At 27.4% G+C, this 60,948-nt stretch overlaps 3 protein-coding genes and 3 long non-coding RNA genes across 7 annotated transcripts in view; 3 read left to right on the top strand and 3 right to left on the bottom strand.

The window, feature by feature from the left end:
- Positions 1-1,677: 1,677 nt before the first annotated feature.
- On the bottom strand, positions 1,678-2,452 carry LOC135144142 (small ribosomal subunit protein eS12-like). The gene is made up of 2 exons (XM_064076136.1): positions 2,173-2,452; positions 1,678-1,976 (listed from the first exon to the last, which is right to left on the bottom strand). Exons 1-2 carry the CDS (start codon positions 2,360-2,362, stop codon positions 1,726-1,728), a joined length of 441 nt encoding a protein of 146 aa, XP_063932206.1. The 5' UTR covers positions 2,363-2,452; the 3' UTR covers positions 1,678-1,725.
- Positions 2,453-5,473: 3,021 nt separating this feature from the next.
- LOC135144116 (uncharacterized) lies at positions 5,474-13,565 on the bottom strand. Its single transcript, XM_064076109.1, has 9 exons — positions 13,222-13,565; positions 12,869-13,132; positions 12,714-12,744; positions 12,561-12,611; positions 11,891-11,970; positions 9,942-9,997; positions 9,250-9,321; positions 6,361-6,439; positions 5,474-5,571 (listed from the first exon to the last, which is right to left on the bottom strand). Exons 2-9 carry the CDS (start codon positions 13,125-13,127, stop codon positions 5,474-5,476), a joined length of 726 nt encoding a protein of 241 aa, XP_063932179.1. The 5' UTR covers positions 13,128-13,132; positions 13,222-13,565.
- An 867-nt stretch (positions 13,566-14,432) lies between these two features.
- LOC135144104 (uncharacterized) lies at positions 14,433-17,180 on the top strand. Its single transcript, XR_010282972.1, has 5 exons — positions 14,433-14,495; positions 14,639-14,706; positions 14,772-14,818; positions 15,215-15,245; positions 17,088-17,180. It is a non-coding gene; the product is annotated as an uncharacterized LOC135144104 (long non-coding RNA).
- A 131-nt stretch (positions 17,181-17,311) lies between these two features.
- Positions 17,312-19,086, top strand: LOC135144115 (uncharacterized). The gene is made up of 3 exons (XR_010282978.1): positions 17,312-17,378; positions 18,698-18,765; positions 19,021-19,086. It is a non-coding gene; the product is annotated as an uncharacterized LOC135144115 (long non-coding RNA).
- Positions 19,087-19,230: 144 nt separating this feature from the next.
- Positions 19,231-21,676, top strand: LOC135144103 (uncharacterized). The gene is made up of 3 exons (XR_010282971.1): positions 19,231-19,377; positions 20,263-20,307; positions 21,566-21,676. It is a non-coding gene; the product is annotated as an uncharacterized LOC135144103 (long non-coding RNA).
- Positions 21,677-53,441: 31,765 nt separating this feature from the next.
- Positions 53,442-60,948, bottom strand: part of LOC135144108 (guanine nucleotide-binding protein G(I)/G(S)/G(T) subunit beta-3-like) — a 7,991-nt gene continuing 484 nt past the window's right edge. For both annotated transcript variants that reach the window (XM_064076102.1, XM_064076103.1), the window contains exons 2-8: positions 60,797-60,938; positions 60,627-60,720; positions 60,203-60,373; positions 57,548-57,693; positions 56,640-56,771; positions 53,932-54,079; positions 53,442-53,869 (exon numbers count right to left, since the gene is read on the bottom strand). In XM_064076102.1, the coding sequence (XP_063932172.1) occupies positions 53,641-53,869; positions 53,932-54,079; positions 56,640-56,771; positions 57,548-57,693; positions 60,203-60,373; positions 60,627-60,720; positions 60,797-60,938 (1,062 nt within the window). In that variant the 3' untranslated portion in view covers positions 53,442-53,640. The remainder of the gene's footprint in view (positions 53,870-53,931; positions 54,080-56,639; positions 56,772-57,547; positions 57,694-60,202; positions 60,374-60,626; positions 60,721-60,796; positions 60,939-60,948) is intronic.

Below are 60,948 nucleotides of genomic sequence, written 5' to 3'. Positions count from 1 at the left end.
AGCATACTCAGAAACAAAATATCTAAGTAGATATTTGTCGTTCTTGCGGAGTACTTTTAGCACAAGTTTTTTCAGTCTTATTAAAAATAATCAAATGAACCTTAAAAAAAGTTGAACAGTGAGTTCAGTAACTTGTCTTCCTTGAACACTTAAATTTTTAATAAATACCTTGATCAAATGTCTGCACTTGGGGAATAGCGAGCATTGCAAACGTCAAAAGTTTTTTAAAATAATTAAATTCTGAGACTTAAACTTTCTTGTAATTACATAAGGTTAATATTGTAAGACTTGAGCAGTCCAGAACACTCGAGAGCCGCGGGCACCTATAACTCATTTATTAATTATAAATAGGGCAACTAATTTAATTTTAAAATTTAAAGAATTTTTAAAAATGTAACTTTTTCTACAACCTAGCCTTTTAATAATTTTACTGTTTAGTGTAAACACTAAATTAAAAAACTAAATACATATGAATTTTAAACCAATTTTTTTTAAAAATATGCACAAATAACTAATATTACAAAAAAAAGGGGGACTAAGTAGTTCGTAATAAAAAGCAGCGAGTAACGCACATTAGTTTTTATAAAAAAAGGATTGCCCCATCTTCAACAAATCTCTTTTTTTAAATTCCAAAATGTTTCTAAGAGAGCTTCAGTTATAGCGTGTGCACCTTAGTCTACAATACAGCTTTATAAAAATTATTATATTAAATTTTCATAAATAGAAGGGTAATTTTTAACAGTTATCAATGAAATAGAGAGAAAAAAGAGTTATAAATAAATTTTAGCACAATAGAAAAACACAAGCATAAAAGTAATATCAAGCCAATAGTTGTATTCAATTTACTTAAAAAAGAATTATATACCGCAAAATATAGTTGCCAACCCAAAAAATCTTTTTTTTAAAAATATGATATTCTCCGATACTGCGCTCGTCGTTATACTTATTGATATAAGTACAACTGAAATTATTGACGTATTTCCTAATACTCCTTAAAGGTAAGAATATTTTGATATTTTTTATTTATGCTTCGCTCGTCTTTAAACTTATTATTATAAGTAAAATTGAAAATAGTAGGTATTTCCTAATAACTCTTTATTGAAAGTTTATTATAATCCTGTTTATTCATTCTATGCCCGTCAGTAAACAATATTATAAAATCGAAATAACTTATTCTCCTAATAATTTATGAATTGCAAGATTATGCTCCGCACTCCATAAAATTTATAAATAAAGCTAAAATAGTAACGTTCCTGCCTAATAATTTACTAAAAGCTAGATTACTAAAATACAATTTATTTATGCTGCGCTTGTCATTAAATTTATTTTTATTAGAACTAAAAAAACTGCACGATTATTAAAATCCCTTTTACTGAAACTTTACTTAAGATTATCTTACTTTAACTAACCTAAATAAGTCTTCCAAACTTATGAAGGAAAAAAAATAGGTAAGATGCAGTGATAATTACTACCGCTAATAAAAAATTTGACTAAAGTACATAATATTAAAATATGCGCTTAAGAGACTTCCTTTAATAAATAATGAATATACTAGTGGTACTTAATAATATTTACATAATAATACTTTGCTAAGCGAAATACTGTTTATAAATATTAAAATTAGTAACTTATAACAAATTTATTATAAAAAATTATTGACCATCTTTAACAAGATTACAAAGTTATTAGAGTAAAATCTTATGAAAAAAATAATGCTATAGTCGTTCACGAAGCCAAAGTAGATAAAAGAAACTCGTATGCAACAGAAGGACTATCAATTGTAGGTGCAGCATCCTTAAGGACAGCCGCAGAGGAGCAGCTGGTGATTTTCACTGCAGCGCCTTCAATGTTGATCTTACAAAGGCCGCACCACTCGCCCAAAGAAAGCTTATCAACTTCGCGTAAAAGTGGAATGCTATTCTTCCGGCATAAAGCTTCAACAAGTTGAATATACGACTTGTCATCACAATCAGAAGCTGAAAATTGAACAAAATTATTATATATTTAAAAAAATGAAAACAAATATTAATAAACTAAAAATTTTCAGAAATGTTTGGCTAATGCTGCAAATATCAGCAAATAAAATCTAAGACTGGGGCGGCAGCAAATCATCATATTTAGTAATTAAGTTAAAAATTTTTGTACTGAAGATAGTCTATATCAAAAAGTTACCTAAAATACAAAATTCCACAATCTTTACATTCGAGTCAAGAGCCTTAACCGTTTCCTTCAGTCCTCGGACCAAGCCACCTTTAACTAAAGCTTGTTTAAGAACTTCCCGAAGGGCACGTTCTCTAGTCATCTCAATTTGCGTTTCCACTGGAGTGGGCAAGGAAGTAGCGGAAGAGGTTTCTTCAGACATCCTCACTAAAAATCCTATATAAAAGAAAAAACGAAGATGATATGAGGACTACAAGCAACAACAGAAAAAATTGATCCGAAAGCAAAAAGGCTGAGGAGCAAACCCGCCTTATAAGAGAGGGTAGAAAAAAGGGGGATAGCATGCTTATAGAATTATTTTATATTTTTCTTGGCACGTGTTGGTTTATGCCCCCATACACATAGTTGGCCTAGTCACGTGGGGTTTTTTTTAAGTTCGTGGATCTCTTGTGCACTAAGTTTGCTCATCATATGTTAGTTGAAAGGCTATTCAGTATTCGAAAACTGCGTTTTCTAAATAGCAGAGTTATTATTACCACAAGACTTGTTATCCTTATATTTGTATATTTTCAAATCGTTTCTTTTTATTTTACTTTTTAATCAATGAGATAAGCCTAAGCTTTACTGTGGAAAGGTTGCCATTAAAGGGGTTACTGAGATAACTAATTAACTCAATTTGCATTTTTTAAAAAGGATACAGCCATACTGTGTCTGTAGCAAGTGCATCCTTATGACGTTTGCGTTTTTAGTTTATCGAAAAAAGTAGTTTTTACTAAATAAAAGCCCTTGCAGAAGGCTTTTAAGTTATCTTTTTTTGACAAAAACGCTTAGTATAGACTTAATTGGGTTGTGACTTTACTATAAGCTAGTTCATTCTTAGAGTTTGAATAAGGTAAGCCAATTATTATAAAATTAATTTACTTTGCAGTTAATTTTTATAATTATAAATAAGCTCTTTATATATAACAAACCTTAATTCGCCATAAACCGTAATGTCTCCGAGTTAAGCACTTGATGAGCTCTGTATAAAAATATAAATTATTAGTTTAGAGGAGGTTCATGGTATCGTTTTGCTCAGTCCTTTGATATTTCTCATTTTTTTCGGTTTAGCAGATTTTTTGGTTAATTGAACAAAGGTAACTAGAGAAAGCCGACTTTAAAAGAGTTTTATTATTTTAGCTTTTAGGATGACTTTTCGTGTCAAATTTTAGGTTATAACAAGTCAAATTGTAAGTAGTTATAAGCGTTGTTGATGGAGGTTATTTTTTACCTTTCGTAGTAAAATTTGTTTTAGCTTACCCACGGATAACGCTGAATATATCTTTTTAGTTGACTTAAAGTTGGCACTGTGGGCTTACATCCCGTTCTTCCTTTTTAAGAAAAACCTGTGTTGGTTTTTTATTAGTAGCTAATACTTTACAAGCACTATCAGGCGAGTTGAGATTAACCCGATTACTTACAACATTTGATTTTATATCATTTTTTATTGTTTAATTTTCTGAAAAGTTATGAAGTCTATTCTAGCTAATAACAACAAATAATAATAATAAAGTTTTCAGAATTAAATAACACAGGAAAGATTAGCATAATATGCTTTTTTTAAAAATCAACCAAGTAGATAGCTCACTTGAATACGATAATTAGAGCTTTTATTTTGAAGCAAAGTTTAGTGCTTTCATAAGGATTTAGTTAGAGTTTGATCTTTTAAAAAGTATTTTCTTCTTTTGGGTTTGGTTTTTTTTCAATTTTTCATTTCCTCTGCTTCACCTCCCTTTGTCAAGAGATCGTCCCATAGAAAGTGTAGTTAAGTAAAGTTTCGTGCTAAAGTGGTTTATTATAGAAGAATTGTCCTTTTTAACTGATAGTTAATTTTTGCGGTCATTCGATGCAAATTTCAGTTGTTACAATTGATCTTAACGGCGATTGCGTCTTTTAAATTATTTATTTAAAAATTATTAAAAATATCACTAAACTATAAGCGCAACATTCTATCATTAAGAAAGTTTATAATTTCAACTAAAGGCTTCAGTGCTGCAGTGCTTAATCCATAAGCAGTGTAAGGAAAGCCCTTAAGTCTTAGTTAACATAATAAGTTGCGTCTGTAGAATTGTAAAAGCAAAGAAAATAAAATATTCTTTGAGGCGGCCTGCACTAGGAAATTTTTTTTTTTCAACGTTCCGTTTAAAGTTTTTTTGGAGTTAAGTAGAATAAAGACTTTTCTTTTCTCTACTAAAAGGAAATATTTACATTTGGGAAGTTCAATTTTTTAAAAGAAATTTATAAAGCTTTTTAGTATAAAATTAAAAAAAAAATTTATATAAAATCTGATTTTATAATTTTCTTATGACCCTTGAAACTCTTTTATTGCACAAAAAAGCAAAACTATATAAACTTTTTAGAAAATATTTTAAGTTATAAAATTATGTGCAAATTTATAAATTTTTTTAAAGTAAATACAGTAGTTTGACTTTTATATAATACTTTCAGAATCTTTAAGTATAGTACAACTTCCGTAATCTTTTAAGCTAAAATTATTGGAAATCTAGTAACTATAACTCTTATATAAAAAATGGAAATTATTAAAGTAGGGTACAACTTTTTGTAAATTAAAGCTACAAATATAAAATCCTAATTATAACTTTTACATAAAACTTGCAAAAATCTTAAAAGTACATTACATCTTTTGTGGGATTTTTTAAGTCAAATTATTTGAAAAATTGGAAGTAATTTAGGTACAACATTTTGTAGATCTGTTAAGCTAATGTAATAGACTAATTATATAAAACTTTTATATAAAACTTCAATATATTTGTAGATATGTAAGAATCCGCTCCTTCCTTCCTTAAGTCACGCCCCCTTTTAACCTCTAAATAGTGCTGGTCGTTATTTAGCCATTTTTTCAGTCTTTCAACAAGCATATACGCCATCGTACACGCAAAAGGAGAAACCCAAGTTGTGTTTATTTTTATTCGTGGGCTGGGTTCATCTTTCTCGCTACGGGGTTCTGGTCTGTTTATGTGTTCTAGTAAACTGTTGTTCTGTTTGTGTAGTCTGCCCGTTTTTGATCGGATATGCTTCTTGTTTCTTTTGTTGACTCAAATTTAATAAGTCGTTTACAATACTTTGTCTATTAAATATTATCCTTAAGCACAACGCCTAATCACTAACTTTTATATAAAATCAATAGAAATTCTTTAAAGTACAGTGCAACATAAAAAATTTTAAAGCAATAACAATTTTATTTTATAAGTCTAAACAATTAAAATAAATTTCAAAAACATTTTCTAAATAAATTTACAATTATCAAATTAAACTACTGCGCGTAGCGTTCAGTCCACTCTCTCGCAGTCTTGTCGTGCAAATCTCTTTGAAGTAAATATTGATCAGAAATTTCAGGGGTCAATGGATCCACTAACAATTACGTGTAAATAATAAAATTAACACGCATTTATAATTTGAGTGAAATGAAAATAAAAGTAATAAGTCTCAAAATTGACAATTCTTAGGTATATATAAAATGAAGTAAATTAAACTAAAATTTACTTATAATTTTAAAAAATATATAGATGAGGGAAAAAAGCTCAAAAAATATATGAGGAAGATTTAAGCTTAAGTTAAACGTAATCACATAAGTTTTAAAAAGCATTTTATTTTAGATATAGTAATATAGTTATTTATTTTAAAAGATTAATTTTAAATTTAGTTATACTAATATAAAAAAAGTTACATGTTTGTTTTCAATAGTTACTTTAAGCTTTAAAAAAAAATTAAAAACTATTAAATTTAAATTTAGAAATAATAATGAAAAAAAAAAGAGTGATGGGATTCACGAACTTTTAAGTTTTACAAAAAAATATATTTAGTTTTTTTTAGTATAAAGTTAAGCAAAAAAATGTATAGAAATTTAAATTATCAGAGTTTATAAAAAATCTTTTTATGGTTAAAAAAATAAATAAAAAATTTACTTTTTAATAATTGTAATGTTCAAAAATAATATATAATAAATATATTTTACTAACAACAATTATGTTATAAAATATATAAAGTAAAGTTATGTACAATTATAGTATCGTTAAGAAACTTTTTTATAAATAATTATAATGATAACGTTGAGAATAATAATAATAATAATGGTAATAATGAAAATGATAAAATAATAGTTATGAGAATAATAATAATAACAATAAAGGGTAGACTCACATGGATTGCAATCAGTTAGGAGCGAAGAAATAGATAATAAAACTTTTGATATTGTCAGGGCAGCGCTCCAATCCTTCTCCTAATATTTTAATAAGAAAAATATTTTAAAAAATTATATATTATTTTTATTTTTAAAACTTAGTAATAATAATAATAATAGAGGTTAGCAACTATTAGTAAAGCGAGTAAAGTATAACAATAAAATGAAAAATGTTAAAATTTTTTTTTCATGTAGTAAAAATATAAACTTTTAAAAAAAATTGCCGTTTTTCTTGAAAAAATTTTAATACAAAAAACTTTTTATAAAAAAATTTATTAAAAAAAATAGTTACTGGTCGCCGCAAGAAACAACTATTTATTATTATAATGAACTATACAAATTATAATGATTTAAATATTTATTAATACAAAAACTTATACAATTTTATTTTGTACTATAAATATTAAATAAATTAAATTTTATTTAAATTTTCATTATAAATATATAAACTTTACTAGACAATTTAGATAAGTTAAAGCTGATACAAAAGTTTTACTAAACTCTGAACGAGTTTAACTTTTTATTATAATAATTTTTTACTTAAAAAAATCGTATGTATTCTTAAGTTCATACTCGTTTCTCATTCAAACTTTAAAATATACTTGAAAGTTAAACGCTTTTAATTATTAAAGTTTTCTTAAAAATGCTCAAAAAACTTTTGATGTAATAAAATTTTTAAAACTTTTATAAAAATTCGTAAATTGAAAGAATTTATAATTCTTAGCTCAATTCTTTACGAATTTTTTATTTTAAGTTCTAGAAAATTTAAAATTTTTGGGATTTTTAGCGTTTCCGTAACACTACAGCTATAAATAAGCTGCTACAATATATATTTATTAATAAATAATTAAAACTTTACAACATAAAGCAAATATGAGCAACGCAAAAAAATCGTTAACAGTTTTTTATTCTTATACATATGCAGAGCATAAAGTTGCTGCTTATTATTACTATTTTTAATTACAAAAAAAGTCAGCATAGCTATATATTTACTATACAGAAAAGAGCTTTTCTACTTGTTTTGTAGCATTTATATATATATAAATACTAAAAAGAAATTCCTCAGCACTTGCTTAGCTATTACTAGCAATAATTTAAATAATAAGCAAAAATTTATCTAAAAACTTTATTATACAAAAGTTATAAATAAATACACTAAATAAATAATAACTGATCACTCAACTATTTATAAAAAATATTTTATAAGTTAATGCAAAATGAGCAATAAATAAATCTTTTCAAAAAATTTAATAAAGAAAAGGAAAAATATAATTATAATAACTAAATTTATTATAATTTTGTAATAAAATTTTTGATATTTATATTTATAAATAATATTATAACAATTAATTAAAAAAAGTAAAGTAATAATTATTATAATATAATTAACTTTTTATAAACATTACATGTTTCACTAATAATAAAAATAAGACATTTTTATTAATAAAGTTATTAAATAATCAAAAAATATTATTACTATATACTAGAAAAAGTGATAAGTAATGTATTTATAAATAGATAAAAAAAATATATTTTATAATAAGAATATAATTTTTTTATATAATACGACTATTTTTTAAGAATTATAAAAATATAGAAATAATATATATGTATAATGAATAATATGCGAAAAAAAGGATATTGAAATTAAAAATATAATATATAACATATAGATAAAAAATATATTTTTAAACAATAAGAAATTAATTTTATATGATACGACTACTTAAAAAAGTATAAAGTAATATATAATTTGTAATAATATGCAATAATATGGATATTAAAATTAAAAATATAATATATAATAATATATGAAACGAATCCAAAAATAAAAGTAAGAAATAATGACATAAAAAGAAATGGATTTTATAACTAACAATACAATTATTATTTAAATATTAATAAAGTAAACAAAAAGTTAAAAGTAATGAAAATAAAAAATATAAATTTAACAATATAACTTAATTAATAAAATAAAACGCACTTTTATGATTAATTAATTGAAAAGTTCTTAATAGTATAATATAAAAATAATAAATATTATATGAAGTATAAAATAATAAAAGTAAAAATAATATATCTTATAAATATTGAAGTTTTATAGTATAATTAAAAAAATTTTTTAGTTCATTCATTTTTATAGATGTTATATAATAAAGTTTTTTGTATTAATTTAATAGAATAAATAATAAAACAAAAATTTTAATATTTATATTATAAGTTCTAAATGTAAATATAGCAAAAATTAGTAAAATTGTTTTAATTACAATAATAACTAGAAATAACAAGAATAAATGTAATCTTCTTGCAGATAACTAAACGATATACTTCTATAAAGTATATCATCTAAATTTTAATACAAAAATATTAATAATATCAACAAATACTTTAATAATATAGAATAAGGCTAATATTTAACTCATAATAAATTATAAACTATTAAGGGTGTTTCTAGTATTTTTATAATAATAAATAAAAATTTATAATATTTAATAAATAATAAATAAAGCAAAATATCTAAGTTTTCGGTAATAATAGGATATAAATTTTATATATTTATTACAAATTAATATATTAGACTCTAAAATAAAAAAAAAGTTTATATATACAAATTTACTCAAAAAAATATAAAAATCTAAAAAAAAATATAAAAATCTAAAAAATAATTTCAATAGCTTTAAAAAATAATTGACTCAAATATAAAAATATATATAAAACCACTAAATAAAAATTATATTTATATAATTATAAAAATACATTAGGATCTACGAACATAATTCTAAAATAATTTTTTCTTAAGGTATTTTTAAAAAATTTTATTTTAATTTTTTAATATATTATAAAAAAACCTTTAGAATGTCCAGGCAAATATTGCCTTGACTATCAACGTTACAATGATAAATTTTAGTAGTAAACTTCACCTTTTACCGAAGAAAAAATATATTTTAGTAAAGTTTCATATGAAAAATAATTATATAAAAATAATAAATTCAAACTAAGGTTTATTTATTTCTCATATAATAGAAGAAAAGATAATAACTAAAAAAAATTTTTTTAGTTTTATATTAGTATGAATGTTTTTAAATATTATTATATAAAGTATAATAATAGTCATTTAAAAAAAAATAATAAATTTTACTAAAAATAACATCTACTTATTTACAAAAAAAACAAACTATAAAAGTTTCTAAACTATTAACATTTGTTATCAAATCATATAAAATAGTAAAAAGTCTTTTATAAGAATACAATACAAAATGAAAATAGTAAAATTTTGTAGATATAAAAATTTATCTCCGACAAAAAAGTTTATAAAAATATATAAAAACTTTTTTACTCTAATAAACTAATCTTTAATAATTAAAGATTATAATACATAACTTTTAACAAAATTCAGTATAATTATTATAGGAAAAAAAAGAAAATATGTAATAAAATAATAAAATAATAACACCACGAAGTATCAAAAATATAAAAAGATTATGCAAAAAATCAAAAACAATAAAATTAAAAAAATATACTAAGAACAAATAATGCTTACTTTTGGTGGAGAGAAAGGATAGTTCTTAGGAAACTTGATATCTAGGAAGAAAATTCCTTCCAAAAAAATCATTATAAATATATATAATAATTTTTAAGGATACAATATAAATACATATAAATAGTAAGAATAGTATCAGTTTAAATCGTGAAAATTTTATTTAATAAAATGTTGTTTCAAATAATATTAATATAATTATATGTAATAACAAAAAATAGTGTTCATAAAAAAGTTAATAAAAACCAAAATCAAATTTAGTCGTAATAAAGTTGTTTGATTATATCTTGTCTAAATAAGTTTAATACAATAATATTTTTATAAAATTTTATAAATAAAAAAGTTAATAATAAATAATATTAAAAACAAGAGTTGATAGTGTAAATCTAAGTCAATTTTAGTCGGAAGAAAGTTATTTAATTATTTTTTGTTTTGAATAAATTTGATGTAATATTATTAAAGTTTTAAAAATATAAGTTAATAATGTATAATAATGGTTAAAGCGTTAAAAATTTAATAAAAAATATTTTGTCTTATATAAGGTATAATACTATTATTTAAGTTCTAAAGAGATAAAATTAAGAATATGTAAGTGCAAAAAATAGTCTCAATAGTATAAGTTAAAATTGCTTTTAGTTGTAAAAATATTTTTTATTGAATCTTGTTTCTAATACTTATAAGATAATATTGTTAATTATAGATTAAAAATTTATATATATTTAAAAAATATTGTTAATAGTATAAATCGATATTATAATTTAGTAGTGAAAAATTAATACACTTTTAGCTTTAATGGTTTTTATAAAATAATAATAATAATTTTGGTATTATTAATTAAAGATAAAATAACTCAAAATTAATTAGATAAGGAAATAATTGGATAATTTTTCTTAAAATTATAGTGTAATTACAGTAATTGGTGTTAAAGTGGTAACGTAAAGTTATTTAACGTAATTAACTCCTTTTTCGTTATTTTTTTTTTACAATCAACAATGGCAACGGTAATAGAAATAATATAATTTGATGTTAATTATAAAAAAATTTATCAACAAGTTTTTTTTGTATAATGATAGTAAAAAGTATAAAAAATCAATGATAGCAACAAACTGATATTTTGAAAAATAAAAATATTTTTAATAAAATTATATTCATAAGTAAAAATTTAAATTAAAAGTTTTTTAAAAAATTAATGTTTTTTTGATTGTTAAATAGAATAAAAATTTAATCAATTAATAAAAAATAAATAAAAGTGAACTTAAAAGTAGAAAATTAAAAACACTAATTATTATGATATTCTAAAAGTGTTAAGTAATATTAATTCAAATTATTATAAATATAAATATAAATTCTGAAATTAATTTTAAAAAAAAAATTATAAAAGAACTTTACAGCAAAAGTTCGAATAACCAATTTTTATCATAGATATTTTAATTATAATATCGATTTTAATAAACATTAATTCAAATTAATTTCATCATAAAAGTATGATTAAGAATTTTCGATCTCGTAATAGTAGCAAGTTTAAAAAAAATTTAATAAATAACTAATAAAAAAAAGACAAATTAAAAATTTAAATTACTAAATATCTGTTAGCTACATTTACTTTTATTATTAATAAGTTTATATATAATACTCAATAATGAATAAGTAGATCGGTAAAAATTAATTTATATGTAAAATTTCATAAAATTATTTAACAAAAAAAAATTTAACTTTGTTAATTTATTTAAGAACAAAAATTATGTATTTGATAAATTTATTAACAAATTCTTTCTTCTAATAATAATATTAGCTTTTAAAAAAATATATAATAAAAGAAATTAAATATTAATTAGAAAATAAATTTAAAAAAAACCATTAAACTCAGCAGTTTCTTTTCGACATTAAAATTAATTTTATATAAATTTTGCTCTAAAAATATCACCTAACTTTTAATAAAAAAATTTTAATACCATTTTCATAAACGGAACCTTCCGGACCTTTAATGGAGGCGGACCAGTGCTGGAGGTCTTCGTCATCTACAGGGCCAGCGCTATTGATTGTATTCAAAAATAATATTATTTTAAGTAGTTCTGAAAATCTTTAGAGTTTATGTAATATAAATAATAAATAGCAACATAAAATTTAAAGCAAAGTTAATAAGAAATTAAATCTTGAAAAAATACAATTTTAACAAAAAAATTAATAAAAAGCTAAAAAGTTAATATTTATAATCAAAAGGCTTTATAAAATGAATTTTGTTGTTAGATAATAAATTAAATTTATTATATAAATAAACAAATCTACAAAAAAGGATTGGTTTATAAAATTCTTAAAGTTAAAAAGTTAATATTTAAAACTAATATCTCTAAAAAAAACTTGTTATATTATGTATTAAAAACAAATGGCACGCAAGGTTTTATTGTAAATTACTGTTAGATTCTCTAAAACAAAAGTTAAAACACGTGTAATAATCTTTAACTATGTTTGGCGTAGGAAAAAATGCAGAAACGTAAAGTAATAATCTTCATACAAAAAAAATAAAACAATTAAACGTGAAATGTGGAGAAGTTATATTGAAAAGTTGCATTAAAATAGTTCAAAAAAATTTTAAGCTCAAAGCAAAAGTTTGTTAAAAACCACCTGCAATTACAAGGAGGATCGAGAGTTATTTCGATCAACTCTTTCTGAATCCTACCACCAAAAAAAAACTTATTAAAAAATGATTACATTTAAATAATAGTAAGCTACGATTCAAAAAAATATGTATATTTTTTAAAAAAGGCGCTTCAAAACCTCTTGATGCAGGAAGGTCCAACTTTAGAACCTAAAAAAATAAAAATTTAATTTAATATAAATACAAAACATTTATAAGTTTTAAATTTACTAAAAAAAATTAGTTTATAGTAAAACAAAAAAGTATTTGTTTAGAAAAAAAATATAAACTTTACTTGCGTTTGCTAAGAATTTTTCGATTAAAGGATTTTTTTTTACTGGTTTTGTAGAACCATTTTTTACTGATTTATTCAAGAAATTTTCATTTTCTTTCATACAAAATCTCTTATTAACTTCATTAGCCGCTTGGTCAGTGCTTAAGCAATCATCTTTTTCACTTGATATTTCTCGCTCCGTAGTGACAGGCATATCCGTATTAAGATAATCTTTTAGCAAAGAGCAACGTTTTTTAGCAGTTGTTTTAGGCGTAGGCATTCCGACTAATTTAAAATATAAAAAAAAAAGACAGAAGTATAAATAATCAGTGTATCAAAAAAAATAGCGTTACCAAGAACAGGAAAAAAAATACCTTCAGCCGATAGTAAAAGTGGTCGCAAGAGCAATAAAGGGGCTACTTATTAAATAGTCCAAAAATTTATAGAATAGTGGTTTGATATTTTTCTTATATACTCCAAATTGGTTAATCTCCAATAAAAAAAAATGAGAGCCGGACACGAATTATGAAACGTAAGAAGAGAAGAAAAGACAATGGAAAGGAAGAAACAAAAAAGGGAGAAGAATGGTTTTGTTTAAATACACCTTAATTCGGTAAATTTTCATAAAATGCCGCCAAATTTTGTACTACTTTATGAAACTTGCTCACTCTATTTTATGAATTTTACTTAGTTGAGTGCAAAATGCGAACTATTTAAGTGCGCCTTGGCAAAAGTTCCTCATCGCGGACATGAAAGCATTTTCATGAGGATATACGAGAAGTTGTGGGCTCCCCTGCTTGCATGGCGGGATCACCCCTTAAAACTGGCGTCGTTATAAGCAAGTTGGTAAGTATTAGCTTCGATTGAGGGCCAGGTTTTAAACAAAGTATGTGACCGTCTGTTACGGACTGTTCGAGGCTGGCTTAAGTAAAAAAGTTTCTCAACTAGTTGCATAACGAAAAATATTTTGAAAAAAAAAGTTTTCCTCTTACATTCCTGTGTCGCTCAAATCTTATGACCATCAAGGAAGAGGGCTCCCAACCTAAGTTTGACGACAATTTTATAAAAACAATTTTACAAGACTTGCTTGAGTTATTCGAGGATAAAGATACAGTAATACATAACTAGCAATCTTATTTTTAATAAGAGTAGCTAAAATAATATTTTCTCTTAAGATATCTTATAAACTTATTAGCAATAACTATGGCATCCCTATTGATCTCTCAAAACGGTACTTAAAACTTTTTTCTTTGCTATTAGAGTTTTTGCTAAAGTCCAAAGTAAATAATGAGTAAAATATAAGCTTTTATGGCGGGCCTATTACTCAATTAATTTTTTTTTTATCCAAAATAAATGTAAAATTTTAATTAGTTATAAGATTAGCGATATATGCTGACCTCCAAGAGGCTCTTTATAAAAAAAATATTTATACTGAAAGTTATATTTATTTATTAAATTTCATTATAGCATTATATTTTATTGCGAATATTTTACCTTCAAATATACAGAATTTTGCATTTATTTATAAAACAACTGGAGAATAACTCTTCTGGTTCTCGTAACTTTACTATTCGTTACGTTGTTGGTGGAGAACTCCTAGAAAATTCTCAAGTTCATATAGCTTTGGTGGAATCTTTAGAACTTGATGGTATTTTTTTACAGTTTAAAAATTCTTTTTAAAAAATGTAAGTTTGTAAAAATCTCATAATAATATTAAAACGTTATAATTATTTTATAAAATAGTATAAATTTATTTACTAATTTTAATTGATTTTATTGACTTCATAATAGAAAAGCTCAAAACATTTCAAACTGTTGGATTTTGCCACGTTTATAGCGTTCAGCCCTTAAAATTTTCAGTAATTTTCTTTTTGCCATAATTAAGTTTCTTTAAAAAAACCGTTGAAAAAATTACTTAATACAGGAAGACATCTCTTTTGCCTTCAAAATAAACAACGAGAATCTTTTAAGGTTCATTGTGAGCTTTAAATTTTTATAATAAATTTTTGTAGATTTCTTAATAGCGTAACTCTTGTGCTAATTTTAAATTATTCTAATTGATGTAAAAATAGAAAAATCTGCTGTTGAATTAAATAGAATTTTCTCTCAATATATATTCAATTATAAAAATTTAGTCTACATTGAATTTTTATATCTTAATTTTCTGACATGTTTTTTACTTAATAAGAGATATATATTTATTATGCATAATAATTATTTTTTCTGCCAATTTTTAAGACTAAACTTTTTAATAACGCACGTGTAGTTTATTTTATATATTATTATATATAAATTACTTTTATCAACTATACACAAACTTCTTAACTTGAACTTTTTATTAAATTTTGAAATAAATTTTTATTTAAGGGTATCTCCAGTGTCATGCGACTTTCTTCCGGTTTGTATATATATTTTTTTCTTAATAAACTTTTTAATATTAGAATTTTTTATTAAATATAAGAGTTTTAAAAATTATTTTAAAACTTTAAAAAAATAAAAATAGAAAGCAACATTTTTATTATAATTTATAATAAAAACTTTTCAATAAAAATGATTAAAAGAACTGAGAACATTTAAGTTTTTTGATTATTTTAATATTTAACTTTTATATATTAATAATATATGAAAAGGCTTATAATAAAATATATATTTTTTAATTTTGAATCTTATTATTGATAACTTTTTGTACTCTTTTTACTTTAGTATTTGTAACTTTTGGCACTTTTTTATTTTACTTTAATACATAAAATTCTTAGAAAAATTTATTTTTAAATTTTACTATATTAAATAAAAATATAATTTTAATATAGTAACTTTATATATTACTATAATATTATAATTTTGGTTATAATAATTATATATAAATTTACTTAAATACTTTAAAGTTCTATTATAATATTTGTTAATTATATTAATTTACGAAAAAATAGTAATAATGCTTATTTATAATGGATATTAACTTTTATTTTCTTTTATATTACTTTATATATGAAAAGGATATTCGTAAATATAATATTAATAATAAAGATATTAAAATGCTAATATTAAAGAAAATCCCTTTCTTTTAATAGTCTTCATATTATTATATTAACATATTAATAAGATAATAATCGATAATAAAAAATTTAATCTTTTAAAAAAGCTGCTGACATAAACTTTTAAAAAAATTATTAAAATTATTTCAATATATATTAATATACTTTAATATACTTATAATTATGTATATATAATTTTATTAAGAAGTTTAGAATAAGTTTAAGAATTCACTAGAAAAAATATAATAAGCTTCTAAAAAGTAAAAAAAAATGTTTTTTAATAAACTTTTAAATATTTTTAAAAATATATTTACGTACATTTGAAATAAGTGAATACTAAGCAATTTTTCAAACTATTGATTGGTTAATATTATTGTATTAGAAAAAAAAATTAGAAAATGAAGAAAGTTTATTTTTATAATATAACTATAAGTAAAATTTCTTAAAGTAGTAAAAAATTAAGTTTTTAAGAGTATTTTAATATACACCGCTTCTAACATTAAAATTTAAAGAAATAAATTTTTTTTGGGAAGTTAGTAATGAATAAAGTTTAACTGATAATAGATGTAATATTATAAATACCAAAAAAAGTAGCTTTCCGAGAAAATCTTATAAAGAAAACAAATTTATAAATATTCAAAATAATCTAAAGTAAAAATTCAATTAATAAAAATTAGAAAAAAATAATAAATAAAGGTTAAAGAAGTATTAATAATTATAAATTATAAATAAGAAAGTAAGAGGTATTATTCAAAAACTTATAAACTTTTAAGTAAAAAAAAAAGTTAGTAGTAAAATTTATAGAAAAAAATTACTTTATTATATAATAATTATACTTCTGCGCAGCAGCCACTACTAATGCTCTTTTAATTGAATAACTCAAATTAGGCCAATCGCAGTCCCTTACTTTTGTATAACCTTTCCAGATTTTTTTACTCACCATTCTCCATTTATATTTGCATAATTATTTATGAAGTTAAAAAATAGGTTTTAAGGCTTTCTTGTATCTTAAAGTTTTTTATAGTTTTCTGTAATAAAGTATATATGAAAAATTATAATAATTATTATCTTATAAGCATTTTTATGGTAATGAGATTTTTATTTATATTCCTTCATTTGTTATAACTTTCAGTATATATCAAAATAATTTACACTAGAAGTAATTCAAAAATTTATTATTTTGTGCTTATTACTATTATCTAAAGGCCTTTAAGAAAAATGAAACTTTGAAAAGTACTGAAGCGAGGACTCCTAGTGAGCTATTTGAAAAAAAGGAAAAATTATTAGATTTTTATATTTTAAGATAAAAAACTATATATATTTATGAATAATTATTAAAAGTTTGAAAAATAAATATTATAATAGTGCAGTTTTTAGATTTATATTATACTAAAGGCTATTATAAAAATAATAATAGTATTGATAACAAACTTACAGAATGTTCCGGATCAACAAGAGTCTTTATTGGTTGAAAAAGAAAACGGGACCACTAAGAGGTGAATAATAACGATTATCGAATATTTTTACTTTTTTTTAAAGTGATTAAATAATAGTGATAACTGTTTATATAAAAAACTTTTTTATTTATTATTGTTATAAATTTTTATAAAACTGTGGAAGAAATTTTTTAAACAACTGTTTATAATTAGAAAAAGTTTGTTTGATAACAAAAAGTCATTTGCGTAACAAAGTTTCGTTACTATATTAATTACTTTATAGTTATTATTATTATATTGAAATTCTATTTATAAAATTCGATTTAAATTGATACAAGAAAAGTTTTTATTCAAAATTTTCATATTTCTGTCAAACTTCTTTTTTTATAGTTTTCATACACTTTTTACACTAAACTTTTATAAATAAATAAAATTTTATTTTTTATATAGTTATTATTATTTTATACAACAGCGCTATAATTACTTTAAGGAAAGGTTATCTTAAAAAAGTATAACTTTTTTAAATTTCTCTTTTTTTTTTTATATTAAACTTTTATAATTTATTAGTAGTTTATAGTTTCCATATTATAAAAAAATTTCATTTTATTTATTGTTATTATTTATATAACGGCGTTTTAATTAATATTATAAAAGTTTATATATAAAAAAGTATAATTTTGCTAAGTTTCCTGGTTTTATAATTTTTTTTAACATTTTTTATTGAAATTTTATAAATTAATAAATATTTACAGTTATTACCATAAATAACAGCGTTATAGGTTATAAGATAAGTTTATTATCTAAAAAAAAGTACGATCATATAATCTTTTTATATTAAAATTTTATATATAGATAACTGTTAACTTTATTTTTAATTACAATTATTATAGAGCATTTTTAGATAAAATTTATTAATTTAATTTTCTCAGATGTAGAAAAGCGTTAAAATAATTTAAAGTTTTTTCTCAAGTTTTTTTTTACTGTTCTTTTATAGCTTTTCTTATTTTTTTTTGAGCAGCATTTTTATAAATTTTTTATAACTTTTATGTGTAAGAAAAATTAATAATATATAATAAAATTATAATTAAAGGAATTGTAATAGTTTTGTTTTATATCTTTTTTAATCAGTTTTCTTATCATTATTAATATATAAAACATTTTTTTAGGTTTATTATTAATTATAAAACTCCTTATTTATAATAAAAAAAAGTTATTTTCATAATTATTTATTTTTTAAATTTATTTCTATAATACGTTTTGTTAAACTTTTTTAAGTTTATTATTTGAAAGTGGCCCTTTTTTTTTGGTTTCACTTTTGTATCCATAAAAGTTTACTATTGTTTTTAGCTTATTACTTGTATATAATATTTATTATTAAGTAGAGTTTTAGGACCTACAAAGAAGAAGGAGGATAAGCGTAGTCTTATGGAAAGTTCTATTAATTCTGGTATAGTAATAAGTTATAACTATAATAATAACTCCCTTTTAATTTTAATTATTAATTTCATTTGAAGAAATAAAATCCATTTGCTTTAATAATTTAAATTATTAAATATAAAAATTATTTTTAACTTTTTTAAATAATAATTAATATAATGAGTTGCTTAACAAATATTAATAAATTGTATATGTTACTATTTTTTATCCCTAATATTTCTACTTGATAAAAGTGAGCGTTTCAAAAAATAACTTATATATATAGGAAGCAGTAATTATTTAGAAATTATTAAAAAAATTAATTCGATTGGTGACGAAGAAAGCGACGAGGATAATAATATTAATAATGAAATAAGTATTAATAGTGATAGTAAACAAATTAATAATAATATGATATACAAAAGCAAAAGTGAGATAAATAATAAATGTAAAGAAATAGATAATAATAATGAAATTAGTAACACCAATGATGGAATAAATAATTATAAGCATCCTAGTAAAAAAAGTTTCGAAAAAAATCAAACCGAGACTGATCCACCTCCTTCGGTTGACTTGAATAAAAAGTTTTCATTGGCTCAAAAGGAGATTGTTCACCGAACTGTCAGCTCGGATGGTTATTTGGGTCCTTTTTATATATTTTGCACCCATTTAAATATATTTGCGATCTTTTCAGCTAAATTTTTTTTTCATCAACGTTTTCAATCATTTTTTTCTATTTTTCATTTATAAAAGTAACAATAATAAATAAATAATAATATTTAAAGCGCATTAATTATAATGTAATATTATAATAAAAAGTTTGATATAGTAAACTAAAATTATACATTTTATTAGATTATTATAATTTTAATTGATGTAATTTTTCTTTGTTTGTTATTATTTTAATTATATTTTATTAGAATTGAATTTATGAAATTTTTTATTTTAAATTTATAATCTCTATCATCATTTTTCTATAATTTACTGATTCATAAATTATTATCTTATTTTTAAGAAAATTTATGTTTTTATTTTTTCTTACGATATTTTTCTAATAATAACTTTTAAATTATAAAAAATAATATTTATTATTATTACTTTATTATAATAATTTTACAAAAAATATAATTTGTATGCAAGTTAGTAGCAAAGTTACGTCAGTATTTACTATTTCAAAGTTAATAAAAATAATTTTTTTTTATTTTAAAAGAAAATTTATTTTTTTATATTTTGTCTAGAAAAAAGTTTTGCTTATATAATTTTATGAAAGTCAGTTTAAAAGTTTATTGATTATTTTTTTTATCTTATTTCTATACTTTATTATAAAATATTATAAAAATTATACATTAATTTTAATACATAAAACTTTTATGCTACTATTTTTAATAAACTTTTTATCAAAAATAAATTTTATTTAATTTACTTTATGTTTTTTTTATTTAAATCTTTTTTAAATTATTCTTCGTATAAAAATGAAACCTCTTTCTACCTCTAATTAAATTGAATAATTTTTTTTATTATATAAAAGTTACTGAGAAAATTCTTGTAGATGACGAAAATCCCAATCTTGCCAGTAAATTTTTATTATTGACTTTATTCAGTTTATATATATATTTTTTATTTTTATAGTTAAAAAATATAGTTAATTATTCTATAAAGTTGGATGTACAAAAATATTTAATTATTTATAAAAAAATTATTATTAAAAAAACATTCATTTGTTGATAAATTTAAATTATTAAAAAAAGTTCTTAATAAACTTTCGGTAATTTTGAAATTATTGCAGCTTAAAAGTTTATATTACTTATAAGTATATAATAATAAACTTTACTATATTTAATATTACTATTTGCCTATATTTTTTGAAGTTATTATAAATTTATATACAAGAAATTATCTAAGAATTTATAAAAATAATTTATTTCTTTTTTATCTTTTATAAACCTTTAAAAATTTAGTTTAACCTCAAAATTAAAATTTTAAACCAAAAAATTTATAAATTTTAAATTATTTTTTTATTTTTTTATTAAAAAATCTACTTAGAATTTCTTTTTAAAAATTACAGAGATCAAAATAATTGAAACATTAGAATTATAAAAACTTAGTAAAATTAAGACTTTAGATTTTATAAAATAAGGAAAAAAATTTTAAAAAAGTCTCGAACCTTTAATAAAGTTGGATATTTTTTTTAAATTCTTGGAAAATTTGTTTAATCTCAATTTTACAATTTATAAAATTTAAATATTTTTTATATTTGTTTATAAAAAGTTGTTTAGAATTACTTTTTAAAAGTTATAGGAATAAAATAAAATTATTTAAAATTAAAACTAACTTTAATGCAAAAAAAGGATAAAATCCTTTAAAATTCTCAAAACTTGAAATAAGTTGAATTTTGAAAATTTTCGCTTTTTTTTCGTTTAAAATCTTCGGAAATTTTGTTTAATCTCAATTTTATATTATAAAACCAGAAAATTAATAAAATTTTATTTATTTTTTAATTTACGTATATAAAAAAGATGCTCAAAATTACTTTTTTAAAAATTAAATGAAAATCATTGAAAAACAAAGTTATAATAACATAGTAAAATTAAGGCTTCAGATTTAATAATAAAAAAAGGATTAAATTTTATTAAAAAAATTCGAAACGAATTATGTGAATTTTTTCTCTTTTTAAAGAATTTATTTATTTAAAAAAATTTAAATATAATTTTGGACTTTGGAGCTTTTTAAAAATGCTTTTAAAATTAAAATTAAAAATCATTTTTACTCATTAAAAAGTTTGTTGTTATAAATCTTTTATTAAATACTTTTTATATATTTATTAAAAAAAGGGAGTGAGGATATTGTATTTGCAGCTCCGAAACAAAAATATCAACAGTTAGCAGAAAATTTCAAGAGAAAAAAATCGAAAGGCAACCAAAAAACCCTGAATTGTTTTTTTGGCAAAAGTTGAAATTTTATATATTTAATAAGTTTTCTGAAGCCATTAAAATTTTAATTTCGTTTTATTTTTTATTATAAATTAAAAGAAAAATAAATGGCAGTATAAATTTTTTTAATTATATTATTGTACTGAATATTGATTATTTATGCAGTAAAGTTTTAAAATTTTAAATAGATGATATAAATCGAGATTTTTAATTCGAGCTAACTATATCTTACTTCCCAATCGTTGGAAGTTAGCAGAAGTTGTTTTTCCAAATTAAAAAACCAGGAAACTCTATTGGAGACTATAGCCCATTAGTTAACTATCCTGTATTGGCAAAGTAGCGGAGACTGTGATACTCAAAAGATTAAAAAACTTAACGAAAGAAAAGAACATTATCCCAGAGTGTCAATTTGTTTTCCTTGAAAAACACTCCACATCTCAACAGATTCTAAAACCTTCAGGATGTGTTACTTAAATATTTAAACGATCGAAAATATACCACAATAGTATTTTTTTTAGACATTGTGCAAGGTTTCGATAAAGATTGACACAGAGGAATTGTCTGCAAAATGACTAAGTTTAACTTCCATAGGTCCTTAGCCCAGATGACAAAAAATTACGTATTACATAGAAAATTCACAGTCCGTATAGGAGCGGTTAATTCCTCAAGGATCACTTTAATCACCGCTTATAATTCGCGATTTATATGGCAGACATCCCCAGATCAATTACCTTATCACTAGCCCTATATGCGGGACAGCTATATTCTGCGGCTCTAAATCGAGGGCGCTGGCTATTAAATGCTTACAACTTTATTTGTACATTCTGGAAACCTAGTTTACTAACTGGAAGATAACGATTAACGCTTCTAAGAGTGCAGCAATGATAGTTCAAGAAGAAGAGTTAATATTTGAAAGTGCCAAACTCGAAATATATTAAAAACTGTTATTCCATGGAGCTCTTGTGCTAAGTACTTAGGAGTTATTATAGATCATAAATTAACTGGGACCTCTCATGTTGAGTTCGCCCTGAGAAAAATGAACGCTGCTGAGAATGTCCTATACATACTATGTAGGTGCAGCAAACTCTATCTTAAACAAAAGCTGCTTTATATGAATCCATTATTCGCTCAATTATGGTGTTTGCTTCCGTTTGTTAGTCCTACTCTGAGCGTCATATAAATAAACTGCAGATTTTTCAAACAAACTCCTCAGGATGATCACTGACGCCCCCTGGTTCATGCGTAATGCTCAGTTACATTCTGAATGCCAAATGAAAACAATAAAGACTTTGTTCTTACAAAATGGGCCCAAATGCTATAAAGGATAAAGTGAACATACAAACAGTTTATTAGCCACTGCTGTCAGTTATAACGCAGACCAGTATAACAGGTATGAAAGACCTAATTACATTTTAAGATCGCTTCCTTTGCGCCCCGATTTACCACCCTAATTATTTGTCGTTTGCTCATTTATAGTATAATTTAATTTACACTTTATTATTATTATTTAATAATAAATAATTTATATGTAAAAGTGACAGGATACATATAAACTACTATTTCAATATGCTTAATCGACTTAAGTATTATTATAATTTCTTTTAATACTTATGAGAAAAACAGCGTATTATAGTATATTTATATATTATCACTTAAATTATTTTATTATTATTATTTACTGATCTTATTTACTTATTTTATTATTCTTGATAATAAAGTCGGTTTTTTTTTGTTGGGTTGTTGCTGTGGACCTCTTTCTTCTTATAACTTGCCCAAGGGCTGCCACGCAAACACTGAAGATAAAGACTCTTCGAGGGAGACTGAATCCTTCTTTACTTCTCTTATAGTTTAAAAGGGAATAAGGATTAAGCAGCAGAGATGTGCTATGCATATCGACTGTAGTATGTCAGTAAAAAAATTAAATAAAAAAAATTTAAGGACGTTTGCTTCTTAGAGAACGCACATTTAGCTGCTTTTCGGTTGCTGTACGAAATAATGATTCTATAGCTCAGAACATAGAAAAGATATTGGGACGTTGTATTATATATAGGATCAACTATTTTCTTTGAATGGTAAGAGGAGGGATATGTCATTATTGAGGTATCCGTGGTGCGGTATATAATATAGTAGGGTAATAAGAACGACAGTTCGTTTGTCCCTACTTCATAAGCTTTTGAGGATTATAAGCTGTTAGCTCAGAGGCCCTTACTATCAATATACTTTGAACCTTAGAGTGATTTTTATTATACCTTTAGTGGTCCCTATAATAAGCTAAATACACGTCCTTCATAATTTGTTCGGCTTGAAAGAGTAAGTTAAATAAGCTAATCTTTTGCGAGCAGCAATTGTCGCTAATTATATATTACTTTGTTTTCTCAAAGGTTTAAGTCTTTTAAAGTATGTATTGGGCTCGCGGTTAGTTGTTTTTTTCCGTTGGTTTCAAGCTTTTGGTTTCAACGGGTGGCGAAAATTGAATCAATGTTGTCAATAAGCTCCTTCAAACTTACACATATGTTGTCTTCATGTCAGATGTAATTTAATGACTTGTCTTTCTCTTGTTTTCCTCCTCTCATAAGTCCTTGTAGTTATCCTTTTAGATTGTGTTTTCACCCTCGATTTCGCTGTTTTAAAAATAGTTTGGTGATCAGAGTTTTTGACTTATTTTATTTTGTCGTTGGTTTTTATTTTCTTTCGTTAGATAATAAGTTGTGTCTCACAAAGTATGCCTTCTTCGAAGGAGACTATTATTTAAGAAGCTATTCTTCCTTGATAACTATTCTAAGGTAATAAAACAATCCACTATACGCTGAGAAAATAGTAAAGTTTTACATGAGGCGTTGTGCCCAATATTTTTTCAAATGCTTTTTGCTCGGCTCCGACCTTATGTACTCCCAATCGTACATAACAATAGCCTGAGTAGTAAAATGTTTGGGCATTAGGTAGGTTATACCGTCTGGTCCACAGCCTTTTTGGTTTTTAACGAGTTGATCATATTTTTAATCCTTAACAACTTGTAAAATAAAGATTGTCTAAGTCATGCTTAGAGATCGCCTCATACCAAGGTCCCTCTTCTTGGGTCATAGTAAAACCCGGAAAACGAAGGTAAGTGTTGAGCAAAAACATTAGATTTTTTTTTTATCTCGGCAGTATATGCTACGCCATTTTCATGATATATAAGTGGTACGTTTAATAAATTGCGGTAAGGGTTGAGGGACCTTTCTACTTTCCGTAACGACAAGTCCGCAGGACTTAAATATTTTAGCTTTCTACCCAAAATTTGTTATTAAGTTTTGTCAATTCCTTCTTTAATAAATTATTAACTTTGTTGTAGGCTTTTTTGTGTGTTTATATATTCTGATTTAAGGCAGCGTCTTCTTTTAATCATCTGCACAATAGCGGGAGATATTAATAAGTCAAAAGATCTAGAAGTCTTATAAGTGGAACAGAATTGTAAGCACTTCGGATTGTTGATTCTAGATGATTGACCGCATCATCCATATCTGGCTCAGATGGCAAAAAAGTATATTTATTATGATTTTCGTCCAGTAATGCTTGAAAAATTGGCAGTGAGTTATTTTGATAGTATCTGAGCCTTCAAGAAGAACGGTATCTCCCCTCTCTATAAGAACTGGGCTAAGGTCGGAGGACAACTCGTGAATAGAATTAATAATTGCAGTGACATAAATTTTTTTGATAGTGCAAAGTCCAATACATCAGTGTTTCCCCATGGTGTTATGTGAGTTGGGTCATCTGGCCCTAGATTAAGGGTATCGGATAAATTAGCTCAGTTAGCTAAGGGCTCCCATTTCTATTCGAACAGCGACTGTGCCAATGGGGGTGCTTGCTAGTGAGATCTCCAGCCAACTAAACTGAGTTCGATAAGCTAAAAAATATATTCTGAGCCCTCATAAAATAACTTCTTGCTCGGGATAAGCTGATATCATTATTATGTCACCATTCTTCTGTAATTTGGTGCTTACCCCAATTACTTCTAGGTTCTGAAGGTTGCTTATACATAACTCCGTGTGTAGGATACCTTTCTTAACTAAAATTGCTATCCTTCCTTTTTTCGAGGTCATGCAACGCACCTATAACTGGTATAATAAGGTATTTAAAACTTATTACTTTCTTCAAGTGAGTTTCCAAAATAAGAATAATATCAATTTGTTAACAAGCAATAAGTAATTCAAACCTTTTTGTTTCTTAGGTGTTCGCACTCCAAGATAAAATCCTAATATTTTTTAGCTATATTCATTATTCCTTTCCGATGTTAAGTTTCTCGAAGAAGTCGCCTATTGATTTCGAAATTCGATTACTAATAGTCTCAGTTAGGGAGACTACTATATGATTAATTTTTAATCATCCAAGCTAGCAAAAGTTGAAGGTTTTCCTATCACAACTCGACATATTGCGAGCGTATCTCATTTCTGGTTCTACAGAACTATCTCTCATATTTTCCTTATTATCAGTTCTCCTAACTTCCTAAGAGGAGAGTTTTTAGGATGAAAGATGCATCACCTGTAGTTTGCAGTGTAATCGCCATTACAGTTTGCACATCTTGGCTTTTCATCTTTTTCTTTAGGACATAACTTCGTGGCATGATCTTCACCGCATTTAGCACATTTGTAGCCAGAGGAACAGGATTTTCGGTATGTCGGAATAATTGGCATCTAAATCATTAGCCAACCCTTCACTATTCTTTATAGGTTCCGCAAAGACTGTAATGTAGCCTATATTTCTTATGTTATATATACTTTTTTCAGATTAAAGTATTTAATAAAGAGCAAAGTCAGTGGGGTTCGAAGCTCGTCATAACGTCGCATTCTTATGACCACAATAGGATGGAACACTTTAATTTTCAGCTCTTATTTAATATACTCGGCGTCTAGCTCAGTAAAGAGGACATGCAAGACCACTTTCATCACTTTTTCAGGAGATCACTGAGAAGTATTCAAGACCATTGGCGACAAGTAGGGATGTAAGTTTTCTAAAGTCATTTTCGGAAGGAACCATAACTTTGATGCCATGTTCGGCACCTTTTGCGGTGTTAATAGATATGTTGTTAGCTTTAAATTGTGAGGATAAAAATTACTGATTTATTATAAAGAATAATGGGGGGATTCGAAGTTTTTTATAATCACAATTAATATTGCCCTTAGTATTCCTGTTATTATTACTATTTTTGCTGTTAATATTACTATATTTATTCCTGTTACTGTTACTATGCTGATATTACTACTATTCCCAGATCATTACTATTACTGTTATTATTATTACTACTAGTACCAATATTATTACTGTTATTAATATTATCACTATTATTGTTATTAACATTGTTAGTATACTTGTATTACTATGTAAGGTACTAATTGAATTATTAGTCTTGTTTTCTTACTTTGAGTTATATTCATGCTTAAACTTTTAAGATAACCCATCGGTACGGTTTGAGCTTACGATATGTCCTTTATTAACAGTACCATGGTCAGTATATTATAAGAGAAGGGAAAGTATTTCCCGTTCTAAAGCTAGTTGCTCTCCTTTTGGTTTTTTAGGAGGCTCCACCTGCGAAAAATTCTTTTTATTCTCAGTTCCGCAATAAGTTTGTTTATAAATCTTTGATAGTAGCTAGCAAATTAGCTACCATATCCTGGGAGCAGTCTTTCTCCATAACTCAAAAAAAAAAAACCTTTGAAACGTTTGTATGCGAACAGCACAGGCATATATATATCCTGTGCAGTAATAAAGATTTAAATAATAAGGTAAAATCGTAGTAAAAAGTAGAGGTTTTTTTTGAATAAACAACCGGAATTCTTGAAACACTTAACGTTTTTACAATATCATTAAGTTTATGTTTAAATTTTTTCAGGCTAGTCTCCATTAAAGCATTGAAAGGATCCCTATTCTTTGCACACCTATATTCAATACAGTTATCCACCGTCTTCGAACGCGCCCTAGCCGATTGCGTCCGTTGGACTTAAAAAATAACGGTAATAGCTCCTCTTTCTTCCCACGAGTTTACGACGCTATTAAACTAGTGTGACACATTTTCTCCCTCATCCTATCCAAAATTCAAAAGTTGCCCAGTTAAAAATTATCTTTACCAATATTAATTAATTTCGGTGACAATTTTTTAATTATAAATAAAAATTTTTTTACTTGTCAAAACAAAGTAGTTCTAAAACTGGCCAATGTTCTATACCAGCTTATCTCTCTCTATTTTAGCTAAGTATGCACTATGCCGAACTTTAAATAATTTCAATCGCATTAACCTTTTAATCGTACGCCACTTTTATCTTATGAGCTTCCTTTCCCGCTCTGAACTGCTCCTAGCCCTGCTCAGCTCTTCTAGGCTCAAAGCAGCTTCTTATAATTTCCGTCTTCCTCTTTTACACTTTCTAATTCACTCTACCGGTTTTTTATTACACTCGAGATATCTGGCTCTTCCTTAGCTATTATATTAAGAATTAGCTTACACCGAAAACATTGGGTTGCATTTAAATCAGTAAGTGAACTCTAATAATTCCACTCATTTCACGTTGTTATCAAAAACTAGTTTAAATTGCCCTCTCGACCATCTCATTAACTTTGACTCTGGTCCACTACAATTAGCTTTATCTCTGTATTGCAGCCCTCAGGAGTTTCACTACAACTTGATTAATAAAAATTGCCTCTCTGTCCATGGTAATTATTAACAGTATACGTTACTAAAATTTCAGCTATCCAATTTTAACCAAGTCAGTGTTCAATTTTAATTTTAGCTTGCCCACACAAATCTTAAGTGTCTATATAGAAAAATTAATATATTCTCAAACCCTTCTTTCGCCCTTGGCATGTCCATCGTACTCACTAAAACGACTTTTTACTGTCTCTTCGAGAAAATTTTAATTTGATCAAATGGCTTTTTTTAAAACGAACATACACGTTACAATTTGTAAGCGCACGATAAAATATCTTTTTGTCAGCTTTATTTCTAAGAAATTCAATCCGTTATTAACTGCTTGTATGATGCATACCTTATGCATTGGTGTTACTGTTTCCAAAGTCAGCTTGTAGTTCGCCATTATATCACGCTAGCTAGTCAAAATACCATTCGTGGGAACCCATTCCTTTTCGTACTGAACAAATTTGATAAAACGATCTTTCTATTACATTATTTCGACCCGAAAGAAACTTAAGCTGTTTGTTGCGATCTGTCTCACTATTTCCTTTTTAAAACAGGTCCTACGACTACTTAAATTAAAAAAGTCGACAAGTTTATCACTGAGTAGAGTCACAGCTAACGCTTCTACATCTGAAATACTGAAACGCTTTTAGGCTTTGTTAGGTTTCATGCTACCCCTTCCTTTTCCCCTTCCCCACATCGCTCGCTTCTGTTTGTAAAAATAACAGCGTTAAAAAATGTTCGGATGGAGAAATCCACGTAGAGATAACTCTTTAAACACAATATTTTATTCCATGCACCTTTTTGCATCTTACATCACTCAAAATTAATATATTTCTCGGCATTTTTATAATGGTATTAATTACGCATCCTGCATACTGTATGAGCTCCAGTAGTTTAAAGCCTGTAAAAAAAGTAACTCTTTAAAAACACCTGAACTCTCCCTGCACACATCTTCACGCATCGATTTATAAGTTAAACTCTATTTTTAATAAAATTAAACATTTCACATTATATACATTGGAGAGTTTTAGTTATATCACTAAACTCATGTAGTGTTTGTATTCGATTCTGACACTCCACAAACACTCATCCACGTAGTTGGAGTGGGTTTAACACTATCGATAATGAAATACTACCTCTCATCTCTAGTCAACAACGGAGTTAAAATAGGCCAAATTGAGTTACTTTTGACCATCCAAACAATTGCCTTGGTCATGCACATTCTAGCCCTGTATTAACCATGTCCAAACTTTTTTGGTATTCAAAGGTGGTATTTACAGACCCAAAAAAAAGGACAGTCCACTGTTACCTTCTTCTTCTCAGCCGCATTTAGAAAGTACTCGGATCCATGTTTAGCTCTCTGGTGAAAAGCTTTTCGTGTTGTCTAATGTCGTAATTATCCTTTCACCTGGAGTTTTTTAAATTTTTAAAATCCCTCCGTTATCTCATTTGTTTCCAAGGCCTCTTTTCTAGTTCACTTTTCACAAACTTAAATCTGGTTTTACTGCTACCCTATGGCTATGCTTCCACTCATAATCGCTGCAAGATTTTAAGTGTTCGTATTCTCTCTAAATCACTTGCCCCTTAAAGGCAACCTTAGCTTTATTATTAAATTGGCGTGGTGTCCCCCTCGTGAGTTACCTTATGAAGTACAAGATCGAGTAATTGCGTATTTTATCGAAAAAGCCACACGTCTGCAAACCAATAGCTTTATACTGCCTATTATTTCTTCTACTGTAACGAAACCTGTTAAAGTTAAAGTTAACTCTGATAAACCACGTGATTATACCACGTGGTATACATACATTTTTATTATATTACATGGCGGTTTTAGATAAGATAGCATACGTGCTTATACCTCCTTGTTTCTAACTCTGTCTTACATTTTGTACATCTTGTATTTCTTCCCTTGAAGCTATAAATACCCTTCCTCTCCAGAGCAACACATTGATTTCCCCTAATTTTCTCCGTCAAACCTATTGTGACTACTTCATTAAGGTTTACATCAAGTTTCATCCTACCGAAAACTTACTATTTACTGACAACCACAACCGACGTTACGGCAACTGTTAGCGATCCTTACCACGAATTTGTTCACTGGTTTTAAGCTGTAAAAAAGGGTAATAATTTGTTTTTACTGCTCTCTATGCTAAAGACATCCCTCTTCAATCAGTTCTTCTTCTGAAATGCGAACGGTGTCCAAAGCAAAAAACATGAGCTTCATGAGTTGTTGCTAGGTTAAAGAATTGATGTCGGTGTCACCTCCTCTCCAACGTAGCACTTAACCTGTGCAACTTTACAACGCATCGCCATTACCGGGCCGATGCACTCGGCGCCGTGACCATCTTCGTTAAACGATGCAATTAATATCAATATCAGGTATAGCTGCCCGCTTTGCAGAGTATTTAGTGGGAGTTTGTCTAGGCTTGGCTGATCAGGGGCCGGTAACTGTGATCGCTACATACAAGCCTTCTTGGAAGTTACTACCGCCCTCCGAGCTGAACGCCCTCTTTGAGAATGGCTCCCCAGTTGTTACTCTGCGTGGAGATTTCAACTGCAAGCACTCTTAATGAACCAGCTGGATCGTGACCAACGCTAATGAGCGAGGGATGCGCGTACAACGCACTTGGCAACGAATAGCACAATGTTTCAAAGGAAAACATGATTCATTATAGTCTTCCCAAACTTTTTTAATTATTTTTTGTCATCCACCAGGGTGTCACGGTAGCCAGTCCCTCGGAAGCTCGTGCCTTGCTTTAAAAAACCAGCCGGCTCCCCTCATACCGAGATCGATAGTTGCCGTCGTAGCTCAGCGGTCGAGCATTGAAGCGCATACTAAAGATCGCGGGTTCGATTCCTACCGGCGCAACTCTCTTTCTCACTCTTTAAACGTTCGCGTATTTAACCTAGCCCTTATGAATTTAAATACCTCCGAAGCTTGGTTAGTCATTAATAAATAAATAGTAGGACGACGTACGGCACCGCCGCCCAAGCGACGCACTTTTAGCATGACAGTTAATAGCTAAGTTGGGGGTTAAGATAATTATATATATACAAATACTCGTGGGCGACTAAAACCTGTATGAGAGGTCGTTATGCGAGGTTGTTAACTCGATTGAGCCTCAGGATACGCCATTAATAAATAAACAATTAGACTTCGTCTTTATTTATTTCAAATATTTTTATTGTTTTATTACAATGGACGTACTGGATATAGCCGTACTTAAATATATACGTCTCTCGAAGGGCGGTGCGCTCAAGGAACGGTCAACAAGTCAGCTTTTAGTTTTTCTCAAACTAGGCGACGGGAGGATATTTCAAAAAATCCATTAAAGTTTAAAAAAAAAATTGAATATATTTTTCCAGTTAGAGCATCTTTATATTCGTGTCAAAACACTCAATTTCTAAACTCGTTAGGTGGCCATGTCCTCTTTTGGCGTGGCTGATATAAAAAGTAGAGGACGCTCACAATCTTTCGAAAGTGCTGAAATATTTTTCAAAGGAACTATATTAAAGTTTTCAAAATAGCACCACTAGAAACTCCATCCATCAGGCAAGTTGATCTTAACTATTATAAATTCTGTTCCCTTTTATATTGGTTTTAATAAAGCTTGCCTTATAATAACTACTTACGTGCGATGCGTTGATAATTTATTATTATACTGCAAATAGTATTAAACTACATTTTATTTTTTTTCAATCAGACTATAAAATTTAATCGAATCTGCCTATTTAATAAATTATTTCCTATGCTGTGCCATTTTTATTAATTATTATTATTTTATTTTTTATTAGATTTTTTCTTAAATTATATAAACTCGATTTAAGAAGCATTTTTATTATTTGTTAAGCGCACAAGCAGCAAGTAGTGTAACAAAACCTTCTGCATTTTTATAATAACTATATATTTCATCAAATGAGATTGTCGTGAGTGTCATACTTAATCAACTTAAGGGATTAAATCATCAAAAGAGGCCCGAATCTTACAAAACAGATTCTTTTTTGCGTAAAAATATATGCGCCTATCAAAATTAACTCGATTCCAATAATTAAATTATAGCCACTTTAAAACTCTCAAGAAGTGAGATTTCAATATTAAATCTTATATTTACTCTAACCGTATTTAAATCTAACGACAGAAAACTCGTTTAAAAATTTTTATAAAAGTAAAATATTGCCCGATGCTAATTTCACTACCTATCTTTTAATAAAGTTCAAATACTCAAATAGAGATAATCACTAATTAAATTATTACTAACAAATCCTTCATATAAAAATTGAGCATAATTTAAAAAAACTTTAATTTACTAAATAAAATTAATTAAAAAAATCGTACTTAATCGATGGTACGATTAAGTATGATTACCAATTAACAAAACCTTAACAGTAACAGCATTCAGTTTTGATCAAACATATATATTTCAAAATAATAAACTTGAAATAATTTCAAAAAATTTTTAAAATACGACTCGATCTTAAAAATCTTAGAGCCAATAAAAAAATGGCACTCAAATTTAAAAGTTAAATTTAAAATCATTAATGCTTCAGCTAATTTCTTCTAAGTCCTCCATATGGAGAGGATCAACTTTGAGCTGCTGCTCCAGCATCCTGATTTGTTCTACTAAAATTTCATTCTGCCTTCGAAGCTCTTCAACCTTCAATAGATTTACATAGTAAAAAAAAGAAAATTTAAAAAATTAATACAGTGCAAGCGAATACTATATAGAATAATAGTTAATTACAGCAACGAGGCAAAAAATGTAAATTTAATTCAGAAATCGACAGAAATTAATATATATATAATTTAATTATAATCAGAGCAAGCACATAAATAATATAACGATTAATTAATTTTACGATTTAATTTTAGATAATAATAGAAAATAAAAAAAATTATGTAAGTTAATATAATAGTGGGAAGCCTCAAAAAAAATATTATAACAATTATAATCAATGAAAGAAAATAAAAACAGAAACGATTTTAAAAAATTCGTTATAAACAAAAAATAAAAAATATATAAAAATTTATATTGAAAACCTCTAAAAATTATAAATAATTAGAATCAGAGCAAGCAAAAAAATTAGAAATCCATAGAAACTTAAAAAAGTAAATTCTAAAAATTATTAATTAATGCCAAGCCTTAAAAAAATATAAAATAACTATGATGGGAACAAGGAAATAAATAAAGAAACGATTTAAAAAGTTCACTGAGTTATAAAATGGAAATTAAAAGGTATATATAAAAGATTATTATGATAGCAGCCTTAAAATATTATAAAATAATAATAATCAGAGCAAAAGAGGCTCAGGAACAAAATAAAAAAAATCTCTTGGATCTAAAATTTACAGGAAATAAAAAAATTAAAAGAATTATTATAATGATGGAAAGCCTCAAATTCGACAGTGGAAGAGTTTTCACGCATTTGCTGAATATATTCTCTAGCAGTGTTTAGTATTGAAGCACGACTGGCCTTTCCTCCAGACAGGGCAGGAATTTGATCCCGCAAAATGGAAAAAGATTCCTTTATGTGGTCACGCCTCTTTCTTATAATATATGATTTTATAATTTTTAACAAAAAAATTTATAAAAATAAAAAAATTTAATAATTAAACTTAAAAGTTATAAAAATTATAGACATAAATTAACTATATTAATAAATTCTTTTATACTAAACTAATAATTATAGTTCAAAATATATGAGTAACCTAATTATAAAGTTTAACGAGGCCCAAATTATAGTAAGTTTACAAAAATAAACGTAAAATTCCTAATTGTTGCCACGCCTCTTTTTTATAATAATAATTTATAATTATCAATAACAAAAAAATAAACTATTATTTTACTAGTAGTAATTAAAAGTTATTAAAACTATAAATAATATCTAAATAATAAATAAACTATAATAATAAAATGTTCTAAATAAAAAATGTAATATTTTATTTTCAAAATTTTTATAACAATTATTCTTATAAGTTTATCATATCAAACAGAATTTATGTTAACTTACAAGAAAAAAGAGTGACAAGAATCTTTTCTACCAAAAATTCTTTCATACTAAATAAAAAAATACCTCTCAAGAGCATTATGATGAGCTCTTTTGTCTTTTTCGGATAAAAAGCTTTCTTCATCACTTAAAAAATAGCTAGAATTAACAGAATCTTCGACAGGCTCCGCACCAACTATCTCTACAATTACTTAAACTGTAAAAAATCGGCAACAGCAAAAAAAACTACAGCAATGTAAAGAACCTCGCACTTGGCTCATACTCAACGCATAGACACAAAAAGAGAAAGCAAATTTTAATAACAATAATAAAAAAGATGGAAAGCTAAGCCACTATAAATCCTTAACGAAACCAAACTGTTTTTGGCCAACTTGTGAAAGGGCGAAACTCTACGCATCCGCCAAATTCCGGATCAGCAATTAAAGCGTTACACATTCGCATTGCCAATAAAAGTACACGTAATAATCTTGCTAAAAAAAACAACTATATCAGGCATTTAACAAAAAAAAAGAAAAAAGATTATCCTCAGGTTTATAGGTGTAATTATCTATAAAGTATACATAATAATGTAGCTTTTTACAATATCAAGCAGCCAAAAAAAAAAGTACACTTTTATTATTTTAATAAACTGGTTAGCACAACGTATATCTGTGTAGCACTAGTAAGGCTTTTTCATAAACTTTTTAAAACGAAAAACGCAAAACTTGTTAAATATATGGGACTGAATGCGGTCATCACCGTCATATTTATTTAGTTTTTAAAAAAAAAAAATTAAATGTGTAACTCATATTCTCTTTAGTAGTAAATAAGATAAATAAAGTATTGTTAACGGCTGTTCATATGTAAATTGAGTACGCACTAACTAACCCTCTAGCATAAGCGTTAGGTACGGAAACATTACCAAATGTTAATTAATGACCCTCAAAATCTGCAGAAACATCCAAAACCCTGCTTGCTTAGAATAATTAATTTTCTACACTAATTATTTAGTACTTACTAAAAATGTTAAGAAACATGAAAATTATAGCAAAATACCATTTAAGTAACTTAAAAATAATCAATCTTTTTATATTTACGGAATTAAGGATAAAGTTATATTAGTAATTTCACCAATGTTTTTCTTTTTTATAGATAGAATTTTAAAATTTAGTCAATTCCGTTTTTTTACGCCTAAGATGGTAAGTAATGCATGGTGACGTCATCTTCTGCTGGTGCGTATCAATTAACATTTCTAAACTGAAATTTTTTATTTGTACTCCAAAGGCTATGAGTTTTTATGAATGATGATAGTAATGCAATACTAAACTCCGTTTAAGAGTCCTTAGTATGGTTTTAAGCCAAACTCTACCATAATTTAAACTTAAAAAGCAAATATATCTTTAATAAGTACTAGGTGCGTACGCCTTCTATATAGTGCTATAACCCAGCATTTATAAAATCACTGAATTCTTATTATCTAAGAACTGTTATACAAGAAAAAAGGAGACAAAGGAGGTGGGCTAAATTTGAACAATTTGGATTTAATTTTTCCTTTAAATCCTTTTTTTAATTGAACTTTTATTATGAAAAGAAAACACTTTTATCTCTCGAGTCTATATGAAATTAAGCAAGATATAATTAAAACTAAGTAAATATTATATTAAAATCCATTATGAACTGGAAGGTTTCTGTACCTAGGGTTAAAAAGGAAACTACAATTTTTCCAGTTTAGTAAAGTAAGGATTAACTTCCATGCTTTTTTTTAAATTAACTTTTTAGCTCTACTATAAAAACTATCGATGAACTTTAGCTAACATCGTTAATTACTCAGATCGACATGGATAAGCATTAAAAAAAGGACCTGCTTAAGGGGAGACTTTAGAGCTTAACGTACAGCCCAGACAACTCGACCCAGTAATGTTCAAAGCATGATGCTTGCAAGGCATAATAAGAAACCACAATACAGTTATCAAGCGGCTAAACCGGGACAATCCTTTTACGGTTTTAAGAGTTTTCTAAAAAAAAAAGTTTTTAGTTGATTATATAAATAAACTGTGCGTTTTGACGCAACCTTAAAACCGTCGAGTTCACGACAAAACTATTACTTTACGGTTTTATAGAAATTACTATTGCTTTTTCCTCGATAATCATGCTGAATAAGATAGCCGGGTTCATCAAAATTAACTTTTAAAAAGTGTTACGAGCGTCCTTACTATGTTTAATCATGCATTTGGGCATAATATGACCAGCTCTGGTTTGATAAATATTTATTAACAAGAGTTTAAAGTAATGTTCTAATTTATAAACTGGAAACCTTAAATATTCAATAAATCTAATAAATTTAATTTTTTTTTTTTTTTTTTTTAAGATATGTGCACTGTAAATGCTTAAAAAAAGGTTTTTTTAATCTAGTTAACGGAGGCCACGCAGAACAACCATCTAGAAATTGCAATGTCTTCTGAGAATAGCAAAGCAATCAAAAGTAGAGTAATTTCGTATAAGATAAAGGTTAGAGAACTTAGGTTATTTCAAAGAGGGATTTGTAGATAAACAGTTAAAATGAAATTGGGACTAGCTTTACAATAGTAGTTGAGTAGGGCTTAAGGAAAAAAGACTGCTAAAGCTTTTGTTTAACTCGAGAGCTAACATTATTAAAAGAAGCTATAGAAGGGAACAGAATTTTAGAAAGGTACAAAGGCTACCTAGCGAATTTTGAATTAGATTCTTAACCACATACAATTTTTTTTTGAATACCTGCCTGATATAGTTGCGGAATTTTGTTAGTTTTAAAGGTTTTAGCCGTAAGAAGTAATATTTTTATAAATACAAACAAGTCTGAAATCCTCAAATGCTAGCACAGGCTAATGATCATATTTTAGATAATTTTTTGTATAGTTAAGAAACTATTAGAATAAACCTTTAAAGCAAAAAAAAGGTTTAAACATAAATCAGCACAACAGCGTTCCTATTACTAAAATAAAGAACACTTAAGTTATAGTCTTTTTGAAGTAAACATAAACAAAATCACTTTTTTGCACGATATTATATATTTATACCAACTAAGACTTAATAAAAACAGCATACACAAATTGATAAACAGGGACATATATTAGAAATAATAACGGATATAGAAAATACACACAAATTAGCTTTAACAAACCAATATATAAAAAAAGGTAATGGTCAGTAAATTAGCATTAATGTACAGACACATGCACCGGTTTTTTGACTCAAGGCAAGCTAAAATCTCCATATGTGAAAACAAAAAGGGAAACCTTAACGTTTCATCATTTTATTTTTGTTCTCCCTCGCGGGTGCTAGTTAGTTTTGTTATTTTATAGTAGAATTAATTAAAATACATTTACGAGATAACTATAACGTTACTTGGCTTGTATTTCGTTCATAACAAGTCTATCGTCTAGTCTAGCCTATTGTCTTAGTAGCTAAGGTGCTAAGACAATTAGCAATGTTCAGCTTAAGTTGAAACAATCATTAGCTCAACTTTTTAGAGTGTCACCGAAGTTAAATGCCAGGTGAAACAATCTACCAGCTTCTAGGCTAACAGATAGAAATTAGTAGTAATGTCAACTAAGGAGTAATCTTGGTATCCTCTTTGGTTTATCGAGCATTAACTTAATTACTTAGTAAGAGCTGAGAAAAAATTCGAGAGAGAGAGAACAAAGTAAGTCCTAAATCATTAAACATCTTCTAAGCTAACTTGACCAGTACTGCGAAGGAAAAAGGAAGAGAATCCTAAGAGAGTGATTTAGGTTATACAACCGATGTTAAGGCGTACCTGTTGGGACTACCTATAATTAATAGAGGCTTCTCGGGGCTTTCTTTGGTAGGGCTTTATAGTGAAAATTAAAAATTAACAATAAAGGGATTTTTAGTTTAATCTTAGTCTAGGGCTAGATAAATAGCTGGTTAAAACAATTAGAATTGAGTATTAAGATTATTCCTAAAATAGCTCAACTCAGTAGAAAAGTTAATTAACAGATTATACATGAAACTAGCCTGGGTATAAACTACTAATTCAATGCATGCATAAATCTAATTTACTATTCTAATTGTTATATTAGTACTTTAGTAAGCTAAACTTCTGTATTATAACCAGTTTCACAATCTGTGAACTAGAGGCAACAAATCAAAGAGTCTAACATTCTTCCAAGGCGAACCAACCAAATGTAAACCGGAAGAAACTTCACATAGTAAGGAACGAAACAAGTCCCTAGGGCTAGAAGTCATATATAAGAACTAGTGCTTCTATGTGTTTGTGCTGTTTTGCTTAGGGCTCGTAAACCGACAGTATTGTTGCCTTACTCGCTGTGTTACCTGTTTGATCGTAGAGCTTATACTTTTGAAACAAATTGCAATTGGTGACCTTCTAAAGAAACATGTGCTCCCAATGCTACGGTCTTCCAAGTTGTAGTAGTAATAATAAAAATACTTAATAACATTAGGAGCACTAATTCGACGTGCATAGAATACTAATTATACCTTTCTTTGGGCTTTCCCGCATGGATTATTAATGGTGTTCTCGTATAAGATATATTCCTGTAGCCCTTCTTCCCTTGACTAATTATAGATGAGATTAGGGACAAAAACTAGCTTATAGTAATGTGTTAATTAGCAATCTATTATTGAGGGGTGCATTCTAGCTGACTAAATAATTAGCTAGATGATTGACTGACTCAATAATCAATCTAATAAAAAACGCTTCCTTCTCATTATCATTGCAACTCTAGTACTCTACCCTACTATAATACTAATTAGATTGAGTTATTATATTATAAGTACTATATATACATGGAGCTCACTTATTACTCAATTCAGTTGTAGTTTAACTGCTAGAATACCCTTGTCGGATAAGCCAGTTTAACCCTAGACAAACCGTTTATATGATGACTCTGTTTAAAGTCTTGTAAATAACACGTTTTGACCCTAACAGGGTCATGTTTTAAGGCCTTATACAGACCCATATTAAGAGATCGTATTTCAACGGCCGTCTCTTTACCCGATGCTCTAGCACGCCCCCGCATGCAACCTGCATATTTTATCCTTTATCTTTCACCATTCATCTTTAGTACGGGTGTTGGCTACAGTGATTTTAGGCTAGGTTATCTCTCACTTGTATAGGTTCTTATGATAGCATGCATTAAGTATTGTTGGCTTAGCTGTTTTAACTTTGGCTTTTTAGACACACTTTCATCTAGCTTCGGCTTTAGCTAATGCCATGGCCGTGACACCTTATAAAAAAGTAATAATTGCTTTTGACACCAGGTCGCTATTAACAGCCGCCTACATATAGTATATACTAGGAAATAACATTATTGTATTTGTCTGTTTATATAAAAATATGCTTAAGTTATAGGAATTATAAGAAGAGAGCAATATTATTTATGCTGAAAGGGCGGGAGAACTAATAAAGCGGCCGGAAAAAGATTGCAATCAGCGTCTACTCTGTTAGGTGTTCCATGCGACTTCCGCGGGTTACAATCTAGAGTTCATGCCGAGTGGTAATATATGTTTAATATAGGCTTATCTACGTTTCAGTCATGTCGCCCTCTATGCTATCTTGGTGTCATTGGTACGACTTTCTCGGGCTCAACGTTTCGTCTCATTTTTTGTCTGGATATAGCTAGCATCCGACTTAATGCTCGAATGGAATTGACTCTCAAACCGACTTGGCGTGGTTTTGGTACCTTTGTTAAGGTATAGCTGTAAGTTGCCCAAGGCACAGTGTGAAGAACCTGCTGTAGCTTTAGTCCTTCGGTAAGAGTTGCGACTACGGGGACCAAACCCACGATCCCGGTGGGATCGTTTTACGTCTCTAACCCATTAGAGAGCTCTCCCCGGAGTTTAGATACTTTTAGGAGTTAGAAGCGGGAAAATGCTGTGCATCATGAATTAAGAATCCCTTTTTTTTTTTGCTTTAATGGTTACTCCTCCAAGTGACACAAGTTGGTGGAAGTTTTTAAATAGCGTTGTGGTTGTTGCCCTAATAATGAAGGGCCCTCTGAGGACGCGTAAACTGAAGTGTCTTTGGCGAAGAAGGCAACGCGAGTGTAGTAATTCTAGGGGAGGGAAATGTTTCGTTTGCACGGTGCGAACAGTGGGTGAGATAGGCAAGGGCCTTGTGAAACACAAAATAGTATAACGACAGATCAATGTCAACTCTTAAAAGGTTCGCCTGCATAGATACGACGCAAGTTATGAAGTGCTGACAGAGAACCCGATCCCCCTTGCGATACGCGGACAAGATACCTTTTCAATGTCGAGAAAGGACGCCGCCCGTAAATTTATTAAAACAGAAGTTTTGAGTTTCCACTCAACAAGGCGCAGATGTTGTTGGGTCGTTGTGGGCTCTCGCCTATATTACTGCTGTTTAATGAAGTTCTCAAACAAAATAATGGCTGTTTTCACTTGTGTTGTGAAGGAGCCAAGCGACAATATGGAAGTTGTAAAACAGGGGTGGTGGGCACTCATTGCCGGGGGCAACTTTCTGGTCATATGTATATAACGCCGCTAGAACCAGGTATTTTCAGCTACGAGGATGGAGAGGTTACGACAGCTACTCAACAGCGGAGCTCTTTCTAATAAGTCCGTCGTCAAAGTTTGCTGGATCTTGCGTTGTCTTGCTTTTGTCCCTAAAAGGAGTCTAGCTTGGAGGCACGCGCTGAGCAGTGAGATGTTAGACGGGCAGATAATTCGAGGAGAGCTCATCCTGCCCGGCGGTCGATATTGATCAGTGCTTATCTTTCAAAATGGCTATGTCGAAAAAGCCCAGAGGCCCCTTCTTGCCATGGGCATTGGGCGTGGAGGTGCCAGCACGCGAACATTATATTGGTCCGCCAACTTCTTAAATAGTTTCTCGATGAATATTTAACTCGACTATTCCAAGCAGCCTGTCTGCGGTTGGGCAAACCGCGTTGAAGCAGTTTATCCAGCTCACTTGTAAGTAGCGGCTTGTCAGGGGGTTAGTAGACCGATATCACATCGGTCTCCCTCGCGTCTGACGAGTTGAGCTAAGCCCCTACGACCTCTACGCTTTTTGTTTAAAAGAGCAACCGGGCACCAAAATAGCACGCCTCTATCGGGTCTGTTAAGCTACATATTCACTCTGCAACAGGTAAGCAGTGCAGGACGTGCACATCCACCGCGATTTTCAAGTAGAGCGAATGGGCGGGCAAACATGTGCCGTAGTCAGCTTGCTTATCTCTAGAAGAAATGGTTCTATTACAGCGGGTAGGAGCGGCACTCACCTATTTGTTTCGTAACAATAAGTAGCTGCTGTTGAACTGGTTGTAGTGCCCGAGATGTTTGTCTCTTTATGACTGCAAAAGAACTATTCAGTGTTACTGGTTAGTCCGGGGGTTGTTGACGCGAAGGCGGAGAAACAATTGTCTCAGGATATTTTACTCTTCCTCGGAAGTTCGCAATGGAGACATCGCCACAATTAGCGCACCTCGAGGGAAGTGCAGTACTGTGTACTGACGGCAGGGGCACTACTCTATGCGGACTCTCTTATATAGCGATACAAGGCTTATTTGCAATGGACTAAATAATTGCACTGCGTAGGCTGTTAGATTTCTTGAAGTATTACTAGAGTTCTGACAAATTTACCCATCTCTTACTTAAGGCTTTAAGGATGCGTTATACATAACCTTTTTTAAAGAGCAACTTGACTCCTGTTACACCTTATAAAGCTTAAATTATTGTCGGGGCTAAAAATAAATTTATTGCTGGTCGGAGATTTAACTTAAGCCCGATACCAGAGGAGTCTAAGGTAATTATATTTCTCAAAGAACACAGTAGTAATGGTTTACCTTAGCTTTCGTAACTTTATGTTCCCTTAGATAGCTGTCGCTGTAGTTTTATGGAAAAAAAAAGTAGTCTCTTAGTTAACAAAAATTGAAAGGTTAACAGTCGGAAAGACGAGGTCCATGTAACAAGTTAGTCTAAACAAAATAATTGGTAAACTAATTATTTTTTATAACGACCTTTGGGTTATGAAATTTTGAATTCTACATCAGTCCGATTATCCAAATTGAAAAATGACTAATTCTTTTCAAACTCGCTAGGAGATGGCCAATAAGCTTCTTATTCAAAATAGTAAAAAATACATATATATAAAATAATGCTATATTTTGCAGAAACTTTATCCCTTAGTTCATGTTCTCCGATATACTTGATAATACAAAAGGATATAACGATTGTAACTGATAAAATCTTACTTCAACACAAATGCACTACTTTTTATCCTTAAGTGTTCGCGAACTAAAGGTTGAAAATGAAATGTTAATGAACAGTATAATAACCTTTTTTTTACCGAAGATCGTATAACGTTTTTAATTTACGGAAACATTTTGAAGTTATTTTCAAACCAAAAACTATTGCTAACAGCTACGCTCTTTAGACTGTGGATTCAATAGTTATTTTTTTGTGTAGGCAAAATTACGAAAGGCATTATACTCTCCAGCTTACAAAAATTTAAAATTCTGCAGATCTTTTTCAAACTTACTAATACACTGTTATTATTGACTCCAGACATAAATGGAAGCTCATATTAAGTATTTTGTTTATAAGTTAATATTATTTCAGGCCTCCTCTATTATTTAAAATTTTGATTTAATACTAATAGAAAACTTTTTTTTTTACATATAGTTTTAATGAAGCCTATTATAAGTTAGGCGTCTAAAGCATCATCCTACTGGTCCACTTGTTAGTCATGTGTGTCCATTAATTAGCATGCCACGGATGTAAATAGAGGTAGCACGCCCCCTTGGGAGACGATTTAATTTTTTCTGCGCTGTTTCCTGCGTGGAACATTTTGTGGTATAGAGGGGTGGCCTAATTACCGTGTTATATATATAATTTGTCTACCCACGATAGTGCTTTCTAGCAGCCAACATAATAAATTTACATCCTCCAAAAAAAACCTCTAAGGATGTTTACAGGAGCACCTTGGTTTGTCGTAAATTTTACCTATATAAAGAACATGCTAACGATATAATAACTAATGCTATGAAAAGATATAATACGTATAAAGTATATATATGTAAATAAAATATGAATATACATCAACTTTTCAGGATTTATGATAGCAAAGATGTTTAGCTTCTAAGATACATCATTCTTCACAAGAACTTACGATTCAGTTTCAATTCTGCACTTAAAACACCGGAGGGCTTCTCCATTTTCATATGGGCGTCATATTTATTAAAAAATTCTTTTATTTCGTTTTCATTAATTAGCACTAAGATACCATGACATTCATATATAGAGCGTAGTGCTCTAGTCCCGTCCGGGTAGTAACTACAGTTTCTTTTCTGGTGGTAAAAGATGAACCGTTTTGTCTTTATCATTCACCTTTCCTTCCTTTGAGTCAAAAATTACTTTTTTATACTCAGCGCACAGTTGTCTTACACTAAACAGGTTTTCCCACGCAGTAGATACATATAACGGATATAACGCCCTGTCAGTATAAAAATTTTGCACATATAAGACCGGTATATGACTCTTTCATTAGAGGGGCGGTAAGTCTTAAGTTATTAAGTATATAACAGCTAGAACCCAAACCCAAGTTGGTTTTACTTGAGTCAGTAAAAACTTAAGGCGCTCTCTTGCTATGTGCCCACCTATTTCACACTTGAAACATTTGAATTATTTAGTATACTTTGTTTTCATAGTGTTATCACTTGTGATACTATTTCTGGCTCCCTCGTCTTCCTTCTTTAATGAAGCTTGACAAGTTTGCGCTCAAGCTACATCTTTAATACTCCCAGACTTTTGTTAAACTGCAATGCAATCTACCAAACCGGCTCTCTCTAAGCTTAATTTAAGATCCGGAAAACGTTCTGCGCAAGGGGGACCTACATACCATCAATTGGTAGGGCTCCTAGAATCTAGAAAACATTTTTCTTTTCGCTAATTCTTGCACCTTGTCCAATATTAAACCCAGGAGAAGCTTAAGACATTAATGCGGTCCCTTAATGACCTGATGTCTTCTTCATCCATTTTTTTTTATCTTTTCAAACTTTTTTTCTAAAGTCAAAAGCATCCCCTCCGTGGCAACGTTAAACTATTGTACGAAGCATTCCATAATTGCAATGGCACTACTTAACTTGTCCAAACCGCGAATCTCCCTAACGAAATACATTTAACTCTGGTCAGTGCTATTAACAATACCATATCAGTAATTACTTTAATAGCATCTATACTAATCAGGGATTCTTATTAAACACTACAGCTTGGCCAGAACTTAACAGACTTCAATTTACTTTCTACAAATGCGGGAGCGGTGCTTTAAAAAGACAGTTTTAAATAGAGCTAGGCTGTTACCTGGTAAATAAATAAAAAGAGCTCTAGAAGATAAAATTTTGCAGCAAAACACGAATAAAACAAACAAAATATAAGAGAAGAAAGAAAGATGAAGAAAAAGAGTAATTAAAGTTAGTACTTGCTTTAACATACATTTAATAAGTCTTGGACATTCTTAAAATTCTTTTACATTACTAATAAATAAGATGCCCATATTTAGAAACGCGGGCTCTAGAGTAACACTTTATTTGAATAATAATATTTGACGTACCACTTTTTCATTTTTCATTCGTTCTTCTAAAACGTAATGCATATGTACTCCTACCAGTTTTTACTTCTTTAATTTTTTTAAAAATTAATGATCTTTTATTATAAAATATATGAAATAAAACACTATTTTAATTGTTTTACCTAATATTAACCTTAAACTAGAATACTACTATTAACTATCTAAACAACCATCTTATCAAACATAGATTACTCGTAAATATAATGATGTTTATGTTTAAAAAAAAAATAATTTTTTATATTTAGAAACTTGCATTTAAATGTTAAGAGACCTTTTGGAATCTATTTGTGAGGGCCCTAGAAAAAGGAATTTTTCAAATCAACGTCGATTAATACTGCGCATTATTAATTTTTTTTTATTTAAAATTTATAGTTGAAAATGTTTGCTCACAGATATTAGGCGAGCCAAATTTGCAAGAGTATCGGAGCGCAAAACCAATTAATTTTGGAAAACTGTCTTGGGAAGCGATTTCTAAACGAGGAAACTCTTGGATGGATGGGTTTTTTTAAGTATCTCCTTACGTGATTATGTAACTTCAAACCACTTTGAGATGAGCTGGTTAAATAGCAACTTCCGTAGATGAAATTTAAAAAGTGATTATGAAAAACTGCCCTTACTAACATTCTTTTAAAAAACGGTTAATCTCTCTTACAACGTATGTATCAAGAGTGAAATTTGTTTTTTAAAATTTGTGATGTCATACTTTTGTTTCTTCCATCAGCAGTTCTCCTTTACCCAGATGCTCTTCCAAAGGTATCAGTTTAGATTTAAAAGATTGAATTAAACCGAACAAGATAAAAAAAAAATTTCCTCGCAAACATTTAAAATTATTAACTTTCCCATAATAGCTGCCACAAAAACTAAGTCTCACAGCCAATTTTTATTTCCTCAAGAAGTAATTTTCTCTATGCAAAAACAGAAGTCGGAGTTAAAAAAGCCAAAATGGAAACTATATCGAAAAACTTCGGTCAGAGAGGAAGGGTAGCCACCCTTAAAAAAAATCCTCTTCCGACTCAATCTGCATCTCAAACCGCAGAGAATAGCACCCCGACCAAAACAATTGGACGCAAGAGTTGACACGGAAAGCGAAAGCAAAACGTCTCTGTAAAAAAGGCGAATCTCCCGTAAGGAAAAGTTCGAGAATAGGAAAATAACTGTCCAATTTATTTTGGACAGGCAAAAGATGTTAGTAACGAAAGCATATATATAAAAGCTATGCTTTTCATGATAATACCTGAAGGGACAAAAATACCTTAGATTCTCAAAACCACTATTGGTTATGGATTCATGTTTTGTTTTGCACCTCCTATGCTTAAAGAGAATAATTACTAGCACGCTCTTGACAAATGGTGAGGGGAATCAACTTAGCATTCCACTTAGATGTTTTCTCAAACAAATATGTCAGTAGCAAAATTCAACTGCCGATTAATTCTTTCACACCAGAAAACGTCCGGAAGAGGTTGTTGACGCTTTCAGTTTAAAAACTATTTTCTAGATTCAGTTTCGAAAATTCTACAAAAAAAAAATAAATTTCTTTCAATCGGAATTCAAAATCTAATGAGAGAAAGGTTCTTAGGAAATTTAAGAAAAATGAACAACTGAAAGTTCTCAGTACTGATGAAAAATTAAGGTCTTGCGTCGTTGACAACTTCGCAGTACGCAAATAGGTGTAGCACCTTTACCAAAAACGGTCATAAACGAAAAAAAAATATGTAGAACCAAAAAAAACACTAAGTCGGCAACTACTTAAAGAAGACGTTGATTGAAAAAATATTTATAAAAAGTAATAAAAAATCGTTATGTTGAAGTAAGGATGTTCGACTAAGAGGAGTTGCTGAAATAATTCTGGCAAGATTAGATCCTTGATTTTTATCAGCAGGTAAGAAGGAAGATGGGTAAATATAACGATTTAATGAAACTAGTCAAATTCATTACACAAGACCTGGAAAAGATTAAACTCATTATCATACCTATTACTGGCTGTCCAAACATTTACACCATTATCTATTACTTATAATACATTCCGCCCACTTCTTATATCAGGAATTTTAATGTTATCTTGAGAGCTATTTAAGATATCATTATTTCGCTCTGCCCTTGAAATAATTTCTTTAGGTATTTCCACCTTATATACTTCCATTCCTCAACGGGATGCATGTAGACGGGTAAAGAGTTTTATCCTAGAATTTTGTGATCTTATTCTTGGTGGACTGTTTGTAGATGCTCTTCTTTTAATTCTTAGTATCAATTATTTTGAAATTAACTAAGCTATACATGCAAACGACGAAACTCCTACGGAAAATCCAGCTGCCCCGAATAATGCAACCTTATACGTTGCGTACATTGCATCTATAATGTTATAGCCGTTATTAAAATCAAAACTTATATTTTATTAAGATATATGGACGCTGGTGATTTTGTAAGATAATAGTAGATTCCTTAAAAAAAACATGCTGGGTATATTGAATAGAATTTCAGATCTGAAAGGGACCGAGGAATCTATAATGGATGGAATACACAATTTCTGGGTCTTTGTATTCAAACAAACGGTACGAAGTTATGGATAACTTCGGCGGAAAGGATAGGAATTTATATATCCTACTCCTCATTCGGTATATCTCCAGGAATTGTGTAAGGCACGGGGAGAAGTCTTACTATTTAAATATTACAAACAAAACTCTTTTCACGGAGACTGTCTTGAGTTGTAATATACAGTTTGATCTCTTGTTACAGAAGTCATTCTAGTAGAAATCTTCAGTAAATACTTAGATATGCTTTCTCAATGTTATCTAAAGATAACAGATAACAACCACACCGTTAACATGAAACGGTTCTTTCATTTACGATATAACCCGAACGAACCCGGACGAAGATGGATAAGAAACTTGCTCTTTTCAAGATTATATCGGCTATATCTGGGTATTGTCCTCTAACCATTTCTTATTTTAGATCTTGGAATATTAGTAAATTATTAGAACCTAACCGTTATATGTCCTCGGAAAGCGGTAAGTTATAAAATAGAAGAAGACCACATAGTTAGCACTGATTCTTTTTAATAATGTTCCTAACCTCTTAAATCCAAAGGGTTCGAGAATATTCGAAAACATTTTGGGTGGTTAAGTCCCGCTTAAGAATAAAATCTCGAAAACAATATATAAGGGTTTCAAAAAAAATCTCAAACTTTTTTACGCTCTGTCGTTGAAGAGGTACTAGGTGTTTTCAGTGGCGAAACACAGGCAACGGAAAGGGTCAGGTTTTGGAATACTTTTGTAACCCTCGGCCACCCTCTGAACTTTTCAGGAAAATTTTAGCGAAGCTTTTTTCAATAAGTCTAATTATACTCATTATTTTTCATGAGAGAATAAGTTTGAGTATTTTCGAGGCGCTGAGAGATATTTGTTTTTATTTGAAGGCTAGATCACCAGCTTTATCATATATAAGCTGAAAATATTTAACAAGTTCATCTTCACGCGTTCCAAACTCTTTTGGAGAACGTAAGCGTGCTCTTATCATGCAAAATTTGTTCTGTGATCCAACAACATCTCATAATCAGGGAACCCATAGAAAAGAGTTTGCGTTATCTTCACTATTAAGTTGATAGAAATAGCTTTGGGCGCTGTTCGGCGCCCCAAAGTGAGGCGAGGGCGCCCTTGCGACCCTAAAGAACATTTCTTCGTAGAGTTTGCTTCATTCTTGTATGTCTTTTCCTACATGTCAATTTAATAGCTTTTAAAAAATCCAAAAATCCCATTGTTTTTGATAATTATAAGGGCCTTAAAGAATATTTCGATTAATTCGGAGCTTAGAAACACCCAATAACTTTCTACACAATGGTTTAAAATAGGCAGGCTATCTTCTTTTTATACGGTATTAATGGATCACTTCAAAAAAAAATAACAGAATGCAGGATTAACTAATAGCTACAAAAGTTCTTAAATTCCGGCCCCTTTCTGCTGCTAAAGCTTCTCCAGTAGAACCCGCGGGCACTTCCTCTGCGCGCAGAGCAAATACGGGTATGAAGGCTATTATAAAACCCTTATATACTAATTTCAAAGTTTTTTCTTTAATCCAGCGGAAAAGTTGAAAACCTGTTTTCCTTTAGTGTTCTCGAATGTTCTCGAACATTCTTCACCTACAATAAACCATGTGACATAAGTTTATGGACATGCGCATTACTAGAAAAAAACTCACTGACCGGTTTAATACCCTTTACAATGGCCCCCATCAAACTTTAATTTTTTTCCACTTAATGTAGGTGTAAGATTATATCTTTATTTGGGTTAACATAATTTTTAGTGTTAACTATAAAAACTGTATATAACATTAATTGAGATCCCACGCCATCTTTACGAATGACTCCCCTGCTGTTTTGTCCGAAGATCTCAAATTGCAAGCGCCCTTCATGGCACAGCCGAGTCGATAGCTTGCTCGGTGGCACCCTTGCGGCCTATGCTGTTGAGCACGTACTGTGCATACTAGGCCTCCTGCCACCAATACACTTGGCAACTACACACACAATGAACATACTAGGTATCCCGCCATAATAAAGATATACACCTCACAACAGTAATTGATGCGCTCCACGGGCTGTCTTCCAATCACCTTGCAGTTATTTTCTAATTAGGTGACGAGAAGGAGACACCGAAGACTATCATACGTTTTCTTACCAACAGAAGTCGTCTTCACCTGCCCTGCTGGACGATGCTGTCGCCTTATTCGAAAGCGCACTGAACATGGTTCGCACAAGCCACGAGAACTCGTGGAGTAATGTACCGCCCGGCGCTTATCCACCAACGTCGACGTCTTATCCCAGTGGCCATGTTGGCGCAGAGCGCCGATTTTTATAAGTCTAATCAGCTGCACAGGTACATAAGAAAGAAGCTAATGACCCATTTTAACAATAAATGGGAGGCCAAGCAGCACCATATAACTGAATTAGGCAAAGCAGTCGCTCCTTTTCTTGGAATTTTGTTGAAAAGATCAAAATCTGAAAGTTGCACCATACCGCTTCCTAGTGAAGGTAATATATCGACCGAGAATGACGAAGACTTAGCTCACTTTTCTACACTTTTCGCTAATCTCCCTGCTGCCCAAAACGTGCCGCCCGCCCACTTAACTTCCAATGATGCGCTCCCTCAGTTGAGCTAACCCCTTTCCAGTGTCCACGAACCTTTTGCTGCTTTCAAGCTGTTATCGAAGCGTTACATGAACGAAAAGCGCCTGTCCCGATATTATCAACAGGGATGCCTATACGTCCTAGTAAAATTTGCGATGGTCCTTGGCGCCTTTCCGATCTGGTGGAGGACGGCAACCGTTGTGATGCCCCAAAGACACTTGAACCGGAATTAGAAACCACCAAATACCGATCCATCAGTCTCCTGTCAGCTCTCGGCAAAGTAGTGAGGCCATTTTACTGCGCCGTCTAAAAGAGATCGTTCACGCTCGGGACGCTTGCCGGAGTTTCAGTTTGGATTTTGGCAAGGACACTCACGAGCCAGCAGCTCCGCTTAACCGAGGACTACTCGCGCTTTTAACTCTAAAAACACAACAGGCGCTGTTTTCCTTGACGCTGGAAAAGCATTTGATCAAGTTTGGCATGGTCTGCTGCACAAAAAACTGCGCTTGTTATCCGTTTCTCATGACCTGACAACGTGCTGAAGCCATATCTTAATGGCTACATCTTCAGCGTGCCGGGGAAGATTTACAGTCGCCGCTGCGATCTCTGACAGCAGGGGTCCCTCAGATCCCTTCTTTAACCCTTTTTATTTGCAGTTTATATGAGCGACGTACCCTTCTGATCAAATCCACACACACACACACGAATCGCCCTCAAAGTCGATAATACGTCCGTTCACTCATCGTCGAAGTCTCCCGCCTTGCTATGCAACTACAGCGCCTATCTTGACGCTAGTTTTTTGTTTATCAATCTCAGGAAAATAATGACACCTTTTCGATTGTAAGCTACTTTGTAACAAGTCGGCGAGCACTCCTGATTGGGAGCTCGAGTATTCGGAGTTTTTTAAGTCGGCCGAACATTAGGAACTATCATTTTATAAATAAATAATTTGAGATCCTTAACTATGATTGGGTTACTTTCATATCATTTGTTAATTAGAAATTTTTATTGTTTCCTAATTTTGTATTATGGAATTTGTGTTCATATGTTAAAGAAAATACTTTTGGCACTTTTTTGAAAGTAAACGATATAAACAATATCTATGTATGTTTATTAAATGCGAATACTATAACAGCTTCTATAACATAATTTTATATGGAAAATAAACAAGGATGACAAACTTTTAGAGTTTAAAGACCATGCTGCATTTAGGTTGTAAAATATGGCATTGGCAGCTTTTTATTTAAAAGACAGCTTACCTTTACTCGTTCTTTTTATGATATAGTGGTTTTGATAAGCAGTTCATGAAATAATAGGTAGAAACATATATATCTTAAAACGATAAGTAAATAGATATTTAAGGTATCAAAGTTGACACCTTGCAGAGAATTAGCTGTTTAGTCTTTGCAAGGCTTCCCTACGTTGCTCTTTTTCGTTCTAGATCCGCAACTACTAAATTATTCGTATTAAAAAAAAAAAAAGAAATTTTTAGATCTTAAAAGTTACCTTTGCAAACTTTTCAGCTTAATTTTATATACTTGTAATAACTCTCTGTAAAGTTGTTGAAGTTCTTATTTTTAAATGTTCCGATATTATAGTATGAAAAATTGTAAATTTTGTTAAAAGTAGAGAGAAACACTACAACTTATATCTGTTTTACGCATTTTATCGCAAAATTATTTATTTATGTAACATATCTTTATATTGTTTGAACATATATACCGGGATACTCAAGGCAATTATAAACGAAAAAATAAGGTTAAATCAATTAGAACTAATTTAGACCTGGCCAAACGTGAATTTAAGCCAATTTTTATTATCAATAACGCATTATACTTCTAAAGTCTACCTATGGCGAAGATTATAAGCAGCCTTGACAATGTAAGCAAAATATATATAAAGTTTAGCTCTTGGCACAAGTTATTTTTTAGTTGGTTAAGCATATAAGAATTTTTTAAGGTTAATTAACTAATACTCATTTTTTAAAATAATGTATATATAGCCCCTTTATTTTCTAGTTACTATAAAACCATAAGCAATTAATTTCACAGGCTTACATCTCTTTTTTTCGTGTTACTCCCTTCATAACAATTTTTACTTTTAATAATGTTACAAATGCTGATTTCTGATCTCACACGCGTAGTTCTTTAGAATTTCAAAGTAGCGCTTATTAGCGAAATTGATAGAGTAAAGACTAGTGTATTTTAACTAGTCTATCAGGCGCCATGTTATATTTTGCTCTGAGGGACGAGATTTTTACATGTTATAAAATTCATCTAAACCTTCCTAATCGAAGGAACCCAAGATTTTAAAGTATGCACGCCAAAAAAAAAAATTATGAGTTGAAGGTAACTAAATCATAAAAGTATGATTATGGTTGTAGCAAATTATATGAACTTTTTTATTAAACAGCTAGCGTGCGTGTCCCCCACACAAACGAAATTAACATAACACTTTTATTTTACTATTTAATATAGCTAAGCATCCAATTTCAAGAATTGCAGAAATCTTTTACTTCAACTGTTGTTTTTCTTTAGTTGAGGCCAACAATATTTGCTTACCTCGCTTTGAAATTGAGAGTAAAAAAAACGAGATCAGTCATAGAGTTAAAACTTGCCAATTTTAGCATTAAAACGGTCTTATAAGAGAGTAGCCAAGCCTCGTCAACTCTAGGTAAGTTGGTAAAATTTAACTGCATTAAAAGTAATTAAATTGCCCATGGTCAAATTTACTTAATCACCAAAAAGTTCGTTTTTAAAGGGAATTAAACAGATACAAAGGTAAAGATCTACAAAGTTTTCCCAACCTTCCAATTGTCATTCGTAATGCTTTTCATAGGAAAAATAGGTAAGATAACTTTTTATGAAGACATAACTTATAAAACGCCTTTAAAGAACTTAGATTCTACGTAAATTATTCCTTTAAAAACTTTGGAGACTATATGATATTTTGTCTCCCGCTTTTTAATTTGTTTTTCTTGACATAAATTCAGTAAGCTAACAAATACTCCAACACCATTTTACTATTTTACCCAAATTATCCTCTAATCTCACAAAACTCTATTTTTTCTTCCTATAATAAGTGCTCCTTAACTTTCGATTTTTTAAAATAATATTTATTAAATCTTTTAGCAGATAAAAAAATTATTTCCAAATTGTAATACTTATAATACATTCAAAGAATTCATGCTTAACTTATAATCCGCAATAATATTTAAAATTAAGTAAATAAAATAAATTTACAAGTAATCTTAACAAAATTATACATCAATGCTCATAACTAGGTAAAAGCACACTTCTCTCTTCTGAAATATTCTTTAAGGAATTAATAAAAGTAGTAACCAGATATATATTTTAATTTATTTAAATTTCAGAAATTAATAATCACAAAAACGGGCAGCAACCAAAAATAAATAATAAAATGAAATGTGAAGACTGCTAAAGTTTCATTTAAGCATTTTGTCTTAAAGTAAAAGTTGTAGTCCACTCATAATCCTTTTTTGTGTATGCCCGCCCAGGAAAAAATCCAGCTTTGTAACAAACTTTGCAACGGTACGAGGAATGCGGCAAGTAAAAGACGGGCGGGCGGAAGGGCGGGCGCTAAACCCACACCTTAAGATTAGCGTCCCAGCTGCCCGTACAGAGGGCCACGCCGTCTCGTGATACGCCAAGACAGCTCACGCGATTTGCATGTTCACTGAGTCGAGCAACACGTGTCCCTTTGAGTACATCAAATACATTGCACGTGTTGTTGTCGTAGCCGCCGAACAGAAGTCGCCCTGAAAGCGAAAAGTCAACAGAAGTAATTCCGCAAACGACATCCTCTTGCCTTATAAGAATATTATAATCACATGGTGGACGGACCACCACGTGGTGAAAGGGGTTACTTACTGGAAAGAGCAGAGCTTTCGATCGGCCCGAATATCGAATAAACCACACGTGGCATCATCAGAGCCAGTGCCGAAGGCTTTGTCAGACGGAAACATGGCAACCGCATTGATATCCGACTCATGCTCAGCAAAAGTTTGGACACACGAGCCTCAAAAAAAATTATTATAATTAGTATTGTTTATTATTACTATTATTAAACTGTTCGGAAGTATTACTACCAAAAAAGGTAAACAACTTAAAAGTTAATTATTTCCGGTTATTAGTTCCTGAAATTTATTTATTTTTATATTTTACTGAATTGTTTAAAATAGATTATCCTTTTTATTTATTTTTTATTTGATAATTATTATTTTTTAATATTTATTTCATATACTTAATGATAAAAAATATATATTAATTACAAAAGATTTTTTATAACTTATTATCATACGTTATTATCATGTTCATAGTTATAGATTTTTATTATTTACTTATCTTTATTTTATTATTTTTTTTTATTTTGTAATAAAATTTTTTCTTTTTTTAGTTGGGTACTTCTACAAATACAAATTATTATTCTATATTGTAATTTTTAATTATTGTTAAATTTATTTAATATTTACTTTTAAAATTTTTTATATTTAATTTTCACTAAACTAATTATAATTTATTTTATATAATATTATTTTTAATAAATATATATTATTATTATATATATTTTAAAGTTATATATTACCTACCTTTTTCTCTAAATTTAAGATTTATTTCCTAATTATTCATTTTATTATAAATACATTTTTTAAATTTTGTTATTTACTTCTTAATATTATACTTAATTTTTTTAATAAAGATTCTTAATTAACTTATTATTCATTATTAAAAAAATTAATTTTATAAATTTTTATTTTTTACTAAATTAATAAATTTGTATTTTTAATTAAAATTCAAAGAATCCTTTAATTATTTTATATTATTGTATCATAATTTTATTGAATTGATTTAACTATTCACGCTTATTTTTTTAAATATTAAATTGTATTTAACTTATTATCATTGTTGTAGATTTTTATTATTATTTAAATTTGATTTACTAAAATGTTAAGATTATTTATTGACTCAGTATTATTTTATTATTACTCAATATTTTTAATTATAATCAATATTATTGTTAAGTTTTTAATATTTTTATTTTATTTTCTGCTACATTAACCAATATTTATTTCTATGTTTTTTTTATTAGTAATTAAATATTTCAGGATTATAATACTATATTTTTTTTACTTTATTCTTTTAATTGGAAATTTTTTTATTTAACTAATTATAATAATTATATAAAAAAATTAATATATTTAAAAATTATTAATCAATAATGTTACACTCTTATATAACTATTATAATATAATTAAGCACTTTTTATTAGTTTTACTTCATATTAATATCTTTAAATTTACTATTATTATTTATTTACGCACTTTATATTTATTATAATAAAAATTTATATTTTTAATTCTACTATTATTTATTTAAGCTGTTTTAATTTAAATTTATAATTTCTATCTACTATTATTATTTATTTAAGCACTTTAATTTATTTTACTATAAACTTATATTGTTTATTAACAGATTTACAATTTTTAATATTAAGATTTCTTATCTAAATCATTATAATTCATAATAAAAATTTCTATCTATAAATTTACCGGTTATTTCTTTGCAATATATTTTTACAATTTCTTTAGAAATTTATTTTATTTTATAATTTTATATATTTATTTATTAGTTAAAGATTCCTTATTCAACAGATTATAATTATTCAATGTAAAAAAAAAAGTAATTTTCAAATTTCGTAATTAATGATATTTACTTTTTGCATTTTATAAGTAGTATTTTTTATATTATATATTAATTATAAGACAATTTTAAATTCTTTTATTTATAAAATTATTAATATATTAATAATATAAAATCTTGAAAACTATTAATTTTATTAATTAATAATATCTACTTTTTGATATTTATTATTATTTTTTAATATACCATATATCACAATACAATAATTCTATATTTTTTCCTAACTAATTTTTTAATTATATAATTACTAATATTCAGAAGAAAAAATCTTATATATTTTTAGATTTTTATTAATTAATAATGTTAACATTATAATATCCTCAATTCATTATTATCTATAAAATTATAAAATTATAAAATATATTCTTATATTTAACTAATTAATTTTATTTAAAATAAAATAATTTTAATATTTTTAAATTCATTAATTAAAAATATAAACTTTTAGTTTTTTATTGATTATTTATTTAACATTTATTTTAATAATAACCCTTCATAATAGAATAAAGAGACATTTTGAAATTCATAGATTAATGATATTGACTTTTTATTATTCTTTTTAATAATTTTTAAAAATTATTATTTTATTTTGATGTTATAAATTTATATTTTTATTGACTTATATTTTAGATAAATTTTTTATGTTTAACTATTAACACTTTATTCATAAATATACTTTATATTTTCAATTTATTTATTAATAATAATAACTTTTTGAAATTTTTTATTAATAAGCTTTTAAAAAAATTATATTTTATTTTAATATTATAATTTATATTTTTACTAATTTATTTATATATTAATTATAAATTACTAATATTCACTTTTTTAAATATATTATTTATATTTTTAAATATTATTATATTATTATTAATTACCAGTACGAAGATCCCAAAGCTTTACAGTTTGATCACAAGCGCCAGAAATGAACTGAGCGGGGTTGTCCCGCCCGCAAAGGGCAATGCTCATAACATCCAGCGTGTGACCCGTAAACTGTCTTTTAAGAGTTCCTAAAAATGAGCAAAAATTATTAAAATTTATATAAATAAATAAATAAAAAAATCTTTAAGAAAAAAATGAAAAATATAAATTAAGTAAAAAAAAGTTAAAAAGGTTAATAATAAAGAAAAAATAATCAAATAAAAATAAAATTTATATTTAATTTTACTTACTGTAAAAAGATTTTTAAAAAATATTATAATTTAAAAATAGAAACTCTATTTTTTTATTTAAAAAAATTTTCGTAACAAACAAAATTATAAAATTTTTTTTGTAATATTCATATAAATTTTTAAATAGTAGTACTTCTTTAATTAAAAAACTTGAAAATTTATTAACACAAATTTATATCAAGAAATTTATAAAATAATTTAAGAAAAAATTAAGTAAAAATTAAGTAAAAATTATAAAGTTAAATAGTAGGAAAAAATGTATAACTAAAGCTGATATTAAAATTATAATTAATTCTATATTACTAGATTATTAGAAAATACAGAGACAAAAAGAATTATAAAAAAAATAAATTTATAATTGTTATATAAACGTAACTATTAATATTATCAAAAGATAATATTAAAAAAATATTATAACTAAAAATTCAAAAAAAAGATAGTATATTATAATAATTATCATTAAAAAATATAATAATAATGCTGGTTTTATATTAATTTTTTTTTCGTTTATTTTTTTTGGTATTTTATTTATTCATATATACTTTTTTATATTTCTAATTGTTTATAATATAATAAACGCAAATATATTGATAGTGATAATAATATACACCAACCAGTGCTAACATCCCAAAGGCCACATGTCAGGTCGCCCGAACTCGTGACTATTTCCTTATCACTAATAAAACGACAGCACGAGAGATACGCAGCATGAGATTGGAGGACTTGGTAAGATTTTGCCGTTGGGCCAGTAGATGTCAAACTAAAAATAAAAAAATAAACCAATAAAAATTTAACCAGAACTCAAGGTTAAAAATATTTATTAAAATTCCTTTACAATACAAATTCTAATTCATAATATTTTTAAATGTGAATTATTTTTGTCAATAATTTTACTAAACATAATCTATCAGAATTTTTTTGTGATAAATATGTAAAGCCGGAAGATTTAAAAAAAAAATTAGTTATAAAGAATACCAAAATTTATAATATATATTTAAAATAATTTTTTTAAGGGTTAGCAAAATTTATAAAGTTTTAGTCAAAAAAATTATAAAAATTTAAATTTAAAAAAAAATTGTAGAAAAATAAACATTACAATTATATATAAATCTAATGAAAAACTATAAAAAACAAAAAAAATTATAAAAATTAAAATTCTAAAATTATTAAATTAAACTATAAAAAAGTAAATTTAAATTATAGAGACTATAACTAAATAACTTTAAGTTTCTTCAAAAAAATATTAATATTACTATTAACTGGAAATAAATTTAAAACTTTTTATTTAAAAATGCATTTAAATTAAAAAAATCAGAAATAAAACAAAAAGTAAAGGAAAAGATATTTTCTAAAAACTTTATAATATATATATAAATTTTATAATTTAGAAAATTATATTAAGAAAAAGTAAATTTTTAAAATTATTTCGAAGAATAATTTCGATATTTAGAAAGAAATAATTATAAGAAAATTCATTTTTACTAGGAAAATAATATTTCCATAACTATAAGAATATTAAAAAAAAAGTATAAATTTTTTTAATTTATAGATAACTTATTAAAAGTTTATTACAAATTAACATAACTATTCTAATAATAAACATTATAATAAAATCAAAAATAATATATAAAAAAATAACAATTTACAAAGCAAATTTTCAATTAATGCAAAGCTTTTTAAATTATAAATTTATTAAAGGAATTAACAAGGCAAACAAAATAATAATTAAAAATAAAATTAAGTTAATAAAAAATAATAATTGTAGAATGCAAATGCAAATAGATTTTATTAACGAAAATTTATAAAGTTTATAAAAGTATAAAAATACTAATGATAAATGTATTAGCTAAACTACTAAAAATTTAAAAATTGCAGATCTGAATATTATATAACGGTTATGAGTTAATTCTAATAAAAAAGTTTCTTAAAAAAAATTATTATTGAAAAAACGTTAATAAATATAATTTAATTAAAAAATTCAAAACTTAAAATTATAGTCAAGCAAAATATTAAATTGAATAAAAATTAGAGTATAAAATAAACTAAATAGAATTGCGAATAATAAATAAAATTAAAAAAAAATAACTTTCAATTTTATAATAAAATAGATCTATATAATTTTTTTAATAAATAACACATTTCAGATATAATAGTTAAAAGTAATAAAATTGGATTTGGTGTAAAATAAAAATTTTAAATTTACTAAAAAATAAGAACTTTAAATAAAATTTATAATAAATAAATTATATTTTTTAGTTCAAACTTAAAATTAAAATCCCAAAAAAAATTTAAAAGATTGAAATGAAAAAGACTTTGAGTTTTATATAATAATATAAAAACTAAGAATGTTTCATAAAATAATAAATATTTTATTTAATTTAAACTAAAATAAATAAACCTAAATCTTGGTGTAAATTTAAAATAATTCATTTTATTACTAAAGATTTTAATAAAATTTTACATACTTTTTTGCTCCAGAATATAAAAAATTAGATTTCAAAAAAAAATTAAAATAAAATAAAAATTTTCATAATGAAAAATAGCTTAAAAAAATATAAATTTATTTATAAAACTCAAAAATTGAAAACAATTTTTACTATCCACATTCTGAATCTAAAGAAATCTTTTATGTTGTAAAAGCAAAATTATTGCAAACATTAGTAATTATCAAAATTATTAAACTGATAATAAAATAATAAAGTATAAATTTTTAATAATTATAAAAAAATTAACAAAAATTTTTTCTAAAGATCTAAAAATTATACATAATTAAAATTATACATTTTACTTATAACTTTATTTGTTGAATTAAATAGAATTAATAATTATATTATTCAAAAAAAATCAAAGTAACTATAACATTTACTACATAGTATATCATCTTTTTAGTCAAAATTTTAAATTATAAGTATTTAAAAAAAAAATTTATTTTTAAGTTAAACTTATATTGAAAAATATAAGAATGCATAAAAGTTAATCCAAATTACATTACTTTAAGAAAAATAATAACAGAAACATTTTTTACTCAATTTTTTAAAAAATCAATTAATAAATTTTTTTTAATATCTAAAAAACTTTAACCAGTATAAAAGTTACTCAGAATGATTTGCTAAATAACAAAAAAGCACTCAAAATTTAAAAAATTATTAGAAAGAGTTAATTTAATTTATAATTATTAAAAAATAGCAGAAAATTTAAAAATAATAATTAGTATATATTATATTAATAAAAAAAATAAATTAATTAAGAAAAAATTTAAATTTAAAAACCTGTAAATTGTACAAATGTTATCCAAACCGCCGCAGGCAACCAAATTGCCTGAAGGCGAGTAGGCGGTGGTCATAACCCAGCTCGAGCTTAACGGGATCGCAAAGATCTTATTAGTGGTGTACGCATCCCACACAATCAACTTGCCATCTTGAGAGGCTGAAACCAGATGACTAAAATAAAATAAACTAACTAAAACTCTACTCATTTGGGTAAATAAATTTATAATAGGGTGAAAGGTTATATAAAAAACTAATCAAAGTAAAAAATAAAATCTAGGTGCAACTAATTTTCCTAAATTAGTTAACTTTTAAAATATATATATCTGTGTATAAATAATAAACGAAAAAAGTCATTACTTCATTCTTATAAAAATCACTTAAAAAATTACAAAATTACAAAATTTTATTGTAAAAAAAATTGGACCAACTATCCGTAGACCACTGCATGGCATATATCTTCGCAAGATGGCCTTTCAGTGTTCGCTTACACTTAAAAATAACTTTGTTTAGCTCATGCACTATCAAATGGTAAATTAAAAGAATTATTAAATAAAAATAAATTTAAGCAGAGAAATATAACAAAAAAAAATCTACCGTTTGACTTAGAAACGCACTCATTAAATGTGCAGTCATAAACTTCTTCTTTCTTCTTTGCAATCTCTTTTTTGAGATGCTCAGCGGCCGACTTTAGCTCTGCTATTTTGTTAGCCGCCATACCAAATGGTGAATAAAAGATCTGTTAAAAT

This window comes from Zophobas morio, unplaced genomic scaffold (assembly GCF_036711695.1).
Source record: "Zophobas morio isolate AGI-343-1 ecotype UQ-CSIRO unplaced genomic scaffold, CSIRO_AGI_Zmor_V1 ptg000083l, whole genome shotgun sequence".
In the NCBI taxonomy this organism is placed as follows: domain Eukaryota; kingdom Metazoa; phylum Arthropoda; class Insecta; order Coleoptera; family Tenebrionidae; genus Zophobas; species Zophobas morio.
Note: the sequence above shows the minus strand (reverse complement) of the source record. Positions and strands in the feature narration are given on the sequence as shown.

What these genes read in the sequence shown, in the direction of transcription:
- LOC135144142 (XM_064076136.1), bottom strand. Translation starts at nt 2,362, where the DNA reads ATGTCTGAAGAAACCTCTTCCGCTACTTCCTTGCCCACTCCAGTGGAA. An exon ending in TGTGGAATTTTGTATTTTAG is followed by an intron (nt 1,977 to 2,172) that starts GTAACTTTTTGA and finishes TTCAATTTTCAG; the next exon opens with CTTCTGATTGTGATGACAAG.
- LOC135144116 (XM_064076109.1), bottom strand. Translation starts at nt 13,127, where the DNA reads ATGCCTACGCCTAAAACAACTGCTAAAAAACGTTGCTCTTTGCTAAAA. An exon ending in AAAATTCTTAGCAAACGCAA is followed by an intron (nt 12,745 to 12,868) that starts GTAAAGTTTATA and finishes TTATTTTTTTAG; the next exon opens with GTTCTAAAGTTGGACCTTCC. An exon ending in AGGTTCCGTTTATGAAAATG is followed by an intron (nt 9,998 to 11,890) that starts GTATTAAAATTT and finishes TTTTTTTGGAAG; the next exon opens with GAATTTTCTTCCTAGATATC.